We start from the raw sequence: 72,089 nt of genomic DNA, 5'->3' as shown, positions 1-72,089 counted from the left end.
ACTAGAGTCAGCCTTATGTATCACTGATCCAGCTCTTCAAATTCAGTTCAAACATATCAGAATTTGCTTCCAGAATCAGCTTCAAAGGGATCTTCTAGCCACTGTTTCTTCAAAGGAATCCATACACTTGCAACAAGCAGAATAAAATCTGCGGTTCTGTTAGCAGCATTAAAATCAGCATGAAGTTGATACAAACTCCTTGTTTTGTTTAGTTAGAATTTGATATCATATAAATTATCTTTAGAATAAAATACCAAAGGATTTCATTTTCCAAACTGACGTTACAATGAATCAAGCTACTGGAAAATTTCTAGAAATTAAGTTTGAGTTTCTGAATTATGATTCCAAGATAGCATCATTGTAAATCATTCTAGAAGAAACTCTTCTTTTCTTCCTGCACTTGTTCTGGAATAGACAGATATTGAATTAAATCCCAGAATATTCATCCAGCAAATTCATCATACACTGAAATGTGCCCCATCAATTAAATAACCAGTGACCCCAGAAGCTGTGTGAACAGCTAAATCAAATTGATGTTCTCCATTATTATATGAGAGCAAAATTAAAAGAGATTGCTTCAAAGGAATACGTTGTTGAATTGTTGTAATTTTACAGAATGTGCTGAATTGAACTCTGAAAATTAATAAAATGCCAATCAGATATTGTGTGCCAACCTGTGATGCAAGTTCCTGAACAGTACAAGACTAAGAAAAACACTTGATCTCTCAACCTCTTAAAAGGTGTATCCACTCTACTCAGGTGGAGAACTGAAATGAAATTAATAACCGCTGATAACATCTCCAAATTCTTAGCTGAAAATTTAGTGTGAACACATTTGTGAAACTCGAAATTGAATTCTGTGAACAGATTTGTTACTGAAAACTGAATCAGTGATTTCTTTCAGAATTTGCAGCTCCATCCATCTCTGTAATTAGAGTAAGATCCAATATTGGCACAAGCAACTTCACCTTACTTGCAAATTTTTATGTACATTTCAAAATGGCTTACTAATCCTTTGATAATTAACAACAGAGTTAACTTGACAATAAAACAATTTTAGTGCCTTTTCAAAATTCTAGATTTTCAGGAATTCTGAGATTATACTAGGCATTCAACTAACATTCCAAAGCTTAATCTTGTAATAACAAAACTGAAGTGCAGTATCTGCAGTAACAACACAAAATTCAGAGCTAAAAACATAACTGAAGATAATTCTGAATTTCGTTTTCCCTTCACCATATAAATCTTTCTTGCTCTCCATAATAAGAAATTGCAGATTTACAGCTTATAGTACCAGAAATCAACATTTCCAGAATTGAAACTTTAAGTTTCAACATTGGGATTCAGAATACTTCCAACTTTAAGCAATAAAGAATTTAGCTCAGATAAAGAACTAATATGGTACTGCAATGGTAGAAGATTGGCACCCTAATAAATTCCAACAACAGCCCTCAAAGCAGTTCAGTTTCCAGATTCCAGTTCAAACATTAACAATTTTCAGTTTCAGAATTTCAGAACTTAGATGTGCAGATTTTCAGATTTTCAACTATTGAAACTTGAATACCATTCGTGAATGAGGAATAAAGGTTTTCATTTGTAGCATTTACTGATCAGAGGGTTATAAGAAGAACTTGGCACACAATTGATACTTCAATTTCAGGATCCCTCTCTGTTTTCTGCAGTAACTATTCCTGTAGATTTCTGCAAGTTTCTAATTTTTCAGCCTTCCACCTCACTATTTTGAGTATCAAGTACCACCCTTCCCATTCTTCATTTACAGAATTTATGATAACATCGTGAAGTGCTATATAAATAGAATGATATCTACCAATTAAATTACAAATCCTACTTCCCAATGTCAGATTTTAGCAGCTACAAAAACCACTATCTCAGTTCTATTCCTGCATTTTCTTGAATTGATTCAGTAAGTTTTAGCTCTGAAGTTCTGATCTAGAGTTTGTAGAAGTCATGGAAGGAGAAGAACACCATTTGTCACTGAAAATACAAGAGTTTTACTCGAGTTTCTCAATGATTTTAGAGCTGCTTCAAAAAGTTTGGTACAACATTGATGTTCAGTTTCTGAAAAATTCAGAAATGGTGGACTTAAGTTTCAGCTCCAGAAATGCACTTCAGCAGAATAATTTTCAGGTTAAGTATCAACACTTTCATTTCTTACAACCTCAAAGTTTCGCACACAAAAAGACTTGCTCCTGACCAGCAAATAGGTTGAAAAGATTGCACCATTACATTCTTGCACTTCACCAATTCCAGAAACGTAAAACACCACTTGGCACACTGGAAACTTAACTTGGTAATTGGTACATACTTCCACAGCTTTGTGATTCAGATTCCAGCAACTAATTTGAGAAATCAGATTCTATGATTTTTCTTTTTCTTCTCTTTTGAGCTCTTCACTGATTAAAAAGCATTATAAGAACTCAGCAACACACTTTCAGAATTTTCCTTTTAAAAATTCAGCTTCCAATTCTAGAGTATCAAAATTGATAATCCAGGAAATTCCATAAAGGTTATTCAACTTCAGGTTTTCCAAATCAACCAACAATAAGTTCATCTATGAAAATTTCTTGAATTTGATTTGTATTACAAATGGTTCAACAATCAGATTTGGTGTGGAAATGAAACTTAACAATTCTGTACCAACCAGTAGCATTTTCAGGAATCACATTCACTAAATTCTGCACTCCTTCAATTGTATTTCCTAGGTTATAGATAGAACTTTTCCCTTGATTAGCTGGAAAGTTACACTTAACTTTGTATGGTTAAAAACAAACCCAGAACTTGGTATCACAGCAACAACCATTTCAACAATCAATCATGTCTGTGGTTGTTCTCACTGCTGCAATTCAGTGCATACTACATTTCTGCATATCAAAATTCAATATCAAGTTCTTGCAATTGTTTCTTTTTTTTTCTTTCCAAGCCTTTGATACAATTTGGAATGATTTCATGGACTTGTTTAGCAATCCAAATTCCAGAATTCACAATATGTCTCCTAGAGTTTTGAATGTATCAACATAGTATCAAGTCTCAAAATCCAAAGCAATTTGAGCTTACTCTTGACATGATAAAACTCAAATGATGGATACATTTAGCATACAATCTAAAGAGTACTTAATTCATAATAGCATTCTTCCAAAACTCCATCATTAGCATGAATTTTCCCAACCATTAACAAGTGCATCCAAAAATTCAAAAACACTACACACCTCCCCCACACTTAATCCTTTATCATCTTGCAAAATCTAGCTCATCAAGTATTTCAACCAAAGCTCTCAATTAAAGAATGACAAGCAAAGATGATCAAGAATTAAAGTACTAGATAAGAATGTATAAAGAAAATTGTGCGGAAAGGAATTGGGAAGTATGAAGGGAAACAAAATTGACAAAATCCTCAATTTCCATGCATACCAATGTTATTGTGACTTTGAAAAGAAACTAAGCAAGTTCTAGAGTTTAAATTGCTATGATTGCATGTCACACAAAGATAAAATAGTGTTTAGGCTTAAAGTGACCCTCTCTAGGTATTTTTATGCAATCAAGCTCAACTAATCAAATTGGAATCCACTACCATTTTAACCAAAATCATGTAAGTAGAGTATCCAATCATGTCAAATGACCTAAAGTTGATGATCAAATTTAAGAGACTTTTACCATCTTAAAAGTATCACTAGAAAAATTCATGGAGAATTTTATTCAAATGACATGCTATGTATACCAAACTAAATGTAAAGTATGGAAATAAAATTGCAAAATGTATAAACAAAGTGCAAATGCAAAGTATTAAACTAAAGACACGTATAAAGAATTTATTAAAGGAAAACTAAACACAAAGCATGAATTTAAATGCAAGAGTAAGCAAAATTGGAACTAACTCCCCTTTAATTTCCGGTGGTTGAAGAAGGTTTAGCAAAAGAAGCCACCCCGGAAGTGAAGTACTTTTGGTTCCACTTAAATTCTTCTTATTAATCCTTTTTCCCTTCAAAACTTTTTCCGGAGGTCGTAGACGGTTCAGTTTTAATACCCATTCCGGAAGCTCATGTTCTCCTACCACATCAATAAAAGAAAATACCTCCCACACACATGTGGGGTAAAAAGAAAATAGGAGAAAATTAGTGTGGGTAAAAGATATTTCAAGAAATGATTCACATCTAATAAAATCAATAAATGACACCTCTATAAAATTCTCTGAAAAATTACACAAAATTCTCACCTTGTCATCTTGAAAGGTACCTGGAGTGGTGCTTGTTAGCTCTATCTCATCAACTAATGGCTCAGACTCCAGTTCTGGTGTATGTACATCTTCATGTAGTGATTCTTGGGTGCTTGGCTCCATAGCACAAGTCCCTACACTTACATCCTCCATTCTTGGTGATTCTTGAGGTAATGCTTCCAGTAAGCATTCCCCTACACTTAAATCATCTTCTGCAACAAGACCTGCATCATTCACAACATCTAGAGCAGCATCATTAGTAGTAGAATCAAAAATAGGTTCAACTACATCATCACAACAATAAAAAGTAGATAAAGAATCTAGTGAAGAAGTAGATGCAGTGTCAGGCCTGACAAGATCTCCACAATCCATCTCCTCACTGGCTCTTTGTTTTTGTAACTGGTTGATGGATGATGCAATTTGATCTAACTGGCTCTGTATGTTTTGTATCCTTGAAAATTGTTGCTCTTGATGCTCACTCATTTGTTGCATAATTTCATTAAATTTCCACATTGATTCTTCAATTTGTTCTTGTGCATCCTCATACTGATATTCAGGCGCATAAATCCCAGACTGAGGCTGATAATAATAACTCTGACTCCAATCTCCAAAATACGGATAATATGGATCCATGGTCACATAAATTTCCTGTTCTTACACTGAAACACTATCAAATAAAATCAGAAGACTCAGGAACAAATAAAATCAACACATGGATATATAAGCATGCAAGCAATCAAATCAACAAAAAATTTTAAATTTTTCCAAAATAAAGAAGAATCCTAAAATTACCAAACATTGCATATCTTTCCCCGGCAACGGCGCCAAAATTTGATAAGCATATAATTTACTGTCACGAATGGGCTTATCAAATTAATAAATATATTTCACTGAACCCCTTAATTAAACAATAACGTTGTAGTAACGAGCCCAGGATCGCTCTCAAGGAACCAACGATGATATGTAATCTAGGATTGTATTTTTATTCCTATTTTTGGGGTTTTCGATATAAAAATGGAGTTGGGGGTTTAAAAGCTTTAAATCTAAATCTAACAAAATTAAAGACCAGAAAATAAGAACTAATCTAATGCATAAAGTAAACCTAACTAGGTGTCACCGATTAGTCCAATACGCATTGTCACACTACGTAATGAATTTCATCAACAACACACTAAAACTAAGGTATGAAATAGCTGGACAATAATGAAACCTAATCTTAAGCAACAATTAAAATCTTAACTACAGAAACTAAACCATTCAACAGTGCTACAATTAAGCTAAAGCGGAATTAAGAACGATTTCAAACTCTATTGAAACTAAATTACCCAATGCACTTGAATTAAAACAATTAATCTAAAGAACTATGATTATTGAATCAAAACATAATAAACTGAAATGTAAATCTATCAATAGTAAAAAGAATGCAAAAGTTAAACCCTAAACCATCTCTACACCAAATCAATTCTCACAGCAACTTCTCCTTGCCGTCACACAAGGAAACAACGGAGAACACTCCAACTGTAATCGGAGAAGACAATCTCAATAGCTACACTCAGCTCAACCTTTACCAGCACCATCGGAGACCACTCCAAACGGAACTAATGAAGATCGAAGCTGCCAAACTCTGGAAATCTGCAAGTCTGTGACTGCAACCTCAGATCTGAAATGGAGCTGATGGTGGATGGATTGTCGTCGGGAACGGTCCAAAAGCAGTGGAGGAACACCGCCAAAGCTCACGGATGGAATCGGAACCACAGATTGGAGGAACACCTCACAATCGGCAGCGGCAGAAGCTAAGAGTTGCGGAGCAGAATTCTCGCCGCAGGAACACCTTGAAGCGAGGTCAGATCTTCAGGAGATGGTAGCAAGCAGCTGAGAACGTCGTCGGCGATGAAGTTTGCCGGAAAATTGATCTAGAGATCGAGATGGGGTCGGAATCTCGGAGAATGCCGCAGGACGCGAAGAACGGCGCTGTGGAGAATCGACGAACAACACGAAGCACTGTAGCTTCTGTTTTGAATCTGATCTGGATCTGGATGGACGGCTGAGATGATTCCGGGCTAAATCAACGGTGAAAAGTCATCCAAATTCCGATCTTAATGTACTGATGTTGATCTAGGGTCTGGATCTACCCTCCCGTAGGTCGGATCGATCAGATCATCACTGGATGGCCCGGATCTGCACAGTCTTCATTGAACGGTCCAGATTAATCCGGCTGGATCAATGGCTGGATGAACTCAGATCTGGATCAAAACTTCTGGATCTTCATCAATGGCTTAGATCTGCTCCCCATTAGGTTGTATCGGCCAGATCTTCAACGGATGGCTCAGATCTCTCCTATTCTTGATAAACGGCCCAAATCGACCCAAAGCTTGATCTTGTCTTTTGAACTCCGATTCGAGCCCAATTCTGGTCTAAATAGATCCAAATCTAAGATCCTTTGATGCCTACAAAATAATAATCAAATATTAGCATCAAATAACACCAAAAATAATATAATTTGTAATTAATTCCAAAATCTATGCAATGCACAAAAATGTAATGTAACCATGATTTAAACTATGAAACCAACATCAAAACCATGCATAAATGGATCAAAATAATGCAGTAAAATCATGATTATCAGGCGCCCCTACCTTTGCACCTCTTCTCTTTCACTCTCGCCAAGTTCTAACCGAACTTCACTGCGAGAGCGATTAAATTCAAAATTTTCGTTCGGTTAATACGCTGCCGCGAATCAACCGAGGTCGTCATTTCTAAATAATATTTTGCGATGGCTCCTCAGTAAAATTCTTTTCCCTTGTCTAAATATTTAATTTGTTGCATGCTAGTTTGTTTGTTACTTAAGAATATTTTTTTAATGTAGAAAATGTTCTAGCTGGTGCTGGGCCCTCGACTGCTAGCATAGATCCTAGGTTTCCCACTGACGAACTTAGGGTTAAGTTTGAGTCAACCATTTACGTAGCCATTAGGACTAAGTGTCTAGATAGAGCATTCTTCTTACGTTCTTGTGTTCCAGTTATAGAGGTGATTAGCCACTATAACTTACGGAACCTTGTTTACTGTACCGATTCAGTAAACATAGATTTATGTGCTGAATTCTATAATAACTTAGTGAGGGTAGATGATCTCACTTACGTTACTAGGGTAGCTAGTACAGATATGACACTATCCCCTACCATTATCCAGGACTTCTTAGGATTACAACCATCTACGTGTCGCTTTCAGTGTTACCCCCCTAGGGATCTACCATTTGGTGATCTCTACTCACACATCACCCTGGATATGATTTATTCATATTTTTTTTGGAGGGGAGTGTGTACCCACCGTCACTATGTTTAGGTCAGTTGGCCTTCAAGTTCATGACTATGCACTGTATAGGGTCTTAGTTTACTGCATACTACCATTATCCACTCGCGACATAGCGATGATGCGTCCATTCCATTCCTTTCTATTGTATGCACTTTGCCATAGACTAGACATAGATATTAGTCTACATATATTTTAGACCATTATCTACGCAGCTGGATATGTCACCAGCGCTCGAGTTCATATGCCATATTATCACATTTTGACGGCATATTTCGCTCACCGTCAGATTAACGTCACCCGAGGTAATGTTCGGGCCATGACTAAGTTTGACGTCATAGGATCTAGGAGTTTCTCATTAGCAGGTGTCTACGTAGATGAGGATGACGACGTCATGTCTTGGCGGAGGGGGCCACAGCACCAACCGGACCCAGATGCTCAGGAGGCAGCAGAGCATGATGAGTTTATGGTTGCGCTATTCGGCGACGATGCTCCAGCTCTGGCACCATCTCCACTTCTAGGTCGAGCACCCCGTCCTACACAGCGCACTCTAGGAGATCGAGTTGTTGGACTGGAGCTATCCATGACGAGTCTTCGGCAGGAGGTCTCGGACCTGACACGAGACGCGAGACAGGACATTTCGGATATGCGACGAGACGTGCGACAGGATATCGCGAATCTTCGACATGATCTATCTAGTTCCCGCGAGGATGCCCGGACTCGTCACGCTGAGTTGATCGAGATGTTCCATTCCTTCGGAGCCAGACCACCCGGATCACACCCCTCCTCTTCATCTTGATAGACATCCCGACAATTATGTATATTTTATCATTATACCTTGACCTTGAGTTATGACATTTTTGACCTCACCTACTTAGGTATATCTTAATATAATTGATTCTGACTTGTTTAATAGACTAGGAATTTTAAAATTGTTTTAAAAAATTATCATTTTTCAAATTCTAAGGTAAAATACTTTTATGTTTTCAAAACTTCCTTTAGAATTTCAAAACCATTTTAGCCTTAGACTAAAAAAATTCCCTTAGGAATCATGTTCCCCTAGGACTAGTACTTGAGCATTTCGCCAACACCCTAGGTTTACCTTGCTTGTTGATCCTGTCCGAATGCTGAATCAACGAGCGCTGGGCACGTGGTGCTCTCCTAGTTGATGATGTGGCTCTCCTGCTGACTGTGTGGAGCTCCGGCGAACCTGCAAAGAAGTCGGGCCGGAAAGGGGTTCCCGGCGACGACCCTCCGATGCTCAAGTTAGGCAAGCGAGTAGTGAAGAAGTGGCTCCAAATGTTGTAGAAACTGCGTGCCTTCGAAGGATGAGAGCCTTTATATAGAAATCAGTGGAAGGCGGGTGCGATCGATACCGAGAGTACACGCGCCTTGCCGACCAAGTAAAGGCCTCGGCTGCGAGCTTTACCCGACCGGCACTGCCATACCCGGACACGGAACTGCGGCGTCTGAGTAATGCCCAGAGCCATGAAGGATGCCTTGTCCTTTTCACCCATCCTCAGAGGTCAACCGCCAGCCCATCCAATGATAGTTCACTGAGATTCTCATAATCGCGAGAATTCCATATGCTACTTTACTTCGTCGAAAGATTCCGTCGCCTGCATTTTGTCCGTCGAACGGGAGCGGCTGGAACCTCATCCCCGTTGGGGCGCCACATTTCCACACCACCGCCTACTACTGGCGCCGCCCATCCTTCTCCGGCTTACTACCGTCCTTCTTCCGGCCGACCACCGCCCTTCGATCATACCGAATTTCAAATAAATCCTCTGTCGAACGCCGGATCACCGCTTCCCTCTAAGTCTGGGTTTTAAGGAGGCGATTAATCAATCGATCAATCGAGTTCGGGTTTCAAGGGTTTATCTGCAGTAATTATCCTCCGCTGGCTTTTGTGATACAGGCGGAATAATAAAGAACATTTCTTTGATCCTCTCAGAATTTTTGTGGCTAATCTTTCATTATATCGAGTACGCCATAATGCACTGGGACTTACCATGGCACACTATCACATCAGGACGGCGTGGTCGTGGCGATTTAGATCTGTATGGCTCGATAATGAACGGCTAGATGTGTGCTTTGGGATCCTCGGACCTGATCCAACGGAGGCCGCCCGCCTCGCCCCTATAAAATCTTCGCCCACTCCTAAATCTTCGCTCCTGCCATCCCTCACGCTCTCTCTCCGCGCGATCTTGGTTATCTCACTGCCTCTGCAGTCCAGCGATCAGTTCTGCTGCTGCTTGATCTTCTTTGTCTCTTGATCTTCCTTCTTTCAAGGCTCCCTTCCTTCCTGTTTCTGCTTTCACTCCACTGCCCTGCCCTCTTTATCTCCACATCTGTCATAGCTCCGGTCCCGGCCAAATCGTCGGCTATGCTCTTCTTGTTTTGCTCTTTATCTTCAAGACTGTTTCATCCCCAATCGCCGAGCTGGTTCTTACACTTCATCATGCGAAGAAGCGACCATCGGACACAGTCTACAATGTGCCCATGGTATTTATGTCTGGCTCCTGTTCCTGGTTTTGATGTTCTGCTGGCAATTTTGAAACTCTCTCCGATGATTTTCTGAACTCTTTGCCACTGCCGTCAGTCCGTCTCCGCACACAGATGTCCCGCCTTCTTTGTTACGGCGTTTTAAATTTTCCGCTCTGCCTCCATCCTTTCATTATAAAATGTTTGTAATTTCGCCTCGCGTGTCCAAAATCCACAACTCTAGTTAGACCAACACTTTCTTCGGGTCGCTGGGTTTTTTGAAAATACCCACAACCGACCCGCCCTTCATGTTCGAGCTCTGACTAGTTTCTTTTTCTATAAACAAGCACATCCAGGTAGCTGGCACAATCGATTCAGTATTTTTCTCGGTCCAGATGCCTAGTCTCTTTAGCCAGCCCTTCCAAAAACACTCGAATAGGGTATTCTCCCGAGAAATGACCAACTTCGACCTCAGTGGCGGTCGGGTGCCTACTACCCCTCGAGCAAGAAAATTCCGAGACAGGCCTGACTACCTCGGCTGCTGCTTAATATGCCCTGTTGCATACTCGCCCGCTCGACATCCGAGCGTGATATAAGCTTCATGAATGGTGATGTATTTCATCATCTTTTCCCGGTCAGAGTCCCACACATGGACTCTTCGCTTCGTTCTCCTTTGAAATTTAACTTCATGGCATATACTTTGAGAGCCCTTCTCTTCCTATGCACACGTGATATTTCATGGATTGGAATTCTAAAGAAAAGAAAAGCTAAGGCACTCGAACGTACCTCGAACGTATAAATAAATGGAACTCGATCGGCGGGAGCTCGTAAGAACGAAGAACACACGCGTCGTCCTCGTGCTCACATGCACCAGCCCGGCAGGCCCAGAGCCGCCAGCCTGCAACCCTTTTGCGAGCAGGCGTCCTGAGCGCTCCCTCGGGAGCCCTCGCTCGGGTTTCAGCTCATCCGAGCTGTGTCGGCGTGAGAGACCCGTCCGATCGGCCAGGCGCGGCGCGTCGACCGTTCAAGCGACGTCCGGTCCGGCGGGCCACATTGATGCTCAAGTGCTCGCTCATGCTCGCGGAAAGCTGCTGGCGTAGGTTCGTGTCGTTGAATGAATGGACGGAGCCGGAGGCTATGAGGCTATCGAGGCTACCTTAGCTTCCGCCCGACGCCGTCGTTGCCACCATCCTCTCTGATCTCGATTTTTGCGGCCGTGATTCCCGAAGTCCTGACCTTACGGACCCTTCGACCATTCGACGAGTCATCTCCAGCGGAAGATCCAAGCAATGGTGGACGAGAACAGCCAGGCTCCGGCAATCATGGGCCCGGCCTACCATCACCTTAAGGTCCACTTGATGGCACGTCAGCATCGGCGCCCGTCGAAATGTTAATCCCCTCTAATCTCACGGTTAATCCCCTCAAGGGCCACTCTAAGCCGGTGGGGTTTATTTTCTCTCCCAGTGTGATTCCTTGATTAGATTCGCTATGACTTTTTATTTCTTGTCGGACGGGAGAGGAGATTTGTGTGCTGTCTCGCTGCCTTTTGGTACGTGAATGGAATTAACTAAGGCTAAAGGCTGCTCGCTGGCGTCCGGGTCCGTCCTCGACCAAGCCTCCTAAAAAGGCTGAAGAACATTGTGGTTGCTCGTCGAAGGTGCGCCCTAAGCTTTGTAAACATTCATTATGAATAAAGAATCACATGTGGTCAAAATATGCTAAGTTTAGTTGTTCATTTAATTTATATTCAGGAGATAACAAGATGCGGTCATACATATCTAGTAATGTTATCAGCGACTGTTATAAATTATAGCGATTATGTTTCGGAATGGAAAGAAAAGACGAACCATTGTGGAAGGTCGCAGTAATTGTATTAGTTTATCTTCTGACTATATAATTACACTAAGACACCGTCCGCGATGAGAGATCATCATCATTCGAGGTCGTTTCTTAATATCTTGACTTTATAAAGGAGGAGAGGCGAGACTTACCCCTCAAACATTGGAAGCGCCTCTCACTAATATATATATATATGTTTGATATTTATTTCTTTAATTTATCGACGGGTGAGATTTGGTTCATCAATAAACGATAAATCGAAATTCAGTATTCATATTGTAGATGTAGAAAATTCCTAGTGATACTAGGTTGATAATCTCAGAGGGCTCGTAAGATTGGCACACATGTTATGAACAGACTTCTATACACTTACATAAGGTGAGTGGTACTACTCTTTGATTAAGATATTAATTAAAGTAACTCGTTTAATTACTGGACATTCGATATCTTAAACATGTGAACTAACATGTAACCTAACACACTCGTAAGCAAAATGAAATTGGGATCATTGTCAAATGATAGTCAGCCTCTAGTTCTAGTTCTCACGAATTATCATCACGATAAAATTAGTGTCAGGTGTCCGATATGGGATGCTTGTAATTTTATCTGGGAGACAAACAATTCCTCCTGTCCTAGCCTCTTCGCCTCTAGCCTCTATATAACTTAAGATATACCCACATTACATACCCACCCACCTAGGGGCCATACAAAGAATCGCAGTTTGTTTGCGAGTGTCTTGCTGCTACTTAGCTAGGCCACTATGGGAAGCCTCGTTAAGAGCCCCGACAACCCGAGCCAAAGTAGGGCCGCCATAATTAATAATTAAAGAAAATTTAATTTTAATGTTTATTATTGTGGAAGATTTAATTTAAAGAAATTAAAATTAAATATCTTTTTGAGATTTACAAAGATTAAAGAAAGAGATTTGATCTCTTTCCTTATTTGTATAGACTCTCGACTGTTTTATTCTTTAAAATTATTCACATATGTTAATAAAATTAAAATTATAGATATTTCCTTTTATTACCATGAAGAGATTTTAAGAGAAATTTTATTTTAATAATTTTCGAACAAATCAGGAAAGTTTTAATTGTTAATTGAAACTTGTCTAATTCTTGATGTGGCCGGACATTAGAGTTTATTTGGGAAATTTTATTTTATCTTTCCTATAAATGTCAACGAAATTAAGGAAATTTTATTTAAAACTAATTAGCGCCTAGGGGTAAAAAGAGGGAAGAGTAGTGGCCTCACACGACCAACCCCTCCTGTTGCTTTCTCTCCTTTTCGTGTTGTGCACCTTACCATCACTCTCCCTCTTCCTCTTGTGGTCCGGTAGTGGCAATACTTCATCTCTTTGAGTTCTTGGTGGGGTACGGATTGGAGAACTTCGAAGAAGAAGCAAGAGAAAGCTAGCATCTTGAGCTTGTTAGTATTTTGATTTTCTTGGTAAAGTTCTTCCTTCAGCTACCTAACCTTCGTCGAGGAGAGAGATTGTGGTTTCATCATGCTGATCGGGCAGATCAACGTCACATGAAGAAGAGAGAATCAGAAGATCGAGAGGGTTTTCTGAAGCATAACTAGTAATTTCTATCCGTCCAGCATCTTAGTTATTTACGAAATAATAATACCGAGAGGCTTACGTTCTAGTATTTCATGTTTTTCAAGTTTGGTTCTTTTCGTTTTCGTTTTCCTTCAGTGATTTGATTGTCCTGTTAACTATATTTAGAGGAATAAATATTAGCTTCATAATGTAGGTTGTCAGCCTTTTAGGCGTCGCCTACGTGCGATGGTGCCCGCCACATGGAGAACCTTAAAATTAAGATGTTAATAATAATAAGGAGACTTGGGTTTCGAGCGTTAAGTCCAGCAAGAGGAGATCCAAAGAAAGAAGATTGGATCGAAGCGTGTTGTTAAGTTAGATTAAGTTTTGACATATGTGTTAAGTCCTAGAAAAGGTGTAAATGTGAAAATTTTTATGCTATAGGCTTTTCCCAGAACCAAGAGCTCAGATTGTGTGTTAAGCCCATGCTTTAAAACTAAACAGCGATTACACGCTAGCCGTCCGCACACACAGAGTCGTCTTGGCTGACATAGCCACCAATAACCCCGCCACACCTACTCACACTGTTTTCCGACTTGGAGAGAGAGCGGGAGGCTCGGGGCTCGAGCAGATCAGAAGTGTGAAAGGGGCGAGACAAGAGGCGGAACTCTAAGTATAAAAGGCTTCAAAATTCAAAACTGTGTTTCACCCCGGCCTTTCTTGATGTCATGTAGTCGAAGTCGAGGCCGAATGGGCCTCGCCGGCCGCTTAGCGAACCTTCCGCTCCGATTTCGAAATTTCTCGGCGGATACTCTGCCACCGCCTAGCGAGCCGCCATCCGTACATATCTATATATCTTAGGGTAGGACTCCTGACCACCACCACTCTATCCATCCTACCACGACATCTGGCGCCGGAGGACAACTTTGGCCATAATAGGATATAGTCGGGGCTCGGAAATGATCCTTTTGATCCTTTAGATAATTTAAAGTTTTATTTTTAATGTCAGAGCCTCTCTCCTCCTCCTATGCAAAGGCTCGCCGTGTCGCTGGCCTTTACCCTATCAGAAAGGAATATTGACGTGTACCGACCGGCCTTCATCCCTATTAAATACTGACAATATTCACTTATAGCAGATCAGCTCGCGATGGCACCTGAAGATGACGACCTTTCGAGGCTACCGAGCGAGAGCTTAACGGGTAGACTGGCCGCTATGACGGAACTGCATCCTTTTTCCTCGGACACCGAACATCTTTTGCCCTCGTACGGCCGGTTCCGAGGCGCGCTTTTTACTGATATCCATCGCATTCGGTCTTCCGCTCACGGTCTTCCGGGTTTGACGCAGCGATTCTCCGATATTTAACTGAACGGCCTTCCGTCGGCTTGATTTGTTTATAAACGCTTCAGCCGGGCTCTATATCCGTTATGCGTCATTGTCTCTAACGGCTCGACTTGACTCGACTCGACGGCCACAGGTTTAAATAATAGACGCCTTGGTCCTCGATATTAACGTAGAGCTGACGGCCTTCCCCCTCAGCGGTTTATGTTAGACGCCTAGACCCGCGTGCCTCGATATTTAACGTCGCTCGGTCAAGCTCGCGGCTTCGGCGGGTCCGGGCGGACGGCCCGCTCTCTCGATATTTAACGCCTGAGCTCGTAACCCGGATTTATTTACGAACCTCGATATTCCGCTAACGCGGCGGTTATAAAGTCGACTGAGAGCGTTGCATTGCGGATATCGGCTCTCGATATTTAACGCCGGAGCGCGGGAGCTCGACGGCCGAACGACGCAGGGGTTTCGAGATCGAGCTTTTGGCTTGTTGGCTCAGGATATACGTCCGTCCGGCGAGCGTCCGGCGTACGCTTTTTACTCTTGTCGAGCACTTGGCTCTACAAATCAGCGCAGGCGCCTTCTTGGCCGTTCTGGTTCTAATTTACCAATAACGGAACCGAATCTGGTTTTGCTGAAAGGCTCGCGGATAATTTCCGGCCGACGACACAGGACGCCTTCTTACGATTTTCTTGTGACGACGTTTACTTGTTTTAGTCTTTTCTCATTTCGAGTACAAGTTGAAAAATAGGATGATTCATCATTGGTCACAAGCACCACTTGCGCCGAGGTGGTGGTCGCGCTACTCGACTCCTACTATGCCGTCGCCTGTCTTGGTCTTCCAGTAGTAGGCGAATCTTTCGAGTTTCAGGGCGCCCGCCCACTGGCGAGCTTCCCGTGTTGTCACCGGGTCTTGACTTCTTCACAGCACCGCGAACGCATGACGGAGACACGTCAGTTGGGCTTCATTCGCGTTGCCATGTCACCGCATGCCCATCGACGACGACTTGCTCGCAGCTTGGTCGAATCGATCCATCCACCATGTTCTCCAGTCCATCTCTCGATCGTAATTAATTTCCGCAAATCCTTCGGCCGACGCCGCTCGGCGACTTGCCAGCCCGACGACGGTCGACGGAAGCTCACAGACACCACCGACGATGAAAGGGTGCCTGCTCCTTCCCTCGTTGGACGACGCATGAACACACACCTCCTACCCAGACCTCCGGCCACGCACGTAAGATCTCTCGATTGACCGATGACTACTTCCTTCGACCGCGGCGTTGCCTTGGGATAGGCGAGACGAAGCAGTGTTCATAGCTTTTGATCTTGAGCAATGAATGCCACCCATTGAAACGAGGGACGAACATGAGTCGGATTGCCGAACCGATGCGCGAGATCCGGTGATCTTCTTGGACTCGACCATTTTGACAACCTGATCCACTCATAGGTCGGACCCATATATCCGCTGTACCAGGCCGAATCGATGAGTCGTAGTTTCATCCACATCGCCACCTCTCCGGCAACGCCGTGAGAAGGCGAAATCGATTTCGAAAGTTGTCGTATATACATACCACGGCAAGGCCGGGAACGTCAGTCTATTCAAGCTGATCGGCCATAAGTTGGCGCGAGTATCCGGCTTCTAACAATCGTCGTCTGACGATGATCAGATTGGCACTTGACGGCAGGAGATTTGACAAAAGGCGGAGATCGCATTTAAAGTGGGACGGGAGAAAGTTTAGCCTTCTTGTAGAGTTGTGAGAGAAACTGGCCTTCCTGCAACGATGTGGCTCCCTCGGACGGAGTAGCTCGGCGGAGAAACCCACATGGTCCTCCGGTGCTGGCGAGGCCTCCATCAGATCAACGTACCACCACGAAGATACTTGTTCAATCGGGTTCGGGCGGTGACTGGGCCGCTCATTGAGCGGTAACAGGCTCTCGGTCTACGGGGGTATTCTCGGGGGTGGATTCCAAGTGAAAGTTCGACTTTTTCTCAGCAGAGGTCTTCGTGTAGTTTGAGCGACGAGTTGCTCCGAGCTACTATGGGCCGTTACGCTACGGCGATGGGCATAACTTGGAGCGGGCCGTCGGCTGTACACGACCGGGTTGTCTTCTTATCGCTACATACCGCGTCGTTATTCGTGGCTCTATAATCGTGGAGCACGGCATCTTTTCTTGGGAGATAGCAATACATAATAAATCATCCCACGAGAGTGGACGATCCGCCTGATATATCTTGGCATTCCATGCCCGCCCGGGCTTTTATGCAGCCAATGTAAAATAGACAAAAGAGCTCGGCTTTATCGCCCGACGGGGCTGGTACGAATGATTAGAGTCAATTCTAAGCTGTACTCGTCCATTGATGAGCCGTCAGGACAGGGCGCCGTTCAGCACGTAATCGATCCCGAAGGGACTATTCGTCGATGGTATGAGCCAGATGCATGGAAGGCCCAACGACTTGAGAGCAACTTCCTTTGAGGGTGGCGGCGATCTTTTCAAAATATGGCGAGAATGGCTCGGAAGGTAGGTTCTCTCTACTTATCACTAGTGTCTTGCAGCTTGCATTGTAGACAGAGTAAGCTCTGCATGACTTGGGACTTCGAGAGAGTTCAAATTGCTTCAACGTTCTCCATCCTAATGAAACTTTGTGAGATTTTGAAAATGGAAGGCTCTACGGCTCCTATTACTTGGCCGTCTGGAGATGAATCAAAATTAGCACTCAATGACGAGTCAGCCTTTAGATTCTTGGGCGTATATTTTGTAATGCTTTCACCTTGATCGGATTTGTGACCCTCACCTTCAATACTCCGCCTATATGTCAAAGCGCTCCTTTGCTTTGTGGCTCAAACACTCGATTTAGTTAACGCCTAGCATCTCCCGTCTCCTCCACATGAAGAGATCGCCATTTGACGCTTCTGACTGATGAGAATGTTCCGTATACTTGTACTTCCGCCCTTCGCGATTCCATTTGAACACTGTGCTCATCAGCCGATATGTCCCTCTCTTCCAGAAGAAAGTCATCGCACATATATAGTACGTATGTGTCGTGCTTCGCCCGGCCTGCCTTACCGAACTTCTTCTGGTCTTGGGCAAGTAGCGGCCTAATCGATGTCTTAGCTTCACGCATACATCGGTAACTCCGCCTGTGGAGTCCACAATTGATCGATTCTCGGAGGATAAAAGTCTTCTGGCAAGCTTTGTCTGAGTTCTGTCACGACCTCCACTTGTTCCTTGCTTGGATACTAACTATCGTGACGAACTGCGAACCTCAGGCAGCTTCTCAACCTCCGCCTGACGATCCGCGCTGCTGGATGATGACAATTCCATTATTGGCACTCTCCATCCGCGTCAAAGCGGTCCGTCCGAAGCCCGCGCAGCGCCTTTATTCGTGAATTATCCGTCGGGCGACACGCACCGAAGACATCACGCTTGGAGGCATTCGACCGGCGCGCTCCAGCATCCGCGCGCCGCCGAGCCGCGGTTCCGGGTCGAATGTGATCACTTCTTTTTCTTCATAAACCAAAGAGGGAGGCTTTCGCGCGCCCCCACCGATCTCGAGAATCGGAATCCGCGTGCAAATCCAAGATAGATATGTCGCCGATGTAGTCTCGATCCCCATCTCCCCTCACTTCGTCCTCGGAGAAAGCTGACGACGCCGGAGCGGTCGCCGCGGAGTCCCAAAAGTTGCTGAGTCATTGGACCACCAGACCACCAACACCGAGAGCCCTTTCCTCGCGCCGCCTTCTCGAAGAGATAGCCCGGTACCGAACCTGAACCTACGTAAACCGCGAAACTTCTCGTATGTAAGGGGCTAGCCACGTTGTCAAAGTTACTCGGCTTGATTACAGTATTGATATTGAAAGCTCTACGCGGTGAATAGTATTGATCACGAGCCAGGCCGCTGACACCTTCCAAGTCTCCGCAAGCTTATACAGGCTCCTCTCCAATCTCCCGCACTGACATTGATTGATCTGGGTTGTGCCACGGCCTCGACGCTAGCTGCTGCTAGAGCTCCTTGTCACCACATGATGTTGATTTCACTTGAGCGGTCTCACTCTCTCCTTCCCTTTCTTCCTCTCGTCTTTTAAAGACACATCTTATGAAATAGGATCTCCTTCGAGAAGCTCATCGCTCAAGTTATGAGTTCTCCTACCTCCGTGTCGCCTTGTGAGGGGCGATCCGACTACGCAGGATGAGCAACGAGGAAGACTTCACAACCCTTGGTGTCCGTCGTCCGGGGAAGGAGCATAACATGGGTCCATTTCTTCTTCTCGCTTGACGCAGCTTGGCTGCGTGGGCCTAGCGACGGGACCTGGGCGGAGGTTGGCTTCGGCCCGGTCGGTGGTCCTCTGTGGGTCACGAGCGAGCCCAGAGAGCTTCAGAGGGCCCGCTCTCTCGGTTTTCCTTCGCCTTCCTCGCTTCCACGCGATTCGCTCGCCGGTCAGTAGCGGGTGTATGTGGTCGTAGTCAGGGAGATTTCCTGAGTGATCGGAAGAAATCATCCCCAGAGCATTCAAGGAAGGCGTTATCATCTATGGTCATTTCGCTGCCTCTAGCACCAGCGGATATAAGCTCGAGCGAGCCGAAAGCTGCTCTCTTTCTCTTGTCGCATGGCAATGGCGAGTGACACTGTTTGCTTGATACGCACTGCGCACATGAAATAAGGTGCCGGTTGGATGGGCTTCAGGAACAGTCTCCATTGGAACGGCCGTCGGTGGTTAGAAACCTCCATCACATCCGTATATTCCCGGTCGAGTTGACTTACCTGATCATCCGGGACGGTGGTCATGTATAGCGGATCTGCGGGGCACATATGGCTGCTAAGAGGATCCTTCAAGATGGCCTTCTGAAAGAATTGACGATTGACGCTCGGGCAAGGCGTCCGATCGAGCTTATTCCCGCACGCACATCGGCGAAGAGCTATTTAAGAGCCCCATCCGTTACGCGCGCGCTTGGGAGGAGTGCGGATGGACCGGAACGGTGGAAGTGGGGGGAGTCTTCACTCACGATGTTGGCCATGTCGTGTCGGTCGGTGGTCGCACCTTGTTTGTCGTTCCTTCGACCGAGCGGTGCCTTTGCTAGGCTGATCGACGGTTCTTAGCCTCGTGTCTTTGCCCTTGTCCGGCTTGCCACATTGTCTTCGCATGGCCCGGATTCGCTTCCGAGTTCCTTGGACGATCTGGAGTCTTCGTCCCACTGTCAGGGACACGCGGCTTTGATCTTTCAACAGCTGCCAACAAGTGCCTCCGAGCTCTCCTAGATGATGCACCTGGCGGTAGCCCCTGCTCCAGAGAAGGGCGGGCCGAAGGGGTTCGGACGCAAGATGCTCAAGCAAGGCGAAGATGTTGAAGAACGCGTTGTAATCTCTGGCATCAGACGAGAGCCTTTATAAAATTATTGTGAGTGCATGTCACAGGTGCACACTATGCCCTTTAAAGTGCCTCTGTCGGGCTCAGGCCTTGCACGATAGCTGCCCCATCGATCGCCATCGCGGACGCTGGGATCAATCTGCTATAAGGTCGTATGCGGCCTACGCCAGTCTTAAGACGTGATATCAGTAAGTAGAAGATGTTTCCGTTCTCCTTCCTACTCTGTCAGCAGCAACCGCCTCGGCCTTCCCACAAGGCCGGTCTACGGCCAGTCGGTAGGTCAGGTACTACTGCGGGAGATTTCTGATAAGCATGTTAGTCTTATATGCCGCCGTGTGATCTGGCCTCCTTCTCACGGTGTCGATGAAGATCCTTGCACGTCGTTCACGCGACATTGCACCGGTCCCGGACATTCCGACGTCATCTGCGCTGGCGGCCCCGCTCGGTCCGGCTACCGCCGTCGCCGTAGGGGTGACTTGCCCTTGCTCCACCTGTATACGTGAATGGGGTCCCCTCTGTGCTGTTCGAACCAGGATCATGTGATGAGCATGAGGGTGAGACGAGATGATATACTAGCCATACCTGGACTTAAGATGCTTTCTCATCGATAAGCGTACTACACATTAAAACATTGTAACTCGTTGCCTACCAAATCATTGAATCTATACCTGACTTAACCAGAAAGCGCTACTGATATCGCTATTCTGATAGTTAGTAAGTACCTAATTGGTTAGACAACTATTTTGAATGTCAAGTTTAGGGGGAGGATTAAATTATTTTCATACTTAGCACTAAAATTATTTTCCCCGCTTTAAAAATAATGTCTTTTCTTAAAAATCTTTTTAAAATCTGATCTTTGGAAATCTAAATCTACTTTTATAAACTAGCTTTTGAAAAATAAATTTTAATCAATTTTGAAAAGTAGATTTTTCAATTTTTGATTTTGAAAACTCATGTTTGAAGAGTGTTTCAAAGTTGAAACCTATTTTAAAAAAAAAATTCAAACTTAGTTTTGAAATTTTGGTTTTGAAAACTTATGTTTGAAAAGTGTTTCAAAGGTGAAACTTATTTTAAAAAGTTTTTCAAACTTAGTTTTGAAATTTTGGTTTTGAAAACTCATGTTTGAAAAGTGTTTCAAAGTTAAAACTTATTTTAAAAATTTAAAAATTCTTTTTAAACTTAAATACTTATGTTTGAAAATTAGACTATCTAAACTTAGCTTTCCTAAACTTATACTTGAAAATTAGCCTTTAAAATTTTTTTTAGAAAATTATCTTTGAGTTTGCAAATTCATTTAATTTTGTAAAAATTATCTTTAAAAATTACTCAAAATGTACTAAATACTAAGTTATGTTGCTAAATTAGCTATTTTTCAAAACTTAGTTATTTTACAAAATTTAAACTCCCCCAAGTTAACTTGACATCATTTCTTACAATTTTCACTTTGTCTGTATTCTGTATTATTGATTGCTTGACTTATGTTCTTATTTGATGAATGTCAAAGGGGGAGGAGGGATAGGTGGTTAAGTTAGAGCAACAAAATGTCAAATTTAAAAACTAACTTAAACCTTAAAAATCATGTTTTTTTTTTTGCATAATTTTTTTCACTAACTTAACCAAATTGACATTCCATCAAAAAGGGGGAGATTGTTGGTGCGGTTAGCACTAACGGTCTAACTCAGGTTTTGATGAATGACAAATTAGGTTAAGTTAGGTTTGTTGTTGTCTAACACTTTGATCGAATGTGCAGGCGAAGTCCAGACAGGTCGACCGCCTAACCGGATGTCCGCACAGCCCAACTAGTCGCGTCGACTGCCAGACAAAGTCCTACGTTGTCCAAGATTGGGAACGGGAAGTCCAAGTCGGACAAAGGACTGGACGTCCGACAGGAGTAAGGTAAGTAGTTGGAGGTGAGAGACGCGTTCCCGGGAAGGGAACTTAGGTGCCGATCCGACTTAGAACCATTTCGAAACTCTAAGTCGAGATCTTGACTAGATTCCGGTCTCGGAGAAATGGAATCTAAGTCATACTCCTTCTGTCTAATTATAAACTATGCTAATACTTTATTTTGCAGGATATACATTATATATTTGTCTCGGACTAACCTTGTCTTACAGGAGAAGAAGTCTCAGGAGAAAGGTGGTCCGGGCCCCGCAAGTTGATCGGCGAAGATGATGGCGGAGGCGTTGACGGCGATCAGAACTGACAGGGCGGCGAAGGCGCTGGAGGTGTCGCCGATGGCGGCGAAGCAGAGGATGATGGCCCCGGGGGCCCGCCTGGTCCGGTTCCACCGCTCGATGTTGCAGGACCTTCGTGAACCGGAAGAATAACAACGATCAAAAGCGTAATTATCACGAATGCATAAATTAATTTTAAGAGATTAAAGAAAGGACTAGGGAAAGAGAAATCACCCATCAGTGAATAATTGGATGCTTTCTACTAGTTTTGCCTTCATCTCCTTTCTAATAAATCCTTCACCCTATCAAAATTCACGTATTTTGGATTAGTTTTGTAGGATAGTGAAAGCCTTTTTCATGTTGAATTTTGTGCTTATCAAGCTTCGTGCAATCAGATCATAGCAATCACGTGTGTTGTGTGTCACCGACTAATGGAAGGAGCAGAATAATGGCGTTCATGTTTTGCCTTTTATTACCTTTAGGCGATCGGCCACTATATGCTACATGACATGTGCCCTTGGCTCCTGGTGTTGCTGGGCTCCTCCCGATCAGGGCCCCTTTAGGGGTTGATGGCTACTCGATGGTCGCCTCTCGGGCGTTGTTGGGGACTAGGCAGGCGCCTCATTTCTTCTGGCCGCTTGGGTTTCTTCCATGTTTATATATTTCGTGGCCCTCCTGAGCAGATGGTCGAAGTCCTTTGATGGATTTCGGATAAGTGATCAGAAGAACTCCCCTTCGGCGAGGCCCTGGGTAAAGGCGTTCACCAATACTTCTGCGAAGATCGAGGGAATGACCATGACTACCTGGTTGAAGTGCTAGATGTAGGCCCTTAGTGCCTCCCTAGACCCTTACTTCAAGGAGAACAAATTGATGTTGATCTTCTGGTGACGGCGACTATTGACAAAGTGGTGTAGAAATGCCGCTCGAAAGTCTTTGAAGCTGCAGATTGATCCGTTCGACAATCTCTTGAACCACCGTTGTGCTACTTCAGATATGGTGGTGAAGAAGGCCCGACACTTCACCCCATCGGTGTACTAAGGAAGTGTGGTCACGTTGTCAAACTTGGCCAAGTGGTTGTCCAAATCGGTAGTTTTTTTGTATTCCCTGACCGCCAGCGGGGTGTAGTGCCTCGGCAGAGGGTCGTCCAGAATCCCTTGAGAGAATTGTTGGTTGATCCGTTCGGGCGAATCATCTTCTCTTGGTGCCTTTCCTTTTCGCGCGTCCCGAATGTGTGCGTTATTCGAGGAAGACCCCCGGTCCTTGTCTGCTCGACCCCGTTCCTCTTATGGAGTTTGGAACAACGCTCGATGAAACGGGATCGGCGCATTGTGTACCTCACCATATGTGCCAGTCGGCTTCTTGTTTTATCCCTGAACAGATACGTGATCCGCTTGGTCTCCATATCCGTATCTGCTTGGTCTCCATATCCTGCTTGATGCACCATCGCTGATGTTGCGAGCTCTGCGCTTGGCACTCGACCAGCGCTTATTGCTATTGCTACTCCACTATCTTGCCGCTCGGGCTTGTATAAGCATATCGAACTCCTCCTTTATCAGCGTTACCGTGATGAGCCGTTCAGCGTCTTCCATCTTCTCGTTTCAGATGCAGACTACCTTCCCACAGACGACGCCAAAATGATTCTAACTGAAAACGGGAGGATGGAAAGCTAGGGATGTGGCTACTATGCTAATTGGCTATAAAACGCGCTCCGCTCTGCAAAACAAATAACGTCAGTGTTGAGTCAGGGAAGGGGTCCTCGGCGTTGGCCCTCCGACGCTCAAATCAGTCACCAGAAGTGTAGAAGAAAGCGGAGCAACAGTAACGCAAGCGCAAACAGTAATAACGCATACCTCTGCCGGTGATAGATCCTCTTTATATAAAGCCCTAGTGGACAACATGCACGCTCCTCGAAGAGTGGGTATGTTCTCCAATATGTCCTATGAAGGGACCTGTCAGGAAAGTACCTTTGACATCATACCTTAACAGGGCATGCATATCCCTGACAATATAGTAGAAGCTTTCGCTATACGATCCGTCTGTCGACCATACCTCGTGTCAGCGGCACTATCTCCTAAAAGGATATCGAGAGATACGACCGTGGTTCTGCTGCTTGGCCGAGCGGGATAGTCGCTTGACCGGGACTCCTCTGCTCTGTCGGCTTCAGAGAGATGATAAGGGTCCCACTGCTTGGCCGAGCAGGGTAGCCGCTCGGTCGGGATCCCTTCGCTCTGTCGATCTCAGCTGCTCTTTCCTGCAGTGACTGTGTAGTAGTGTGCCCCTCTCGTTCGGACAAGCTCTCCAATCTCCTTAGCGTTCTGCTGCTCCACATTGAGCATCTGGTTGTCTTACCATGTTATCTGAGCTAGACGGTTGGCCCACCTGGACACTTATTACCCGACCGACCTTTGTAGTCTCTTGTCGATCGGATCCTGATTGCCTCGACCGATCACTGTAACCGTCCTCCACTTGTCACTGTAGGCGAGACTTTTGACATCTTAATATTAATCATCTTAATTTTGACCTTCACTTTAACAATTGACCCATGCCGGATGAGCTCTCTATCATTGCATCACTATACATTGAATATTCGAGATTGCTTGGAAAGCATGTTAGCAGTCACATGCTTGAATTAAAATAAAGGTAGTTGCAATGGCACTCCACTCCACATAATTAGAGTTAAGAACTCCAAACAAAAATGAAAGAATTAAAAAGCGCCAAAGCTAACAGAGCTCTTAATTAATTAATCAGCAACTAAAAAAAACTTAGAAATTAATTTTTGTTCACCAAATTGCGGTTGAGCAAATCAATCTATATATAAACGTCTTGTGGCGTTTTGACATTGCAGGGAAAATAAAGGAGAAAGAAATATTCTGACAAATACTTAGCATTGTTAAAAAATTCAGTTAAATTATCTGTTGGATATAATTCTATTAGTAGATTTATTTGTAACTTGGGCATATGAATAAGAATCAACTTCATTTATCTAACTTAAGGTTATTAAATTTTAAATTATTAGATGTGAGTTTAATATGTAGAATTCTGTGATCTGGTTCATTCTATAGGCTGATAACAAATCAAATTACTTATATAAAGGATTAGTCCAAGAGTTTAAGATATCTTACCTATTGACCAAAAGGGTTCAGCGTCATTAATCCTAATCCCCTTGAAAGATTTTGACTCTTCAAGCAGATTTTTTATCACTATCTGTTTATGCTTCATATTGTTATGCCATATTTTCGTTGAAATAAAATCCATGTTTATTCAGTTTTTAGAATTTATGTTACAACTTGAATAATTATCCAGTAATTTGCCTACCCCTCTCAATTAGTTGAGTTCCGGCTGCAGTTATGGTAAATCATACCATTTCATATTAACTATTTACAACTATGCTTTTAGGAATTTTATTAAAGGATTGAGGCCCATTGCATGCCACACTATACGCCAATAAACAAAAATTCTATGGCTGAGTTGAGAGGTGGTTAGCCAGCATTCAATCTTTTGTTTATCAAATAATCTAATGAATTTAATTGGATAATTTTATATGACTCCTTTGCTGGTTTGTTGTATGAAACTAATTATACTGCTTTTAATAATTTTACTAAAAAATTATTCTTCAAGCAGAATATCAAGTCTTTTGGCCAGGACAAGCATGGATCAATATCATGTCAAACTTTTGTGCACTGCCAAAGCACCTACGATTGCAGAAGCAAGAATCCAAAGGAAGCCATCTCTTGATAGGGCATACTCTTTCCATGTTAGAGGTCCATTGATTTGGCTCAGAACCTTTTGGAACTGCAATCTTGTTTCTTCGATTGTACCAGAATTATCAATGGTTATATCCGCCTTTTTTCTCTTCAAATCCAGTGCCATTTGTGCATTTATTTTGTTTCTTGCTTCTTCTACGGATATGCCGTCTCTTGCCGTGAGGCGAGACACCTGGGTTTCAGGATCAACCCATACGACGATGATTGGAGATGTTCTTCGATCCATCTTAGCCTCAAACAACAATGGGATGTCAAGGATTATAACCTTCGAGCCCTTTATCCATAGCTTCAGTACTTCCCAAAAGATGCCAAAGGATATATATGGAGCCAATAGACTGAAAATAGGAAGGAAATAAAACATGTCAGTTTTGGATGAGTTTTATCAGTGGTTCCTTTGTGATTTTACCATCTGAAAAAGTACTAGGAACTGGAATTTGATCATTCCAGGGCAATTCAAACAAAGAAAGCTTATAGGGGAATCTACCAATATACACCCCTATTGATATTGTTTTTAATCTAATGACGCTCCATTAATTGATTTTTGTCGAATAGTGCCCCTCGATAATTTTCTTCCGGTGTGAAACTCAAAAATTATCTTAGTAGGTGCAAAAGAACTCAAACAAATCACTTATCAGTGAAAATCATGCCCCACATCCATTGTCATTCTGTACCAATCAAAAGCAAGAACTCCCAAGGATCATTTTAAGTGCAATAACAAACAACTTTGAGTGAAAATCGTAAAGGTGATTTTGAAATCGACTTGTGGATTTGAACAAGACATTATATAGAGTTCAAAGTGCAAAATGAAGATTTTAGGTGCAAAGGAACTCAAACAAGTGGATTTTTGAGTGAAATTCATACCACAAGTTAATTTAACAAGAGAAAATTTTGGAGGGTTTTCTGAAATTGAAGAGTAAAACAAGAAGAAAAACAGTGAGAGGCGGTATTTGATGAAAAACTAGAGGTGGTGGCTTGGTAATAACTTGCTAAAAGGGCATCAAATTTACATAATTAACTTAACAAAACTAAATATTACACAGTATGAAGACACAAAAAAAAAACAAGAAGAAGAAGTTGCATGAGCATCCCCCAAACTATAGCAATGTGTTATCTTCGTCCAGAAATTACTAGGTTTAAAATTTATACTAAACCATCTTTAACATGCCACTCAGCAATGAGAGTGAATGATTTGATAATTCATAATAACTGTCAATCCCAGTCACATTAAACCTAGTTCAAGGTAACCGAGGTAATTTGTTAACTCCTTATTTCATTGCTCATTACAGATGCTCTCAAGAGTCTCTAATATTAATCCATCTTTTGGACAAGCCACTCAGCAAAAAGAGTTGATCATTTGATGGTGCTAATACATTTCCATCCCGGTCAAATAAAACTAGTTCAAGGTCATTTGCGTATCTTGCCTAATGCTAATTCTGATGCCCATTAAAGATGCTCTCCTTTTTTCTAATATCGATCCAACTTGTCATCTCTAAGTTTATTTGCAAACTGCTATGGTTTGTCTCTAATGACAGTAGAGATAAATTTTCAATAAAATAAAAATGCGATATTTAGATAAACTGCATTCAATCCCTATGATTCACTTTCTTTTACGGGATGTATAAAGGTCATACATGCAAATTCCAAAATCTGAAGAGATTCTAGCTAGTGCAATGCAAGGGGTATCCTGAAATTCATTAGAAAAAATACACAAGGATTTTACCGATTCAAAAGCTGGCGTTTTGTTGGATATGTGAATACAATTTGACCCAAGCGTGCTCTATCAATTTCCCCATTCTCTAGTAAGATATCGTTCCCAAATGCCTTTACAACTTTCTTCCAACCTCCAGTACCTTTCCTCACTACATCCTTCATATTAAATCACCAAGAACCAAGAATTAGCAGGGGGAAAGAACATAAGAAGACGAGCCAGAAATTCTATCATAGAATTTCCAGTCAGAGTGATCAAAGAACTAAAATTGGCTATGACGAAACAGATTTGGATTATTTCACGCGATGAAACTACTCGACAAATGAGTTCAAATACGATCGAAGAATAGAACTTCGGCGGATGCGATCCCATTTTGGTAACAGAGAAGTTGTTCCAAACTCTTTGAAGTAAGACATAACAAGGAGGAAGGGGGAGATTACCCGGGCAACGACGTCGGCATCAACAACAGGGAGGCCTTCGGATTTGAAGAGATTGGAGATGGTGCTCTTCCCGCATGCAATGCCTCCGGTCAAACCAACCATCCTCATCCTTATGGCCGGAGCAGGGAAACGGCGGCGGGCGAGGTAGAAGTGTGGATTGAGTGGAATCGGGAGCAGGTTCCCAGGTAGGGTTTGGATCGCTTGTTTATTTGCAAATTGCATCAGTCTATTGGCATATTGGCATATCTTCAAAGGTTTTTTTCCCAAAAAAACAAAAAGCTACTATTTTTTTTTTTAAAACAAAAATTAAAAGAGCATCCATAATTTATAAAATCATATGGATGCCCTATTTTATAACATGACCTACTTAAAATATTCTTACGATTATTTGATAACTTGACAGTGTAAAAGTTACATGTATGTTCTGTGTAGCAATTGATAGCTAGTTTTCATATGGTGTATAAGTTATATGCTAATTTTTATAATATGTAAATATTCTGATGACTTAGTATTTATTCTACCATGTATACGTCTAGGGCGGTAAATAAGTTGAGTCGAGCCGAGTTTTGGGGTATTCAAGGTTGTTTGATAAGGTAATCAAGTCAAGCCGAGCCGAGTTTAAAACGAACCAAGCTTTTGAAATGAGTTTCAAGCATGACTTAATTTATTTTTTATGAGCTTGAACTTGTTTGAAATTTGGCTTGAGCTTGGGTCATTTAGATATTATCAAGCTCTCAATTCAAGCTTGGCTTGAGCTTGGTTCAAGCTTGGTTTGAACTTGGTTCATTTAGATGTTATCAAGCTCTCAATTCAAGCTTATTTGATTGTTTAAAACTTTTAGTTGTTTGATTGATTAGTGAGCTTGATAATTTAAATTTATTTATTTTATTATATTATTTATTTAGCATATTGAAAAGAGTTTTATTAATGAATATGGTTCGTGAACATTATTTATGAATGTTGTTCACGAACATTATTCACAAACGTTGTTCACGAACATTAACGAGCTGAACACATATGTGTTCAAGTTTGTTTATTTAGCTTAACAAGTTGTTCAAACTTGTTTGTTTAATTAATCTTATGTATATTGAACGAACATAAACAAACTCTTACCAAATCGAACATCAAACTTGTTCACGAACGCTTGGTTCATTTACAGTCCTACATACGTCTATGTATCTATATGTACCTCCCTCCATATACGTGGAGCTATTAGAGGGGTCGTTAATGTAACATATCTATATTTTTTACAATATGTAAAAACTATATACTAATTTTTACATAGATAATTATAATTAAATAATGTTCATTTAAAATATAATGAATCTCTAAATAATTATCAATTATTTTTATTAAATTATTATTTTAATTAGATTATTATTTAGAAAAGTAAAATTAAAATGATATAAAGTGAATGCTACTAGTTACCATCTATAAAAGTATATATTAATTTGTACACAGTCCATTAAGATCCAATAATATTTATTTAAAATATAATAAATATCACCTCCCTGGGTTGTTTTGCTCATTGGCATATTGAAAAAAAAATATTCTTATTTCTTTTACCCTGCCGTGGAGCCTCACTGAAATGGACCACCACCGGAGCTTGCTTAGTTTAAATTCAGATAAAAATAACCTTTCCATAATAATTAAATTAATGTTGGAGCATTTGGTGGCCACTTAGACTAACTTATAATGAAATCAAGACATGATCAAATTGTTGCTTTTCTCGACTTTACAGCCATAAAAATTGACTCATTGAGTGTTGCCGAGAGAAGTGGAGTTGAAGCAACAAAGACAATTATTGTTGAACTGCGCAGAGTGATGGATTGAGTGTCTTCCTGGTTGCATAAGGCAACAAATAGAGGGAACCTGACTGCAGTAATTGAATCAATGAATTTGCTCTCTGATGCTATTGATAGGTCATGCCGGCCGCATCATCTGCAATCTGCCCTTTAGACACAAATTAGGTATAAATATGATGCTAAAAGGAATTTCACACATTCACATCCAAGAAAAAGAAACATTAATGAACCATGGTATAATTTTCTGACATTTGTCAGAGTGAGTCTTATTTCATTGCATAAACTGCAAAGTGAATGCTTGGAGCTTGACAATTGCCATCAATATTCATCAAATTGTACATCAAGTTTAGCTCTACATCTCATCCAGAAATCAGGCCTGAGTCCTACTTCAGAGAGATGAGCTCTTGGTTTCCACCAGTGATCAGCTATAATTCACTAGGCTTATATCATCTTCAGGGGATAAGAGAGAGAAAAATCTAAGCGGATAGAATAGCAGGAAAATATAGTTACGTGCCATTTCTCAATGTACAAACATTTTATGAATCAACCAAACAGCAACGCCAAACATGCCATTGATATTGATCAGATTTAGTGCCAAAAAAAAAATCAGTTACTCTGCTCTTGGTTTGGAAGGACTGATTCCTTTTCTGAAGCAGGATGGCCTATGTCAGAGTGGTTAGCTTCAAATTTCTTCTGTGCCATTTCTCTATGTAGCATCGCATTCTCGCGCATCACCTTTACCATTTCTTTGGCATGTTTTTCTTCTTTCTCAAGCTGCATACTCATTAAGAGCTCGGCACCTTTATCAATTGGTTTGAAGTACTCTTCTATTGCAGCTTCCTACACGTATCACAATTTACAAGGATAAAAACATTCATTACTGAACAAACTGAAGCAATCAGCATAGACTGTTCTTTCAAATTCACTTCAGTCAGTACTCTGTTTAACCCAAAAGAAGCTAAGCCTCGAAATTAAATTGCCTACAGGTTTCTTTTTTGACATTTTACAATCACAATGGTTAGATGATAGTATCCATAAGTTATAGGAAAAAATGCCACTTAGCACCACTATTTTTCATTCATTTCAAAGGTTGCTTTCAGAAAACCTGAGTATGCACTGATAATGCAAGCAGAGATGGAGGCAAAGGATGAGACTGAACCAAAGTTGGAAACGCCAACCCATCCAACGCCGAAGCCCTAAGCGCCAGCGGCAATTAAACTTTGAAGCTTCGTCTGAAATGCCGAAGCCCCAAGCCTTCGTCCAAAACGCCGAAGCCCCAAGCCTTCGATTGAAGCTTTGTCCAAAACACCGAAGCCCCAAGTGGCGATTGAAGCTTTGTACGAAAGGGTGAGGGAAAAAAATTGGAAACCCTAAATCAATTTTTTGTATCTATTTTTTTCGATTGAAGCTTCGCCTGAAATAATAATTTTTATATCTATTTTTTGATCTTACTAATTATATTATAATGATTAAAGTAGTTTTTTTTTTGTCATTTTTGCAGGTTTTATTGCTTTGAAATTTTGAAATTGTACATGTTGCTCCTCTTTTGTGTAAGTTATTTTAAATTACAACTTTATTTTGGAATGGTACGTGCTAATCTATTTTTGTAGAAGTTGTTTTACATTACAATTTTATTTTAATATTTTCCATTGTAGTAAGTTAAATTATCATTATTTTTTATTAAAAATTAGAATATATGTGTCTAAATAGAAACCGTTATTATTTCATATATTTAGATCAATGACTATATTTTTTTATAATTGATTGTCTAAAAAAAATTTTGCCCCCCTCATATAATTTTTCCGGCTCCGTCTCTGAATGCAAGCATGCGTAAAAAACATTCCTTGCTTGTATATTTGATGAAATCCATTTGGACAAGAAGAAGCACTGTCTTCTCAACTGATAATCAAACATGTTATGATACTTCCTTTTCTCCTTCCCTTTTGTCATATCTCATCTCTTCTCATCATAACGAACCTTTAACAATTGAGTCCAGCTTAGCAGAATGATGGATTTGTTTTAAAAAAAATGCTGCATTGCTATTTTGACATTTCCATCATTTGATCAGAACCAAATTGAGCATCATCAATTTTTGGGCTGACACAAGTGAATTAATTTTTTTTCATTGGTTCAGTAGCTAATTAGTCATTAGAAAACGATTTTGCAATGTCAAACTCTATCCATGTACAATATTTTTCTTAAAATCTTATCAATCAGATAGACAAAATATTATGCCCTTGCATAATATTTGGTGATTTTTAAAATAGTTACTCGTAGTAATTTAAAAAATTGTTATTTATTAGAAAACCAAAAAAATGTTATTTATTTACTTGGATATACTAATTAACTATGAAATTTACAAAAAAAAAAATATCTAAATATACTAATTAACTATGAAACCACTAATATATTTAACAATAATTATTATGCATAAGTTTTGACCTGTCAAAGATAAGTGATTCATTCTGCAATTAGACATGTTACACTATAATTGAAAATATGGCAGGCAAATAAGACCAAAGACGAGTGTATTTAAGATAATAGAATTGATTTGAAAGATTCAAGCATTACTAGCAATATAACAACGTATAGAGTTCCATATAAATTATAATTTAAAGAATTGGGCTTGTGATGCTTGTTTGCAAATGATGCATAACTACTACACTACTATTCTGCTAGTATATAATCTGGAGGGTGAAAGTCTCTTAAACTGTTTTTTAACCTACTTTTCATCACCTAATATCAAAAGGCAATAGAAGGAATAGATAAGCAATAAATGGGTAGGAAAAGAATTTCTAAAGGGGAAAAAATGACGATAATAAGGTGCATATACATCCTGTCACTAAATTTACATATTTAGCTAGTTTTTTTTTTTTTTTTTTTTTTTGTATGATGTGAAATAACCTAAAGACACAAACATAGTTTTGAAATCATTTTTTTACGAGCATAAAATAGAATTGCACAAATCAGATGCTGAGATAAACAGAAAATGCAAAACATATGTGAATAAGATAATCAAACAGATTGTGACTTACTGTTTCTTCCAGCTGTTGGTTGAGTGCTTGCATTTGCTCAACCATTTGTCGAACTTCTGACAATATGATCTGCTCCGGTAACTTTCGTAGTGCTGCCTTCTTAGCCTGTGCCTAGACAAGGAAATAGGTAAAATTATAGGCAGGATTAAGGAGAAATATTAAAAATTACAGTGAATTTACCAAAGAAACTCTAGTACGGTGTTTCATATGAGAAAAAGTGAACAGATCAAGTTATATTTGTTCTTCCAGATCCTTAATACAGTTATCCAATGTCTTAATCATCATCTAGATTAATGAAAATGAGAATTTTTTAGTACAACTTTTTCATGAAGAGTTATATAAACTTAAACAAGGTCACAAATCCATAAAACAAATTGTTTCCTCCTCCAAAATAGTCCACTCTATCTGTTCATCCATCAAAACATTTTTCCATTTGAATGGCACTTCTACAGATAGTTGTTAGAATCATGATGTGAAAGAATAATTAGTCAAGGAAGTTCCAACTTGAGATTTGGAAATCATAGCTTCAAAAATACATTTCTTAATCTATTACATAAAACTATACAAAGACATAACCCTATTTTAGGTTTAACAAGCAGTTGTTTCAAACAGGGACGGTAAACCAGCTTACAATTCTAACTGAAATAAGCCAACAAAAATTTTCTCCAATTATAATTTCTCTCTATGATTTTAAAAAATTCAGCGTTTCAACAAAGGGCATACCCAAAGTAGCAGAATATCCAAAGGGCACACCAAACTTTTGAATGTGATGTGATTTCAGTTGACCTGTCACCGTCATACGCTTTTAGACAAAGTACTTGACAGTTATAGGATAGATTGGAAATGACTCCGGTCCATTAGATGTGATTGCAGTCAAAACATTTTTGGCGAAAAGAATTTAATAGCTAAACGTGTTTGACAAGGCCTCAAATTCATGCCAAATGATGCCTAATCAACTGAAATAACATTTTCTCAGCTGGCATTCTGGACTTTAGTGGATTAATGGTTTGGCTGGTAATGAAATGGATTGGCCAAAGCATATTTTGGGAAACAGGTGTGACTTTGGTAAAATATGGTTTAAATTTAAGTCTTTCTCCCTCTTTCCTTCCATACAAGGAAATAATTGGATGGAAAATATTTTGCAATTATTTCCGTATGAGTTTACTCCCACCTTTTTCTTTCCCTACTAGTTTCTTTCTTGTGTAGGAAAGAAAGGCCAAATGTCATCCAGAACCTTTGAGGTAGAAATCAAAGTATTTTTTTTCCTAAACTGTTAAGTGAGCATTAGAAAGAATTGCCCAAATAGATAAATTAGCTATGTTATAACAGAACTAAAACCACAAGAAACTGAAACTTTACCAGCAGTCCTACTATATTGTGTAATTAAACAAATGTAATATACCTGTTCAAGTTGCCTCTGAAGTTGCAATCTATATGTTCGGATTCTTCTTTCTTCATAACCAGATAGGACTTTCACCAAAAACCAAGTCCTCCGTCCAAACTCAACTAATTTATCCATCCTCTCGTGACACTATGTATCTCTGCAACACATTTAAGGACTATAAGTTAATAAAGGGTAGTTGTTTGTATTACTTCAGTCATGTCCATGCTACAATTTTAGCTTTATAAAAAGTACAAAAGAGCAGTAATGTGCAAGAGGATTTAAGAAAGAATAACGAGGCTGATAAAATTGGAGTCTCCTTCCTGTTTAGATTATATCATATCAATTGAAATACTGAAATAATGTTGTGTGATAGAATATGTTTATTTATTTAATTAAATTATTGCACCATCCTTTCAGTCTTTTTCAGTTTGCTCAGAAGTTTTTGGACTGATGTTTCTCTGCCAAAAATATCCATAACAAGGATTAATGTAGCAAAAAGCGATTCGCTCGCTCCCAACGCCCCCGTCAACCCATCCCTAGGCCAATACGGAGGAGGTAAATCACGGATGGCTACTAACCATTAATGCAGGTAGCCAAGGCATGGGGGAAGGCATGCTCGGACGCGTCGAGTTTCGACCCCAAGAACTCATGTGACAACGCCCCATGTCTCAACCACTGCACCACCCTGAGGGAACTCCATAACAAGGATTAATGTTCAGTCCCGATGTTGTCAAAGATTGGCACCTGGACCACCCTAGTATAGCAGGGGCGCCTCAGCGAGCCGTTGTTGGGGATGACGTTCAGAATCTACATCAGCAACACTCCAGACGCTCGAACCAGTCTAGGCGCCCGCGCAAGGATAAAGTTTAATCATCAAGCCTTTAAAGAGCCGTTGCGAAGCAAATAAGATGCACCACTGGGGCGCCTGGACCTGCTCCAGGCGCTCGGAGCTGCCACATCAGCCAACGGACGAATTCGACCAGTGAGTTATAAATAGAGTCCTTATCCTCTTCATTTAGAACAACACTCGTTCGTATTCTCTAGATCTATTATTTCTTTACTGTTTGTGCTTAATCGCTGTAAGAGACTTCTCCGCCTTCATCGAAGGAGTTTATTAGTGCTTTTCAACGCCTTGGATTAACAACCTCCCCGGTTGTAACCAAGTAAATTGCTCGTGACTCTTACTCTTCTTTTTATGTTGTTTATTTCGAACTATCTAATGTGTATTTGTCTTTGCTAAGAACAAAGCAAAAGAAAGTTGTAATTTGATTTGCAGGCTATTCACACCCCCGCCCCCTCTAGCCGGCCTCACTAGGACCTTTAGCTTTTAGTGTTTCTAAACTAAATTTAGCAATCCAAACAAATTAGATTCTAGTAGTGTTATGCAGATGAAATTTGTTACCGAGTTCAATTGCTATGTCGTTGTCTTTGGTACTATTTGTTTGTGCTTGTTTGATGCTTCATATTTGATTTTAGTTTTTAATTGTTTACTTCAAATAGACAAGGTTTTTCTACCAGTGTTTTGGTTTGTTGCTTTTCACCTATTAAAATTCCAACAATGTTTCAGTTTTTGTACAGCTTTATCCAGTATTTCAGGATATTGATCTGTAGCTATAGTGTTTGGTTGCATAATATATGTTGTCACTTCTCATCTAAAATTACCAAATAACATCAAGTTGTTTGTTCATACATTAAGGATACTTATTTTGATGTACAAAGATGATAAATTGCTGCTTGTATATAGGAAACTAATATACAAGTTTCTAGTTCTACAGATCATCAAGATCAAAAAAATGAATCCACAGGTGGAAACTAATATATTGTACCAGTCAAAACTTTTAATTCTAAAAAAATTCATATGTTGAAATAGTTGTGCATGCCAATTTTTAGTAACACATGTTGAGCAGCTAAGAAAATCCAAGTTATATTGAAAACTGGTAATGTAAGTGCAACTGTATATAATACTAAACCTGAGAATGTAATTAAATTCATTGGATTTTGTTGTTGAACTTTTCTGCTTCATCTTTCATTCACTCTCCCTACAACAAAACTATAGTTCATATTCCAGCAGTTGTTTTAAGAAAGGTTTGTAATTATAACAATTTCCTGTGAACGATTTATCCAAAATATGGCATTCCCAATGTGCTGGGTTTGTTTTTGTAAATATGATATCAGTATCATTGCAGCAGTGCATCTTAGATCATGGACTTGTGAAGGGTGGCAAATTGAATCAAATAGACTTAAATGGTTATTGTTGCTTGTGACCCATGGTATATTTAGCTTGAAAAAAAAGGAAGAAATCGTACGAATATCCTTGAAACAGTCCATCTTCGATCATGGCATAAAGCGAGAATGGCAAATTGAATCTACAATACCAAAATGAGTTATGTGTGACTTGAAAAAAAGTAACTTTTCTAAAACCAAGCAAGACACAGTCCGCCTAATTCGTTTAAGATGGTGATTACTCTTTTGCTGTTCCTTCCATACCCGCATCAACAAGACACAACACGGGTATGGATACAAAATACAATTTTTGCTCGTCCGACTCGTCCTGTCCTCAGAGGACGATCAATTAAACATAAGAAGAATAAGAAACTTAAGAGGAAGAGGCGGAGGAAGGAAGGAAAAAAAAAACAACAAACTAACCTGGAATCAAGCCCTAGCGCAGGCCGGAGAAGCTACTATGGGGCGGAAGTGTGCGGGCGACTAGGCGAGCAGGCCAGTAGGCGGCCAGGCGAACGGGCAACAGAAGCAATCGCGGAGAGAAGTGCGGGCTGAAAGCAAGGGGGCGACTGTGGGAGGAAACGACTCGCGATCCAAACCTCCGGAGTAAAAGCCTACAGAATGGGGCGTCTGGACTCTGGAGGCCGGGTATAGGAGATCATAATGTGTGCTATATGGAACATGGATCAGTTTAAAAAAACCCCTTATAACTTTTTAAATTTCCAAAATGTCGTCAACTTACAAAAATTCTCGTTTCTTCCCCAGCCTCTTCCTTTCCTCGGCCTTAACCTTCGGCACACTCGTGGACTATCCCAAACGGGCCAATCTTCCCTCATCCCCTCGGCGGCTTCCGCTTCTCCTCCCTCCCAACTCCGCCCGCCTCAAAACACTCGGCGAGGGAGACTGCAGTCGCCACTTTCGCCAAGAAAGGCGCGGCCTTTCCTATGTTCCTGCTGTCAGAGCTGTGGCCGTGGACTCCGATGAGGCTGGCTTGCCTGACCCTGTCCAAGAGGTACACTTCTCCTTCACTTCTGTTGGTAGGTTAATCACCATTGGTCTCAAAGCTTTTTTTTTTTAACTGTATGAAAAGGTTGATGCGCAGATGACAGGTTTCAGATTTTCGTGTTTTAGCTTCATCTCAACAATTGTAGCAATTTGTTGACAGCTCGGCTTTTAAACAAGATGCCTCAGTTTTTTCCCTTGGTTGAAAGATGAAGCTTTATGTGCTTGTCAGCATCCATATTCTCTATCTAAAATTTAAGATAAATAATTTATTTTATTAAATTTAAATAATTCACTATATATTACATCAATTATTTTAAAATTTTTATCATTTTTAATTTTTTATTATTTTTTTTATTATTATTATATTTATGAAATGAATGATTTCTATTATTTTTAATTTTTTATTATTTTTTTTCTTTTTTTTATTATTATATTTATGAAATGAATGGAAGGAAAGATGGAGGGGAAGAAAAGAGATTAAAAAGAAATATTATTTTATTTTTAGAGTAGTGATTTCATTTCCTAAATTTAAAGAATCATTATTCATCAAATCTAAATTTAGATAATGGATAGGATAACTGATATAAAAGTTTTTTAGTTACCCAATTCAAAATTTATGATAAAATTTTTGAATAAGATAATTGATATAGGTGCTCTTAAATTCTAGTTCCTGAATACTATTAGAAGATAATTACTTGGACAGACATAAGTATATTAGATTAGCTGGATAATATGAGAACATAACTCAAGGTGCATGCCTATCCCATGGCATTCAGATAGTGCAATCTAAAACTGCTTTGGATACGGTGCGTGGAGGGTGGTCCAAAATAACGTATGATGGGTAGTTAAAATAATATGATAGTTCGTAAAAATTAGAATGTGTATAGTTGAAGGGATCATTTTTAACGGGGCTCAGTTTCTTAAGGTTCATTCTTCATGAGCATAACTTTTAATATATATTCGATTGGTCCTAGAGTTAATCGGATCTTTAGGGCTCAGCTCTTCATTTCTCATGGGTATGACTCTGACCCAGAATATACCTGATTGGCCCCAGAGTCGATCCGAGCTCTCTACTTTTCATGGGCATGGTCTCAGCTGTTGGTTGTTACTCGGAATATCGTACTGGTTCTCTTGTACAAAAATTTTGTAGAAGTCCTGGACCATTCCTAACAACCTATTATGTTCTTTAGAAATTAAATTTGGAATCGCAAACAGAACTTAACATTATTGATTCCAAATTCAATTTATCTGTTCTTAAAAGTTTAGACTTGGATCACAAATGATGCTTAACATTATTAATCCAAATTCACCTATGTTACAAATTTGATTAAATATTTATTTCAGAGATCGGCTTCCAAGTTAAACATGGCGAGGCACTAGACCTCCTTGGTTATGGGAGCATCCACCACTTCCTAGACAAAGTCTTTCAACGAAATTCAATATTTAATCTCCTTATAGTAACCCTAGGCTTAACCATTAAGTACAATCGAATCACAAGATCGAAAAAACAAAAGAAACACAAACTCGAATCATAAATTCGAAACCTAGAATCGTTAGCCTCTTGTGTTTGGTATTTCAAAATCCGTACAAAGAAAACTAGTATGATGCGGAACAAGACAACTAATTATACCTTTTTTTATAACTAATAAATCTCACGATCTTCTATCGTATTCCTCTTTTTATCTCGGACGTTGTGTGGACGACGATCTACCGAGACGAGAATCCACCCAAGCTTCGTTCTTCTCCTTGCAAGTTTCGGCCACCAACAATCTCCTAGAGATGAAGAACTTCGGCTACCAACCAAGCTCCAAGGGATGTTAGGTAACAATGCCTCCTATCTCTTATTCTTCTCCAAGCAAAATCCGGCCACCAAGATCTCTCCAAGAAGATGATGTCGCCAGCCACTTAAGAAGAATAATAGGGGAAGAGGAAGAAGAGAGGGTCGGCCACCACCAAGGAAGAGAGGAATACTAGAGGATATATTGTTGTAAGATGAGACACCTCTACCCTCTCTTTTATATTCCTTGGTCTTGGCAAATAAGGAAAGTTTTAATAAAAACTTCCTTATTTTCCTTGCCATAGAAAGGAAAATTTAATTGATAAAAAATTCCATTTTCTTCTATGGATGTGGGCGGCCATATCAAATCCTCCAAGGAAAGTTTTAAACACAAGATTAAAACTTCCTTATTTGTTTCCGAAAATTAAAATAAAACTTTTATAAATTAAAATCTCTCTATTAAAATATGTGGATGATTTACAAAAAGGAAAGTTTTCTCTAAAATTAAAATATTCCTTTTAACTACAAATAAGGAAAGATATCAAATATTTCTCTTAATCTTTTGTAGAAAGCTACAAAAGGAAAGATTTAATTTTAAAACTCTCTTTTAAAATCATGAGGATGATTACAAAAAGGAACGTTTTATCAAAAATTAAAATCTTCCTTTTAACTACAAATAAGGAAAGATATCAAACTTTTCTCTTAATCTTTTGTAAAAAACTTATAAAAGGAAAGATTTAAATTTTAAACTCTCTTTTAAAACTATGGCTTCCACATAAGAACATATTTTAAAAAATAAAATCCTTTTAATTTATTGTGGCCGACCACCTAAGCTTGGGTTCAAGCTAGGCCGACCACACTTCAACCCCTCCAAGCCATGTATTGGTTGGCTCTTGCTTGGGCTCCAAGCTTGGCTTGGCCGGCCACCTAAGGGTGGATAAAAAGGTGGATATAGGTGGGTATAAGACTTTATAAATAAGAGGCTACGACAGGGACTGAGAGGAGGAATTGGTTTTGGTCTCCCGATGAACTTGAGCTTCCCGTGTTCGCCCCGAACACCCAACTCGAGTTCATCAATAATATTATGAGTTATTATTGAACTACCGCACCAATCTCATATTACTATATGAGTTCCTTCTTATCATGAGTGTGTTAATCTCCCTATGTTTAAGATATAGAATGTCCACTAATTAAACGAGTTACTAACAACTCACTTAATTAATATCTAGCTCCAAGAGTAGTACCACTCAACCTTATCATCATGTCGGACTAAGTTCACCTGCAGGGTTTACATGACAATCCTTATGAACTCCTCTTGGGGACATCATCAAACTAGATTACTAGGACACAGTTTCATTCTATAATCAACAACACACCATATAAATAATATCATTTCTCAACTTATCGGGTCTATTGATTTATCGAACTAAATCACACCCTTTGATAAATTAAAGAAATGAATATTGAGTATATGTGCTTGTTATTATATCATGATTAAGAGCACACACTTCCATAATAACAAAGGTCTTGTTCTTTTATGCAGTCAGTATAAAAAGAACTTACCTTAAATGGTCTTGCTCAATACACTCAGAGTGTACTAGTGTAATTTTATAGTCAAGATAAACTAATACCAAATTACATTACGACTATTCCAATGGTTTGTTCCTATCCATCTTAGTCATGAGATACTGTTTATAATTTATAAGAAATTGATAACATGATTTTCTATGTATGACACCACACACCATGTTATCTACAATATAAATTAATTGAACAACTACACTTAACACATAAATGTAGACATTTGACCAATGTGATTCTTTATTTCAAAATAAATATTTACAAAAAACTAGATTTTTAGTATACACTCTAACATGAGCATATGCTCAATCGGCCCTAGAGCCGATCGGACTCCTAGGCTCAGCTCCCCACTTCTCGTGGGAATGACTCCCAGCATATGCCCAATTGGTCCAATAGTCGGTCGGACCTCCGGTGCTCAACTTCTCACTTCTCATGGGCATGACTCCCAACATACACGTAATCGGCTCTAGAACCGATCGAACTCCCGGGGCTTAGCTCCCCACTTCTCATGGGCATGGTTTCCAGCTTACACCCGATCGGCTCCAGATCTGGACGAATCTCTGTGGCTCAGTTTCCCACTTCTCATGGGCATGACTTTCAGCATGCACCCGATCGGCCCTAAAGTCGGTCGAACCTCCACGGCTCATCTCCTCACTTCTCATAGGCGCGACTCTCAGCATAATCTCGATCAGTCCCAGAAACGGTCGAACCCCCGAGGTTCAGCTTCCCACTTTTAAGGGGCATGACTCCTAGCATAAACTCTATTGGCCTAGGCCGATCGGACTTCGACAAGACTTGGCTCGATCCCCACCCCACATGGGCATGACTCCCAACCTAAACCCGGTCGGCTTCAAGCTGATCGGACTCTCTCTCGGAGACAACATTGTCTAAAAATCACAACCACTTGTCAGAGAATAACGACTACTCATTAGAAAATATTCTACTACTCTGACATATACACACAACGGAACCTTCCACTGCTTAGGAGATTGTTGTCGTACATCCTCCACTACTCGACATGTTCTGACACCGAACATTTTCTGACGCCTTATAATTGCGGAGGTTATGAGAGGTGGTATAAAAAGGAGGTGCTCGCCATTGGTCAGGTATGGACACACACATCTACAATATTGTTCTATTGTTCATCTTTTTCCATATTTTTCATCGGAACTATTGTTCTGATTTGAACGTTAGATTGTCTGTGTTAAGAATCCCCTCCCCGATTCTCGCCTTGATGCTCTTGTTTGCTCTTTTTGTGACATGTGCAAGTCCGTAGTTTCCAACTCTATATCTTTCCTTTGTCAACATTTTCATTTCCTCGTCGATCACTCATATACTCAATTTTCGGACCGGGTTAGATTGATAAAGGATTTCATATACAGATCTGACACATTTCAGATGTGTAAATGAGAAGAATTATGTTTTTTTATATTTTTTGTTTTGATGAGAATCAGACGGTAGGAAAACCCAGAAAGTATTACTTTGTAGTGGCCAATGAAAAATTCATGCTTGATGAGGAGGGACATTTCAAAGAGTTATTGTTTTAAATGAGCTGAAATTTTGGGGAGCTTAGCAAGGAGCAGGATTTCTGGATTGTTGTTGAGCCCAAATTCTTAGACAAGTTTCCTAGCATTACAGAGCAACTAAACCGACCGGTTGTAGCTCGTCTCCACAGATGGAACTTAGATGACATAATTATGCTTGCTTTTTCAATGGTTTAGCTGTTATTCATTTCAATTACATTCATCTTGGCATAATTGCTCTTCTCATCTTTTTGCCTTTTAGAAAGGTTAAAGGTCCCAGAGTTGGACTAAAAGGTTAAAGGTCCCAGAATTGGAATGTTTATGATGGTCCTTTGGCGATCGACTAGAGGGAAGTGAATAGCCTGCACAGTAAAAATAAACAAATGCCTCTTCTCTAACTTTACAGCTTTATTAGTCTAATACCTGCATACAAAAAACAATGATAAAAGATTGAAAAAGAAGAGACACAAAAGGGTTACTTGGTTTACAATAAGGGAATTGCTAATTCAAGAAAGTTGAAACTCACTAAACAATCTCCTTCAGGCGGAGAAACCTCTTATAACCGTTGAAACATTCAATTATAGAACAAAACTCAAGAGGAATCAAATACAATTGTTGTTCTGACCATCTAGGATCAGAACTGTATTTATAGGCCTGGTCGGGACGTCTGGAAGGTGTCCAGGCGCCTGGAGGGGCATAGAATTTTATCCCTGTCACAACGAATCACACCACGTTGCGAAATGATGAAGTTTTGATTCCGAGCACTTAGACCTATAAAGTCAACTTCCAGTTGACTTTTTGGTTCGGGAATTCTGTTCCAGTTCCGCTCGCTTAGGTTTGGGTCTTTCGTTCCAGTTCCGCTTACTTGGATGATTTCCGCCATCCGAAATAGGAACTCACCTGAACCCATTTTCCAACCTTCTCGAGCAACCTTCCGCTCCGGCTTCTCGTCCCTCGGAAATATCATGTGCCTCCTTCTCGTGCACCCACATACTCTTCCACAGCACCTCGTCCCTCGAACGCACCGAGCCCGTCGACTCTCTCTCGTGCCGTCCTTCTCGCTGGCTGCGTCTTTCGCTCGACTTCCTGTGCTCTTAAGTTCCTGCACACTTAGACACAAAGGTTAAACCACAATATAACCTAACCTGACTTGGTTGATCATATCAAAACTACCTTGGGATACTAACAATCTCCCCCTTTTTGATGTGAGCAACCCCGAGTTAAATTAGGGTGAATTACAAACAAATAACAGTTATAAATATTTGCAAGTACAAAAATTATAAAAAATTGTATGTCCTCCCACTAGATTTAATCTTCACTACTCCCCTTTTGATCACATTAAAAATTGGGTACTTTAAAATGCTACTTGGAAAGTCTAAACTGAAAAGTTTAAGGGAACATTCCAAAAAAAACTAGATCTATAAAGTTTGTTTTAAAAAAAACTTTGAAAAAAATTGCTTAAAAAAATTGGATTGAGAGAAATGACTCTCGAGATAATTTCTAAATTCAAAAATATAAACAAGCATAGAGTAATAATGTGTTAAAAAAATTTAAAATTTTTCCTTTAATAGAGAATATGATATACTTTTAGAGAAAAATAATTTTTGCTGAATAATTAAAAAAAATAACATTAAGAAAAATTTAAAAGTTTTTTACAGATAAGTGATAAAGTTATCTTTCTCGGAAAAATTAACTTCTAATTAATTTCTAACAGACATTTTGACAGACACTTAAAAGCATTAGTTAACAATTCAATGCTTCACAGTTAGTAATTAAATATGTATTTCAGTAATTAGCTTTTAGGCTGTGGCGAGGCACTAGACCTTCTTGGTTATTGGAATAACAACCACTTCTAGACAAAACATTTTAATGAAAGTAAATATTTAATTTTCTCTCTAAAAGCCCCAAAAAATAATTAATCTAAATATGATTTTAGAATTCAAAATAAATTCCTTCCTACCGGATTAATCCAAAATTTGTTAGGAATATATTTCTGTGATATTTTTCTAATTTAGCCTTTATGAAATCTAAAATGTCAATTAAGTCCTCGATCATATTTAAAATTTCTATCATTAGTATGTAGAAAATTTGAGCATGAATCATCTTTTTCTAACATTTTAATTTTATCTTTTAATTTTGTATTTTCATCTATTAGTTTTTTAAATTCTTCTTTTAGGCATGCATGTTCTTTCTTTGACTTTATATACCTTGTTCTCTTTTTATATAATGATTTACTTACTATTTGTATACTTTTAAATAATTATTTTGGAGGAAGCTTACTTATCTGACTTACCATATATTCGTCAGTGGACGCTCCCTTTCATTGTTACTTTCTTCTACAGTGTCTCCCCCTTCATCGATGCTCTCGATGCTCATTTCCGAGGTGCTTTCGTCATCTTCGAGTAGGTAGTTGGCAATTAGTGTTGTTCCGGTAATCTCCTCGGATCTGGATGCTTTTACAGACGAGTCGATATTTGTAGCATAATCAGATTCTTCTTTCGTTGATTTTTCATAGAACTCCAAGAACTTTTCCCAAAGTTCTTTTGTGTTTTGGTAGTTGCCGATTTTGTCAAGTTCTTGAGCAGGAAGAACACTCAGTAGGTAGAACTCGGCCTTACCATTTGCTATGAATTTGTCGCGTTGCTTTTGAGTCCAAAGATGTTCCTCGAGTTCTTTTCCATCTTTACTTTTGGGGACATCAAAACCAAATTTCATAGAAAGCATTATATTAAAATCAGTTTGAAAAAATACCTCCATTTTTCATTTCAAGAATGAGAACTCCCCCTCGAACTTTGATGCGTTGATACTCGGTCCGGTCATCTCTTGTGCTTCGTTGAGCGATTAGTCCTCCTGAAGTTGTAGGGCTCTGATACTACTTGTTGGTCCCTTGATGATCGATTAGAGGAGGAGGGGGGGGGGGTGAATAGACTGCACAGAAAAAAAAACAAACAAAAACCCCTTCTCGAACTTTACAGCTTTATTAGTCTAATACTTGCATACAAAAAAATGGTAAGAGATTGAAAACGAAGATGCACAAAAGAGTTACTTGGTTTACAATCAGGGGATTACTAATATAAGGAAGTTGAAGCTCACTAAGCAATCTCCTTCAGACGGAAAAATTTCTTACAGTAGTTGAAGCACTCAATTACAAAACAAAACTCAAGAGGAATCAATTACAAGTGTTGTTCTGACCATCTAGGACCAGAGCTGTATTTATAGTCCTGGTCGGGACGCTTGGAAAGGGTCCAGATGCCTGGAGGGGGAAAGAATTTTTATCTCCATTGCAACGAATCGCGCCACGTTGCGAAATGATGAAGTTTTGATTCTGGGCGCATGGAAGGGTTTCGGGCGCCCGAACTAGGAAAGTCAACTTCTAGTTGACTTTTTGGTCCGGGTCTTCCGTTCCGATTCCGCTCGCTTGGATTCGGGTCTTCCACTCCGGTTTTGCTCACTTTGGTGATTTCGGCCATTTAGAATAGGGTTCACCCAAACCCATTTTCTGATCTTCTCAAGCAACCTTCCGCTCTGGCTTCTCGTCCCTCGGAAAAGCCTCGCGCCTCCTTGTCCAGCCTTCTTCTCGTCTATTCGTGTACTCTTCCGCAACACCTCGTCCCTCAAACGTATCAAACCCGTCGGCTCTCTCTCGTGTCGTCATTCTCGCTAACTACATCTTTCACTCGATTTCCTGTGCTCCTAAGTTCCTGCACACTTAGACACAAGGGTTAAACTACAATAGAACCTAACCTGACTTGGTTGATCATATCAAAACTACCTTAAGGTACTAACAGTTTTTACGATTATATACTTTTGTTGTCTTGAATAGGGAGAGAGAAGAGAGGAATCAAATTTCTGGTTGTAGCTTACTACAGGTAAAATCAGAGGGATGCATGAAGAGAAATTGTTCGACTTGACGAGCTGTTCAATGTACTATCAAATATCAATTCAACCGTTTCGTTCATAACCATTGTGTATGGCCTCTTGATTCTCAACCCTAAGCCCCCACTTCCCAAAGATTGCCACCGAAAAGTGGAAGTATGATTAAGTTTACTTTAGTTACTGATAGCGAAAGTGTCTTTTGTTGAGATTACTAAGGAAACTCTGCTGTTTGTGACTTTGTCAAAAATCTTTACTTACAAGGTAGATTTTGGAAACGTGTTGAGCCATCTCCTGTTTCCATCTAAGATTTGGAAATCTTTAACCAGAGCTTCTTCTATCTACATAAAATTTTCCAAGAACACTACATTTGTGCCATTGATTCTTTGAATTTTGGACAATTTATTGGATATCTGTTACTATGCATTATGAGCTTAACATAACAAGAGATTTCAAGAACAATGAAAAGTTATTTCAATGACTTCCACAGGTCCATGAAACTGAGGCTGGACAGGGTTTTAACAGACCGCTTTTAGGCACACACACTAGACGAAGCTCTGGCTTATGATCCAATCGATCTAAATTTCGGCAAGCCTGAGAAGTGGACCGCACCATATCCAAAATATGAGTTCGGATGGAAGGAACCCTTTTTGCCACCAGGATCCAACAAAAACTCTCAATAGATTAAACAGTCCGGAGCAAGTTTTCGTCAATTTGACATATGAGGGAAGGATTTATTATATGCTATCTTATTTTACTTTGCAAAAAGACTGTATTCAAAACTCGAACATGTGACATATAATACAAACTCATTTATTGGAAGTCACTCAAATGGGGTGATATTCAAGAACAATTTTTTTCATGAATGTTATAAGAATGCTGAAAGGTACTCTCATTGTTTTCCTTCATAAGATCAATAGGAAGATAGTCCACTAGACAATAGTGTAGCAGTAGGTAACTTTCTTAAATTTTTAGATATCTAAAGATCAGTTTTAATTTTAATAATTAATGGATGATTTTTTTTTTAATAAACAGTTAACTTAAGAACATGGGCCTATGGGTCTGCGAACACTTTAGAGAAATTTTTTTATAAAATCTGTTTCGTTGTCACAGAATTAATCCAAATTGAATTTAGGGTGTCAATTAAAAAAAACCCCAGAAGGTAAACTATCCTGAAACTTTCACCACCATAAATATCTACTTCTTTTGCACTACTAACAAAATACTAACGAAGGTCAGTTAAGTATGAGTTATATTCAAGATTCCAGTGTACTAAAAAGAAAAATGAAACTGTCACATAAACAATCCAGGGCCGTCTCAACTCTTCTTGATATCAAAAAAACATAAGGTCTTAATATTTTTAAAAATAAATATTATTAAAGATTTTTTATTTTATTAGTTATAGTAAAAAGTAGAAGTTGTCACCCTAGTAGCTTAACACGGTCAATCTTACGATTATCTATGAGAAAGTAAATCAGGAAGCTGTAGTTGACTACCGTGAGAAGAGCATTTTTCTCGACTTTATCGAGATTCAACCCCTTACCCATTGTGCACTAGCCAACTCAACCATGTCCCGGGGTGACATTTAATTTTATTAATAAAATTTAAAAGAACAGTTTAATATATTGCCAATAATAATTTATATAATTGGAAGTAGTGACAAACTATGCCACGTATCATAACATTTTCTCACGCCAAACTTCACTTCTTTATTAGTAAAATTTAAAAAATAAAAAATATTTATGTTAACTAATTTGGAAATGAATAATAAATTATTATAATATTATTAATATGTATTTTAATTGCTATTTGAAAAAATATCAATCAATTTTAACTTTGAGGAAAGAAAGTCTTGACACAACAATAAAATTATTGTATGTATAGTGTTCCTGTTGGGAAGCTGAGAAGACGGACCTATCGGAATGACCCGTCTGGAATGTTGACCGCATCTCTATGACCCGGATGGTGAACTGTCTTCTATGTTGACCAAGTTATCGGAAGACCTCCGGTCAACGCTACTTGCAGCCAGCGACCGGGTTGCCCCGGTCTGGTACCCCGATGCTCGAGGGGGATCACGTGAATATATAAGCAATCGAATAATAGCAGAACAATGAAATAAATGTAGGACGAGTACGATAACGTACCCTGGCCCCGGGGGCACCCTCGGATGGATCGGTGAGCTGGTCGCACTGTTGATCAAGTCGTCGCGACCCTGAAGGATAGATGAATGTGTCAGCTGAGGAGCTGGATCTGCCCACTGGGAGCCGAGCGTGACCTAGATCCGGCAAACAACAGGCCGATTGAGAGATAATAGCAGCACGCCGGTCGAGAGATGACGTCGGCACGCAGGTCGGTATACAATATCAGCACGTAGGCCGAACACACTACAACGACGTGTAGGCCGAAATACAACGGTGGCTCGCAGGCCAGCACAGTACCAAAAGCGCTCGTCGACGTGGATCGGAGAATGACCATAGCTGTGAAATCAGTGGTGGTCATGGATCAGCCAATGGATGCCACTGGATGCGATAACGCCCGACTCAGGAAGAAGGCGGCAAGAGGGGCTCAGATCTGTCCGCGCGTGCGTGAGGAACGGAAGAGGACTGCTGACCTCAGATCTAGCCGGCGTCGGAGGCGACAGAAGGGAGTGTCGGCACCGACGACAACGAAGGGGCGTCGGCCTCGGAGAAGAGGGGGGTGGCGGCTAGAGGTTGCTGCCGACGAGAGAAAAGGAGGAGCATGGGTGGCGCCGGAGGGCGCGCTACGTGCGGAAGGCGATGCCGAGTCCGTCCGGTGGCGGCGCCACGAGGAGGAGGGGAGTGGCGGCCGCGGGATGCGTTGCGGAGAAGGCAACACCGACGTATGAGACGACTCCAGCGTGCCTGAGACAATGTCATGAGGACAAGGGGTTGCCGGCGTCGGACTTGGCCAACGTCGGAGGCAACGAAGACGGATCTTCCTCCTGGCGGCAGAAATAACCCGAACCAACCCCTTCCTCCTGGTAGCGGCACTGGAGTGAAGAGGTCGGGGGAAAGGAGGTAGAGGAGAGGAGCGACCGGTGGCCGACGTCGGCGCCGGCGAGGAGGGAGGAAGAAGGTCCTCTTGGCGGCGAACCAAAAACGCGAACCAGGCCCCCTAAATCCCGTGTGAAGAGTGCACTTTATAAGCACTAAAACCCTTAATGTGTCAAAGGACCCAAATGCCCCCTCCTCCCTAATTCCGCCTATGCCCTAACATGCATCCGCATCATATAGAAATAGGTTCGAGTACTAGATATAGTCATTATGTAAAATAGACTCTTTCTTGAAATTTGTATTGGAGGGAGCTTTATAAACCAAATTATCTTTTATTAATTTTAACTTTGATAAATTATTAAGAAAATTTATTTAACCAAAATTAGTTAACTAATAAACATCAACAACGAATTATTAAAAAATTAAAAGAAAAAAAAAATTATAACGAAGGGGTAGATAGAAAAAAATAATAGTGTAATATTAAATTTTTATTAAAAAAATATCAATTAAATATAACTCATAAATATTTAACGAATAAAAAAATAAAAACGATCTAAACTTTAATCTATTAAAAATTATTAATTATTGATTAAATAAAAAAATTTAAAATTACTGACTAAATATAATTTCACTAGCAAAAAAGTTAAAATTATCAATTAAAATAAAATTTGACTAAATTTAATTTAATCATAATTTTAAATATTTAATATATAACTTCATATATATTTTTAAATTAATTATATATATATATATATGAAATTTGATAGGTCCTAATATAATACGGGCTTTAGGTATAGGTGTTAATGATTTATGCTTTGAGAGGTCCTGAAACAATCCTTCTAGAATCGGTCTCATAAATATGGGAGAAAAAAAAGTACATGCTAACCCTAAATACAGTAATTCAGAAGGGGTGGTTTGGATAATTGGAAAAGGGAAAATGACATGTAGGGTTCGGGTTCCTTTAACAACTGGCTTCTTCCCGTCTTCCTTGGTTGGGTCCCTTTTTTTCCAGTCAATTTTCTTCGCTTCGTCTTCGCGTTCTGTGTCTCCCCTTCTCCAATTTTCAGTATAAACCCTAGTCAAAACCTCACTCGATCCTTTGATCGGCTCTAATTAGAGAATTAGATTACTGTTTGTTTCAATTGGGAGCATGAATCTTTTAGATCTTTGATGAAATTGCGGGTCTCCGGCGGCCAGATCTGTGGCTCTGAGCGATGAATCTGCCGCCTGTTGCCCTCTGGAACGGCAGACCGGCCGCCGCTCGTGATGCTCCGGTCAAGTTCTCCGAGCACATCACTTCCACCAGGAAGACAGTCCCAGCGGTGGGAGGGAGTAGACGCCGGAGGAGGGTCGTTCGCATACGCTGCACCGACGCAGACGCCACCGATTCCTCCAGCGACGAGGGGGAGGATAGTGTCCTGGCTCCTCCCCGTCGTCGGATTAAGAGGCACGTCCAAGAGATAGGGATCGAGGCGGGCGTCCGGCCCCTCCCCCGCCGGTCACCGACGCCCAAGCTTCCGCGCGAGGCGGGGACGGATGAGTCCGGACAGAAGAGGTTCCGCGGCGTCCGGCAGCGGCCGTGGGGCCGGTGGGCAGCGGAGATCCGCGATCCTTGGCGAGGGAAACGGCTCTGGCTCGGGACCTTCGACACGGCGGAGGAAGCCGCCGCCGTGTACGACGCCGCCGCCGTCAAGATCAGAGGCGGCAAAGCCGTCACCAACTTCTCCTACCACAAAATTCCCCCCTCCTCCACCGACAGCAGCAACTCCTCCTCCGCTCGGGATGACTCCTCCGACAACCCCTTCTCCTCCCCTACCTCCGTCCTCCGCTACGGCTCGGACCCCACCCCTTTCGACTTCCTCAGCTTCAGCAACGTCGACGCCTTCGGCTTCAGCGTCGACCCTCCACTCCACTTTCCCGAGCTCTACCTCCCGGTCGCGGAGCATCAGGCGGCGGACGAGGAATTCGCCGAGTTCGACGCAGGCGACTTCCTCCCCGAGCTAGTAGCGCCTCAAATGACGATACTACCCTCGTCTTAATATCTTAAATTTTTGAGAGTTAAAAAAAAAACAAAAAGAAAAATGTTCAAACGTGAGCGAAGGTGTGGAGTTGTATTATTATTATTATTATTATTATTATCAATCGTTGTGTGATGGAATAAGTGTGGAAGCGACACTTTCCTTGGATTGCACGATTTGGCGTGTAAAGTTCGTATATTCATATTTAATTCCACGTGTCCTTTTAAAAAACAGAGATATTGTCGTCCAAGATCGTGCTACGTGTCCGTCGGACGGTTAGCGACGTCCGTGACGTACGCTCCGGATTGAGGAAGCAGAAGGAGGCGGGCCCGGCGGCGGCCACGATTTGTCTGCCGAGGAAATGCCAAAATTACCCGCGCTGATTTTTTTTTTGTTTTTCCCCGTCCCCTCAATTTGTTCTTCGAGGCTTCGAGCTATCCGCAGAACTTGGAAAACTTATGCAACGGTCCGTGATTTTTTAATTAGTGGATAAGATTTGATTGTTATTGGTGTTATTATTATGTATTTTTTTAATATAAAACTGCACCTGCTCACTCCCACTCGAAATCACACGCCAAGACATGAAATGAAAGTTGTTAGTATCTTGGCTCCACGGAATATTGTTTAGGCAGTGGTGTTGTCAAGTATCCTGCCTCCGGCTGGTGTCTATGATTCTGCCAATTTCCAAGCAATTCAACTGGCCCCTGCCACCTTGGGGGCTATCATGCACGATGGGACTGGTTCAATTATTGCAATTAGCCATTAAATTGATGAGTCCATTCAGTTTGATTAAGTCCAATCATGAATGGAGAAAAATCCAATGTGATTTGACTATGATTTTCAGACTCTTTGAATTTTATTTGCCTCCTTAGATTGGGTCTGTTCTTGTGCGTGAGTGAGGATGACCGAAACAAGAAAAATGAATAGCATGAATAACACGATTATAGGCACAAGCATGAACAACTTGTTGCCGCAATGAATGCTTCATTGCAAGTGAAGGAACAATGGATCTGACTCATGATGGATGTATTCCCATCTCTCTCTCATTTATGTAGGAGAGATAGAGAGAGGTGAGGGTCAAAATCAATCTATGAAGGAGTAACTATATCAACTATAGATCTGATTAATCACGAGGAAGATTATGTATTTTCAAGATTAATGGAGATGAACATTTAGATTCTCAAAACTTTTAAAAGATAAAGAGAATAGTGAAGCTGGTAAAGTGGCTTCCAAATCAACTAGATGATATGGGTCACAATGAATAGATTTAGAAGATGACGTATTAGTTAAAGTTAAGGTGATATAATGGTTAAAGACAAAATAGGAGCATTTTATACCTGGTTATGTTGATCGTCCAGCCTCAAAATTCTCGAATCTTGCCCGTGCAACTCCACAGCAGAACGTCCGGATAAGGACAATCGGGTGTGAACTTGATTGAATATAAAGATTTTAAGATTTTACTCTGAAAATAAAAAAGTTATGTGTTCGGCCAGTTAATGGTCGACCGAATTTAAGGAAAGTCAGGTCGGGCAAAGGGTCAGCCAGGCTTAGCAACACTTAGCCTCACAAAAATATAAATCGGTTGAACGAGGGCCGATCGAACATAAAACTCTCCGTGTACACTTGGCCGGCTAAAGACCAGAATGACGTAACGACGTTTAGCCTTATAAAGGTCATAGTACAAGATCGGTCGGATGAAGGCCGAACGAACATAAGGTTTTCTGTAAATACCTGACCTAGTAAAGTCCTGGTGGACCCAGAGATACTTAACCTTATATATATCTTTTAATATAAGATCGGCTGGATGAAGGCTGAACAAATATAAGGTTCTCTGTGAACACCCGACCAGCCAAACCTCGGGCAGGCCCAGAGATACTTAACCTTATATATATCTTTTAATATACGGTCAGCCGGATAGAGGCTGAACAAACATAAAAGTTCTTTGTGAACACTCGGTCAGGTAAAGCCCGGCGTGTGTGTGTATATATATATATATATACACACACACACACACATGATTGGCCAAGTAAAGCCCGGACGGACTTAGAGACACGTGGTATTAGAAAACTCTTTATATAAGATCGGTTGGACGAAAATCGGTCGAACACAAGGCTTCCCTTATATGTTTGGGCGGGTAAGACCGGGTGAGCTTAAAGACAATTATCCTTAGAAAACTCTGCATATCCTCTTGGCCAGGCATAGGTTGAACGACTTTAGTTACTTAATGTCATCTTGTCTCTAAAATAAAGCTCTAACATACATAATCTACCATGTGATTTCTTGAATGAAGTTTTGGTACACTGTGTGCATTATATTAGAACAGATCCTTGCAGTATTTAACATATGACAGGGCAGATTGATACAATGACAAGCAATATAGTCAGCCTTATGGATATGTCGAGATACTATAACAGAATACAATGACAAGTAATATGCCCGGCCTTGCAGACCGACCGAGATATATTCAGCAGACAAACAACTGACAACATTTTAACAGCCTGGTATAGTTGTCGGGGAATATTATTCTTTTAGAAACTCCTCCAAAGTCTATCTGATTTCTCATTGATGATTCATCTATAATGACATCTCTCTCCAACGACTTTAAAAAAAGGTTTAAGTTATAAACGACAAAAAAGGTACATCTGTGAGTAAAAAAAAGATTCCTCAGAAGCTCTTCGAAGAACTACCTAACAAACTCTGACGCGTGAAATCACCTCATGGCCACGGAGATCGTGAGAGGTGGTATACAAAGGGGTTTTCTCCATTGGCAAGGTACGCAATTCTCGCATCTGAGACCTTCATTCGCGCATCTACTACTGTTCATCTTCTACTTGCAAGGAAATTATACTGATTTGAGCGTCGGAGGGCCTTGCCAGGGACCCCTTCCCTGATCTTTGGTCACTAATACTTCGTTGGATCGTCTAGTGGTGAGCAAGATTGTTGATGAGCTTCATCCCATATCAGAGACATTCATCAACAAACCATCCACTTGAGCCAGCGCATAATCTCCTCAACCTTTAGACATGATCAAATTTGACACCGTTTGTGAGAATCTTCACTTGAATATGAAGCAACGAGATGGAGGAGGCGGGAAAACTCAACACTGTCACCTTAACACAAGAAGATCTAGAGTTGGTCATCAACGCCAAAGTGCAAAAATTACTTCAACAACAATAACAGACCAACACTAGTGGCATGTTGCCACCACCAAATTTGGTAGCGTCAACGACAACTCATCAAAGGGAGAGAGGAGTTCAAGAGGAAGCCCTTGCTCGGTTGCTTCCTGCACCTCTCTCACCAACTCGGTGCCCCAAGCACTTTTCTGCATATTATTTGAACAGTTGTGCCAAGGAAGAGCACTCCAGGAATCTTCTGGAGAAGCACTTGTACGGGATAGGCGCAAGGGAAAGTGGTTGTCGGATGATCCATTGCCCAAACATTATCAAAATCTGAACATAGGAAAGTATTCGAGGATAACCGACCTAGAAGATCATCTCCTCAAGTTTGAGAACGCTGCCCTCCTTCAACAATTTACGGACGACGTTAAATGCTGAATGTTTCTCACCACATTCGGTGGAGTAGTCCAACGATGGTTCAAACGATTGTCAGATAATTCTATTCGTTGTTTCAAGGACTTCTGCAAGGTATTTCTTCATCACTTCTCCAACAACAGGTGGTATCACAAAACCCCTTGGAGCCTTTTCTCACTTAAACAGGGGCCCAAAGAAACCATCTGAGCCTATATCAAGAGGTTTAATCAGGAGGCTATGGATGCTCTCATGGCTACCATCGAGATTTTAGTGAGTGTCTTTTCTAGGGGATTCATTGATAATGATTTCTTTTGAGATTTGGTTAAAAAACTTCCAGCCAACTTTAATCTGATGATCGAGTGGGCAATTGAATTTATCAATGTCGAAGAAGCCCAGGCTACTCGAAAGAAGGAGGGTACCACACCCGCTCCTACTCCAGCCACTGAGCGCCCGGAGTTACCTGCCCCTCCACCCAAAAGACCTCTGGCAGGTCCTCAATATCGTCATCAAGAATCGTGACCCCAAGCCGTACAACACGTGGAGGTCCCTTGGGAAGCTCCACGAAAGTGGTGCATGTATCATCGGACAGCCACCCACAATATGGAGGATTGTTACACTCTGCAGAATTGGTGAAATGACAACCTAGGTATCATCAGTATTCACCAACCCCAAATCGACGACCGTATCCACAACAAAATAGCCCGCTTAAGATTGAGTAACGAGCGACCGAGCAACAGCAGGGAACCCTACAGTGCTAGGTCGAGCAAATCCATGTGCTCGCCTGAGTACAGCAATAACAATCTTCCGCTCGATAAGAAGAAAACCGTAGTAATGTCGCTCGAGGTAATATCAACATGATAGCTGGAGGGTCAATTAATGATGATTCTAACTGAGCAAGGAAGTCACACGCCCGGCGTCTCATCATTCATGAAGTCGAATGTAATATAGAGTGAGCGACTGGGTCTGAAATCAGCTTCGGGCCCAGAGATCTAGAGGGAGTAGAAATACCTCATGATGATCCCTTAATAATTGAGGTTATTATAGCCAATTACAATATATCTCATATTTTTATTGATACAAGTAGCTTCGTTAACATTATCTTCATATAAGCATTTGACCAGCTGCAAATCAATCCAAGTGAGCTTCAGCCCATGACAACTCCTCTATACGGGTTCACGGGTAATGAGGTTCAACCACTCGACCAAATAAAGTTGGTCATAGCCTTAGGAGAGGAGCCCCTGATGAGAACGTGTCGATTGATTTTTATAGTGGTGGGCGCACCTTTTGCCTACAATATTATTTTGGATTGACCGGCCCTAAATAAATTCTGGGCGGTCGTTTCAACCTTTTACCAGAAGATAAAATTTCTTGTGGACGACTAAGTGGGGGAGGTCAAAGGTGATCAACTGGTAGCGCGCAAGTGCTACGTGGAGATAGTGAAGATGAACGCCAATGTTACTCAAAAAATGCAAAGGATGGAGGCTAATGCTATCTAAGAAAAGTCGCCCGTCCTAGTGTATGAAAAAAGGGAAGAGGTAAAAATTTAGGTCGGTCGATCGGAGGCCACCACTCGGATAGCGGTCGACCTAGCTCCTGATCTTAAAGCCGAGTTGGTGGAGTGCTTGACACACAATAGTGAAGTGTTTGCCTAGATGCCTAACGAAGTAACGGGTGTATCTCTAACAATCATGGAGCATGTACTCCATGTCTATCCTGATGCCCGTCTGGTCAAACAAAGAAAGTGAGATTTCAGGGCCGACCAAAATAAAATCATTAAAGAAGAGGTGAACTAGTTACTGGAGGTGGGCTACATCAGGGAAGTGTAGCTCCCGAGTTAGCTGGCTAATGCTGTCTTGGTTTCCAAGCCTGAGAACAAGTGACAGTTTTGTATTGACTTCAGAGATCTTCACAAAGCTTGCTCGAAGTATTATTATCCACTACCCCGCATCGATCAAGTGGTTGATTCTACCTTTAGCTATGAATTCATCTATATGTTGGACACCTATCAAGGATATCACCAAGATCCTCTTGTCAAGGAGGACCAAGAAAAAGTCAGCTTCATAACTATTGAGGTACTTATTGTTATAATATTATGTCGTTCGGACTAAAGAATGCAGGAGCTACCTATCAAAAACTTATGAACAAGGTATTTCAAAAGTAATTATTAGGCGGAACATGGAAGTTTACGTGGATGATATCCTCATCAAGTCTCTTCAGCCGGTAGATTTGATCGGTGACATAAAAGAGACTTGCAGAACTCAGAGGTAGTACGGGCTTAAGGTCAACCCTTGCAAATGCTTGTTTGGGGCTAGAAACGGAAGTTCTTGGGTTACATAGTCACTGAGTGAGGGATCGAAGCTAATCCTAGCAAAGTACAAGCTCTACAGAACATGACTCCCCCACGCAACTTGAAGGAAGCCCAAAAATTGACTAGCCAAATTACCGCACTATTTACTTCATCTCCCGATTGGCTGATTGAAGTCTACCTTTCTTCAAGATACTTGGTCGAGACACCAAATTCCAGTGGGATGCAGACTGGGACAAGGCCTTCGAGGAGCTGAAGAATTCTTTATCGGATATGCCAATCCTAGATAAGCCAATAGTGGGTGAAACATTGTGGGTTTACTTGTCGGCTAATGAACATGCTATTGGTTCAGTATTGGTGAGGCAGGAGGGAAAAGATCAACAACCTGTGCACTTTTTGAGCCATTTATTAAAGGGACAAGAGTGCCACTACACTGCACTCAAGAAATTGGTGTATGGATTGGTCTTGGCTGCTCAGAAGTTACGTCCTTACTTTTTGTCGTATTCAATCATCATATTAACTAATAACACTCTGGGGCGAGTGCTCGTTAACCCTGATGCATCTGAAGATTTATCAAATGGATAACCAAACTCAGTGAGTGTGATATATAATACCAACCTCATGTAGCCATCAAAACTTAAGTCTTAGCTGACTTCATAACAGAAGTACAAGGCCCTAAAACTGAGGAAACATGAAAGATATATGCAGATGGATCCTCTACTCGGCAGGATAGTGGGATAGTTATTCATGTTATATCGCCCAGGGAAGATCAAATGTAATTATCTATTCGACTAAATTACCAAGCAACCAATAATGAAATACAATATGAGCATTAATAGCAGGATTACATGACGTGCAACATGTAGGAGCTGCCCGAGTTTTAATCTACTCTGATTCTTAGTTGGTAGCTCAACAATTGTCCGATAACTTTGAAATTAACAATGAGCTGCTTAAGTTATATGCAACAGTATTTGACAAATTAAAAGTTGAATTCCAGAAAGTGACCATACAAAAGATTTTCTGATCAGATAATCAAATAGCAGATGAGTTAGCCAAATTAACTTCTGCCATAATTCCCTAGAATTTGGATAAGCCCGTGGAGCAAACATTATTAGTGACCTGCATTGAGCGACAGGCTAACCTGGAGCTACAGAGTGACTGAGAATGCCAATCATCTTATTCTTACAACAGGGTACTGTACCCACTAATGACGAGCAAGCACGGGTACTTAAGAAAAGGGCTAGTTGGTTTACTATGATTGGAAATCATCTTTATAAGAGAGTCTTTTCCTGTTCTTTACTCAAATGCATCGGGCCAAATGATTTACAGTATATTTTACAAGATATGCATCAGGGTTCCTATGGAAGATATGTAGTATATGATTGGAAATCATCATTATAATTTAATGCATCTTAATTAGTAAGGGTTTGTTTATCTTGTCAGAATCACTAGAACATCCCGCATCACTCCACAGAATTTCTTATAACTTCTATAGTTTCTTGCCTATTTTATCAATCGGGGATGGATATAGTAGGGCATTTGCCCTTAGCATCTGCTCGGAGGAGATTTTTACTGGTAACAGTAGATTATTTCTCAAAATGGGTAGAGGCTAAGCCCTTAGATAAAATAACTGAGCACATGATTATTAAATTCTTATAGTAAAATATTATCTGTAGATTTAGTATTCCGCATAAGCTAATTTTCGATAATGGAAGACAATTCTAAGACAGAAGGATCAAAGAATGATGTCTAGGGTATGGTATTACACAGGCCTTCATATATGTAATTTATTCATAAAGCAATGGAAAAACTGAAATAACAAATAGAAAAATTATCAAAGGGCTCAAGACTAAATTAGATCATATTGGGGGTAGATGGGTGAATGAATTACTCAGTGTATTATGGGCGTACCACACAACTTTCCAAGAATAAATAAATATAATAACTCCTTTCCACTTGGTGTATGGTGGTGAGGCAATGATCCCAATCAAAATAGGGATAGAATCTGATCGTAGGTGCTTGTATGATGAAGATAATGTCAATTGATGTCTTATGGAGCTCGACCTGATAGAAGAAATTCGAGACAAGACAGTAGCTTGGCTTATGTCATACCGTCAAAGGATGAGGTAGAATTATAATAGACAGGTTATTCCTAGATTTTTCAAGTGGTTGATCTAGTCTAGAGCGCATCAAGCTAGTCGGGGACGTTAATAAACTGGAGTTGCAATGGGGAGGACCATTCATGGTGGTACAAAAGCTCGCCTCTAGTTCTTATTATCTAGAAGATGCTGAGGGTTGGAGGCCGAACAGACCTTAGAGTGCTAACCATCTACAACCTTATAGAGTTTAACAAGTATGTCTGTAACTTACTCCTGTATTTTGTTCAACTTTTATACATTCAATAAAAAATACAGGTGGATTCTATACAGTCGAACTCGACTTTAAACTCTACATAGTCAACAGTCAAACTGTGACTTTAAACTCTACACAGTTGACAGTCGAACTGTGACTTTTAACTCTATACAGTCGAACTTGACTTTAAACTCTATACAGTCGACAGTCAAACTGCAACTTTAAACTCTATACAGTCTAACTCGACTTTAAACTCTACATAGTCGATAGTCAAACTGCAACTTTAAACTTTACATAGTCGATAGTCGAACTGCGACTTTAAACTCTACACGGTTGGCAGTCGAACTATGACTTTAAACTCTACATAGTCGAATTACGATTTTAAACTCTATACAGTCAAACGACGATTTTAAACTCAAGTTATAAATAAGTATTCATTATAGATGAACTCTAATATCAAGGGCTTATGTATGTCCAGCCTGTTTATTTCGCTCGGCCTTATGTTCTCGCCCAGCTTATAATTCAGTCCGGGAATTCCTTATGAAAATTGCTTATAGAAGTTCGGCCTATTTATTTCACTCGGCCTTATCTTCTCACCCATCTTATAAGTCAGTCCAGGAATTCCCTATGAAAATTGCTTATAGATGTCGGGCCTGTTTATTTCGCTTGGTCTTATATTCTTGCCTAGCTTATAATTCAGTCCAGGAATTCCTTATGGAATCTACTTATATATGTTCAGCCTATTTATTTAGCGCGACCTTATGTTCTGGCCCAACTTATAATTCAGTCTGGGAATTCCTTATAGAATCTGCTTATATATGTCCGACCTGTTTATTTAGCGTGATCTTATATTCTCGCCCAGCTTATTGCACAATCCAGGTTGAAAGCTCAATTGGTTTATTTCTTTCATCTGAGAATTCATTATGAAGATTACTTGGCAATATATGAAAGTTAAGCTATCTTACTCGGTGTTATGGCTGTGCTTAGCATTTTATATGGATTAACATATACTGCACAATGAACACACATGGGATATAATCTTATCAGCAACATTGGTGGTTCTGATGATACGTAAGGAGAACAAGTATACCGAATAATATTTCATACCTAGTAGTATTTAATGATCATTTTCATACACAGCTTGCATACATAGATTAGTATTCAATAATATCTCATACACAGCCTAGTATTTAATAGTTACATTGTTGGTGCAGCGGGGAACGACAAGAGGGGGGTGAATTGCCTGCAAATAAAAATTACCCTCCTCAAAGCTTTTCAACTCTAAAATAAAGCAACACTTAATAACAGAAAGAGAAGTGAAGACAGAATCTTAACCTGGTTACAACCAAGAGGGTTGTTAATCCAGGGCGATGGAAAGCGCAGTAAGAAACTCATTCTTTGAAGGCGGAGAAGCCTTGTACACTTTGAGAGCACAGAAGTTACTTAAACAGTAATTACAGAGTTGAATTTCGTATAAAATCGTTATATTGAATAGCTACCTGAGACCCCCTTTATATAGGGGTTCTAGAGCTTATCAGTTAACTTGAACCTTCGAGATCAGGTTTGACTCGAGAGGGATCGGTCGACCGATCCCCAGGTTCGGTCGACGGAACCTGCTGTACCTACTCAGTCTTCCGTTCAGGTGCAGTCTCTGAGGATGAGCTTTTGTTCGGTCGACCGATCGGCCAACGGTCTTCCAGCTGAGTTGGCCCGATCATCTTGCTCGACTAAGTCTCTGGATTAACTTCGGTTCGGTTCGGCTCCTTGGGTGATTGCGGCCATCAATAGGGCTCACCCGTCGGCCTTCTCCCTCGGCGGGCTTCCGTCTCGCGCGTTCTTCTCCGAGTACTCTTCCAGGCTCTCTTCGAGCCCGCCGGCTCCTTCCCGTGGTCCTTCTCGCTCGCTCGCCGACTTCTGGCTCCTAAGTTCCTGCACACTCAGACACAGGGTTCAGACAAAACGCAGGACCTAACTGACTTGGTTGATCACATCAAAACTACCACGGGGTCCAACAATCTCCCCCTTTTAATTTGATGTGCATCAACCCAAGTTCAAGTTAGGGTGAAACAGACACAAAAAGTAATTTTAAAGAAAAATTACTAAACTAGCATATTAAGCATAAGTTTTGCAATAAATAAAATTGCAACACTATTTAGAAAAATATTAAAAATTTAAACTTTTAATTTTCCTAACTCCCCCTAAACTTGTATTCTTCTCTCCCCCTTTGATCACAGCAAAAACGGGGAAGCAAGTTCTTACGATAGTATTATAAAAAAAAATTAAGAACCATTATTTGATTAATTTTTCAAAGTATTATTCAAGTGTTATGAGAGTTTTTAAAAATATTGTACTCTTTCAAGCATTTTAATTCTACTTTTAATGCTTTTTCAGAAAGTTAATTAAACATTTTTGTTTCAATATTTCAGCTTCCAGGTTGTGGCGAGGCACTAGGCCTTCTTAGTTATTGGAGAAACAACCACTTCCTTAGACAAAGCCTTCATAAAGAAAATGTTTAATTTTCTCTCTATAAAGCTTTTAATTTTAAGAGATTAGTTTAGCACAGATTTTGGAACCCAATAGAGGTTCCTTCCTTCTGAATTAATCAGGAATTTAGGTGGTACATAGTTTCTTGGTATTTTTCTAATTTGACCCTGATGATGTTTAACATACCAGTTTAATTTTTCATATAACCTTATTTTTGATTTTGGAAAAATATTTACTTTTAAACATGCATCGGATTTCAGTTCTTGAATTTCATTTTTTAACTTTGCATTTTCTAATTTCAAATTTTCATTTTCCTTCTCAAATTTATCTAACTCTTTAGAAAGTGCTTTAATAAAACGAAAGGACTGAGTAGAGGCAAGATTGCGTACCTGACTTATCTGATTTGGAGAGGCTTCCCCTTCAGTGCAACTTTCCTCTTCTGATGTTCCTCCCACTTCATCGATGCTCATCTCTGAGCTTGACTCTTCTTCTGGCTGATGATTAGCTAGTAGAGCTAATCCTGCGAATTCTTCGACTTCTGACTCGGAGGATGAAGAGTCGTCCCATGTTGCCTTCAGATTTCTGTGCTTGGGTCGAGCTGGCTTCTTGCTTCTTTCCTTATCTTTCTGTTTGCTCTTCAATTTTGGGCAATCATCCTTGATGTGCCCTTCTTCATTTTCGTCGATTGACGCTTCGGAGTCGGGATCGTCCTTTTCAGCTCGTAGGGTAATGTTGAGGTTTGACTTCTCTATTGGTTTTTCTGCAAGTCAAGACTCGTGAAGTTCGAAAGTTGAAAATAAGTTTTCTAAACTACTTACCTCAAAGTCCTTAGAGATGTAGTAAGCATCTACTAAGGATGCCCATTCTGAAGTCCTCAGGAAGGCATTGAGCGCGTATCGGATGGAATCCCGGTTGGTTACTTCTTCTCCAAGGCTCGTTAGTTGCGTTATCAACTCCTTGATTCTTGCTTGGAGTTGCGCTACCTTCTCGCCGTTGTTCATCCGGAGGTTTGTTAGTTGTGTCCGGAGGATGTCGCGCTGCGCCAGCTTCGCTTCAGAGGTACCTTCATGAAGCTCCAGGAATTTCTCCCAGAGATCTTTCGCTGAGTCGTAGCTTCCGATCCGACTTACCTCCTGAGGTTGCAGAACGCTGAGGAGGTGGAATTCAGCTTTTCCGTTGGCGACAAAATCAGCTTGCTCCTTCTTGCTCCACGTGTTTTCTTCTTTGTCTTTAGGAGCTGCAAAACCATATTTCATAGTAATTAAAATATCAAAGTCTGTTTTAAATAATACCTCCATTTTTCGCTTCCATGTAGCGAAATCTCCGTCGAACTTCGGGGGATGAATGTTCATGCCGGCCATTGTCTTGATCTTAGTGCTTCAGACGGCGGTTAGTCCTTCTGAGGCTGTCAGGCTCTGATACCACTTGTTGGTGCAGCGGGGACCGGCAAGAGGGGGGTGAATTGCCTGCAAATAAAAATTACTCTCCTCAAAGCTTTTCAACTCTAAAATAAAGTAACACTTAATAACAGAAAGAGAAGTGAAGACAAAACCTTAACCTGGTTACAACCAAGAGGGTTGTTAATCCAGGGCGATGGAAAGCGCAGTAAGAAACTCCTTCTTTGAAGGCGGAGAAGCCTTGTACACGTAATTACAGAGTTGAATTTCGTATAAAATCGTTATATTGAATAGCTACCCGAGACCCCCTTTATATAGGGGTTCTAGAGCTTATCGATAACCTGATCCTTCGGGATCAGGTTTTGACTCGAAGGATCGGTCGACCGATCCCGGTGTAGTCTCTGTGGATCGAGCTCGGGTTCGGTCGATCCTTTGTTCGGTCGACGACGCCCTAACCGAGTTGGCCCGATCAAACCGCCTGGTCTGGATAAACTTGGTCGGCCGATCGAAGGTTCTGGATCGCTCACCAATGGTCGGCTACACGGCGTGGCTGACGTGTCCTGTGGTTGGCTTCGGTTGAAGAAGGGGATCGATCAATAGGTTCTCGGACCGATCAATAGGATCGACCGCGTTGACAAGTCAACTCCCAATTGACTTGCTCGCTCCTTAGGTGATTGCGGCCATCCGAATAGGGCTCACGAACCCAGCCTCTTCTCCTTCGCCCTCGAACATCGTGCATATTCTTCTCGCTCCGAGTACTCTTCCCCAGCTCTCTGCGAGCCGTCGACTCCTTCCTGCAGCCTTCTCGCTACTCCGCTCGACTTCCTGCGCTTCTAAGTTCCTGCACACTCAGACACAGGGTTCAGACAAAACACAGGACCTAACTAACTTGGTTGATCACATCAAAACTACCACGGGGTTCAACATACATGCCCCTGTAGTCAATCGAACTTGCTCAAGAGATCACATGAGAGCTCTCTGAGAAGTCGATGTTGGTCTATAGATTGATGAGAAGGTTCTGAGGATAAATGATCGCTCTCTTGCAACTGTTGAATCACTCCCCCCAGAGCATAGTCAAGTGTCCCGGAAAATCTCCTAGCTAATTTTCTCTTAAAATCAAGGGCATCTAAATAAACTCTCTGTTAGAGTGTATACTAAAAGCCTAGCTTTTGTATAAACATTTATTTAGAAATAAAGAATCACAGTGGTCAATATCTATATTTATTTGTTAAATGTAATTTATTCAATTAATTTATATAGTAGACAACATGGTGTGTGGTGTCACACACAGAAGATCATGTTATCGTTTCTTTATAAATTATAAATAGTTGCTCGCGACTAAGATGGAAAGGAACAAACCGTTGAAGTAGTCGTAGTGTAATTATGTATTAGTTTATCTTGACTAATAAATTACACTAGTACACTCTAAGTGTATTGAGTAGAACCATTTTAGGAAAGTTCTTTTTGTACTGACTTTATAAAAGAACTAGACCTTAGTTATTATGGAAGTGTGTGCTCTTAATCCTAATATAATAACAAGCACATATATTTAATATTTATTTATTTAACTTATCAAAGGGTGAGGTTTAGCTCGATAAATCAATATGGCCGATAAGTTGATAAATGATATTACTTATAGTGTGTGTTGTTGATTATAGAAGGAATCTGTGTCCTAGTTATCTAGGTTGAGAATGTCCCCAAGAGGAGCTCATAAGGATTGTCATGTTAAACCTTGTAGGTGGACTTAGTCTGACATGACAATGAAGTTGAGTGGTACTACTCTTGGAGCTAGATATTAATTAAGTGAGTTGTCAGTAACTTACTTAATTAGTGGACATTCATTATCTTAAACATAGGGAGACTAACACACTCATGATAAGAAGGAGCCCATAATGTAATTTGGGATTGGTGCGGTAGTGCGATAATAACTCTCTAGTGGAATGAGTTATTATCGATGAACTTGAGTTGTGTGTTCGGGGCGAACACGAGATACTCAAGCTCATTGGAAGGCCAAAACCAATTTCTCCTCTAGGTCCTTGTCATAGCCTCATTAAAGCCTCAAGTCTATCCAAATATAAGCACATCTTGGTGTCCAAGAAGGGGGTCGGCCCAATGCTTGGTGACCAAGCAAGGGCCGACCACATTGTCCTTTTAAGGGGTCAGCCCCTTGCTTGGTACCCAAGCAAGAGGGGGCTAGCCACATTAATTCAAATAAGGAGGGGTGTTTTGAATTTTTAAAATCTTCTCTTTGTAGAAAACTACAAGTTTTAAAAGAGAGATTTTAAATTTAAAAACTTTCCTTATTTGAATTAGGCCACATGGTTTAAAAGAAAATTTAAAAGTTTTAAAACTTTTTTTTTTTAACCATCCTCATGGTTTTAAGAAAAAGGAAAAGAAGTTTTAAAATTTAAATTTTTGTAACCATGTTAAAAAAAAGGAAATTTTTTAGAGAAGTTTTAAATTTTAAAACATGATTTTAATTTTTGAAACTTTCCTTTTTAACATTCACTTTAGGAAATTGAAAGAGAGCTTGTAAAATTTTATAAGAGTTTTTCTTTGCTTATAAAATTTTTACAAGGATTATTTCTTTCCTTTTAATTGTGGCCGGCCACCTTGTTTGGTGCCCAAGCAAGGGGCCGACCAATCAACCTTTAAAAAGACTCAATCAAATTAAACCCAATCAAGGATTGGTGATTGATTCAATCAAGAGGAAAGAAAAGGAAAAATAAAAGGGAAAAGGAAAAACAAGAGGAAGATTTTATTTTTTGTAAAAGTCTTTCCTTATTTGCCTTGGGCAAATAATATAAAAGAAGGGGAGGAGAGACCTCATTAAGGATGCTATTCTTTTCTCTCTTCTCTCTAGTTTTCTCCTAAGGGTCGGCCCTTACTTCTCTTCATGCTAGGGCCGACCACCTCTTGTGGTTCTTCATTGTGGCCGGATACAAGAAAAGGAGAAGAAGAGGAGAAGTAGGGATGATAACAACTCTTATTCTCTTGTGGAGTTCTTCATTGTGGCCGACTCTCTCCTTATCCCTTTTCCCTTGTTCTCTTTGGTTCCTAAATTGGTGGTGGTGGCCGAATACTAGAGGAGGAAGAAGAAAGCTCTTTGGGTGGTGTTCATCTTGGAGGATCGTTGCCCACACGACGTCCAAGGCGAGGCGAGGAATATGACAGAAGATCTCGAGGTCATTAGCATACAAAGAGAAGGTATAACTAGTAATTTTCTTCCGCATCATACTAGTTATTTTTCCTTTGTATGAATTCCAAACACAAGAGACATTATATCTAGTTTTTCGAATTTATTTTTTGAGTTTGTGTTTTCTTTGTTTTTTGAATTTGTGATTCGATTGTTCCTTTTGGTTAAACCTAGAGTTATTTAAGGAAATTAAATATTAGCTTTCCTTAAAAGGCTTTATCTAGGCGGTGGTGGTTGCTCCCATATCCAAGAAGGCCATGTGCCTCGCCATGCAGTCCTAGAAGCCAATTTTGAAAATTAATATTTAATGGAATTTATAACGTAGGTGGATTTGAATCAATAGTGTTAAGTTCCGCTTGCGATTCAAATCTAAATCATTAAGAACAGATAAGTTAAATTTGGAATCAATGATGTTAAGTTCCGTCTGCGATTCCTAATTTAACTTATAAAGAACACAATAGGTTATTTAAGGAAAGATTTGACACTTGTATAAAATTTTTGTACAGTGAAACCGTTACGATTTTCCTAGGACTAACTAACACTCTCCTCCTTGCATCTATGCGTTCATCTTCCTCATCTTTGTACATAGATAATTCATCGCAAGCAGTATTTGCTTCAGTCTTTATAGTATCTAACTGGGCTTATAGGAATTCTATCTGAGCTTCTTATACCTCTAATTCTATCTGTTGCTGTAGAAGCATAAAATTCTTACTAGATAGCTCTTGAATCAGCTCAGGAGAATGAGATGCATGTCTAATTTTTAACTCTTCTAATAAAGTAGTTTTGTGAGCTAAATCTGAAAGGGCTTTCTCTTTCATTGCTTTCTCCACTTGGAGCTTGGACTCATTACTCTGTAACTGGAGCTCTAAATTCTTCTTGTCTGTCTCTTGAGATTGTAGTAATCGGCGATAGTCTTGTTAAATTTTCTCCATGCCAGTGATAAGCTCAACTTGTGCCTCTATTTTTCCCTACAATTGGATCATTTCATTACTGGGAATAGTAGGAACGCCTGTAGCTCTTCCACCCGATCTTTTAAAACTTTGTTGGCTCTTTTCAAGTCTATAGCCAGTTGACTCAAATGTAAACTTAAGGTATAGAACTGGATGAAATAACAGTAAAGTTATATTTCGCAACAATAAGCTAAGGAAATTTAATCAAGGACTTATTGCAATGACATTGTGGTTGTGTTCATTAGCACACTCGGAAATTGCATTCCTTTGTATTTGTCTCTGCGCTTGTAGCTAGGACTCAGCCAAGGGACCCTTCAACTTAAGTATCTCATAAGGTAAAAAAGAGGTAGGATTTAGTCCTTGTTAGGATGGTAACCCATGGGATTGCTTGAAGAGACATGGAGAGCTAGTTGAAGTTGTAGACCCTAGAGGAAGAGTAAGAGAAAGCTCGGGTGATTACGAGGGATCAAGAGTTGATTGAGCGGGTAAAGATGTTGATATTTGCCCAGCTAGCTCAGGATTTTGCTCGGATATTAATCTTTCAGACACCCGATCAGTCGATCTCCTACAAGGGGTCCTCCTGGCGCAAGAATTAGTTGAGGGAATGATTAAGGCTCATAATGAAGTTGGTGAAGTAGTTGTAGGATTTGATGTTGTCTCAGTGGGTTGGATAACTCGGGAAATCGCATGAGACATAGGTATAAGAAAACCCAATCTCATCATAGCAACTGTAAAATGAGAACTATTATGTTTTTGAGACCTGAGTTCTTTACCTCGGGCAAAAGAATCTTAGTCGAAGCGAGGGAAGGTTATAGGGAGAAATGCTCTTCAAATAGCTCTAGGCCTGAAGCCGCCTCTTGGAGCCTTTTGCGATGGACAACCAATGGCATATCCAATTCTGAGGAGCTGGAGGAAGGCTCTTGAGTCGTCTCAGCTAGAGGAAGTAGACCAATAGACGCGGAAGTTTGACCAAATTAACGCTCCTTCAGTAAATCTTCTCTTAATTTGTTTAAGACCACTCTGATTAGCCAAGTGTTCTTATATAGGAAAACTGGAAGAATGACCTCCGCTATAAAAATAAGTGAATATTAGAAGTTTCTATAATAAATGGTAGAAGAATTACCACTGAAGATAAAGATTTTTGCTTACCAAAGGTGGCACTTAGTTCTAAGTTAACCGGAGTGAGCCCAAAAATAAATAGTAAGTCTTGTATGGTTAAGGCGAGCAAGTTAAACTTTACACCCTTTAACTTTTCTAAGGCTTCACGTAGAATTGGATCTGTAGAAATGTTACTTAGATTAGGGAGGGGAGGAAGATCTTGTTGCTAGGCCATAGGGTGAGATAGAGAATGTGAGAGACATATGAAAAAATATTTATCTCTATATTCACCCTGGGTTAGAATTCGGTTAAACAAAATTACTTTAGCACGAGCTTGGAACTTAAATAGACCCTTTGTCACTTAGCGAGGGCAAAAAATAATAGTAAAATAGGTGAGGAGATAAGGGGGCATTCAGTAGTCGAAAGATAATGACCACACCACTTAAGATGTTGAGGGATTGGGGAATAAGTTGGTGTAATAGAATATTAAAATATCGACTAACATCAATAAAAAAGGGATGCAAGGGAAGATGAAAGTTTGATAGAACTTGTTCCCTAAAGATGACAATACTCTATGGTGGAGGATGGTGAGGATGGTCTTCCGGAGTAGGGATGACCATATAGGAAGGGATATCATGGTTGAGATTGAGGTCATATGTATCGTCAAGGGTGAAGTTAGAAGAACATTACGCATGCCACTCATTACTCTCCGTCATTCTTGAAAAAGAGAAAGACTGTTAAGATCAATAATGAGAAGGGAGAGGAAATTAAGTAGGAGAGAAAATGATGAAGACGAAGATGAAAAAATTAGGATTTTTTCGTAGAATGTTTATAAAGATTCTTTGAAAAGATTTTCTAAATAAGACTGTCAGATTATAATAGTAAAAAAGGTGGGATTGGTCCTAAGTCGTCGATAAAGCCGTGGGCAAATAAAAAGTCGTACACCTATAGTGATGCATCTACACGTGTCACCAATAAAAAGTCATATGCAGTAACTGATTTGATGAGCTCTTAATTCGAAGTGATAGTTGTTGGTTGGTCCTAGGAAGATCGTACCGGTTCCACTGTACAAAAATTTTATACAAGTGTCAAACATTTCCTAACAACCTATTGTGTTCTTTAGAAATTAGATTCGGAATCGCAAACGAAACTTAACATTATTGATTCCAAATTTAACTTATCTGTTCTTAATGGTTTAGACTTGGATCGCAAGCAAAACTTAACACTATTGATCCAAATCTACCTATGTTACAAATTCAATTAAATATTTATTTCAAAAATTGGCTCCCAGGTCAAACATGGCGAGGCACATGACCTTCTTGGGTATGGGAGCATCCACCACTGCCTCGACAAAGCCTCTTAACGAAATTCAATATTTAATTTCCTAAAATAACATTATGTTTAACCAAAAAGAACACTCGAATCACAAGATCGAAAAAATAAAAGCACAACTTCGAATATCTAATCCGAAAATCTAGAATCATATGTCTCTTGTGTTTGAAATTCATACAAAAAAAAATTAGTATGATGCGGAAAATAATTACTAGTTATACCTTTCTTTGTACGCAACGACCTCTTGATCTTCTACCGTATTCCTCTTCTTATCTCGGACGTTGTGTGGGTAACGATCTACTGAGATGAGAACCACCCAAGCCCTTCTTCTTCCTCACCAAGTTTCGGCCACCAAAAATTCCTCCAAGGATGTAGAGGTTCGGCCACTACCACCAAACTCCAAGGGATGCAAGAAACAGAGCTTCCTTTCTCTCATTCTTCTCCAAGCAATATTCGACCATCTTCCAAGCTCTAAAGGATGAAGAGTTTCGGCCAAGGAGAAGAAAGAAAAAGGAGAAGGGAGAACTAGAAGGGCCGGCCACACCACCAAGGAAAAGAGGAGGAGAATAGAATAGAGTTCTTAGCCATGAAGCCACCCCTACCCCATCTTTTATAATCCTTGGTCTTGGCAAATAAGGAAAAATTAAATAAAATCTTCCTTATTTTCTTTGCCGTGAAAAGGAAAATTTAATTAATTAAAACTTATTTCCTTTTCTTAAAACAATATGGTCGACCACCTCATAATCCCAAACAAGGAAAGTTTTAACAAGAATTAAAACTTCCTAATTTGTTTCCAGAAATTTTAAAATAAAAATTTCTCTAATAATTTATCCCTTCATGGTTGGTTATAAAAGGAAATATATAAATTAAAATTTCTTTATTAGAACATGTGGATGATTTCCAAAAAGGAAAGTTATCTTTAAAATTAAAATCTCCTTACAAACTACAAATAAGGAAAGATATCAAATCTTTTCTTAATCTTTTGTAGAAACTTATAAAAGGAAATATTTAATTTTAAACTCTCTTTTTAAATCATGAACATGGTTACAAAAAGGAAAGTTTTATCAAAATTAAAATCTTCCTTTCAATCTACAAATAAGAAAAGATATCAAATCTTTTCTCAATCTTTTGTAGAAAGCTATAAAAGGACATATTTAAATTTTAAACTCTCTTTTAAAACCATGGAATCCACATAAAAAAAATTTAAAAATAAAAATCCTTTTAATTTTCTTAAGGCTGGCCACACCATGCTTGGGCTCCAAGCATTGGCCGACCACCTACTCGGCTTATCCTATTAGTCTTGGCCGGCCCCTAGCTTGGGTTCCAAGCTAGCTTGGCCGACCCCATTAGGATGGGTATAAAGGTGGGTATAATACTTTATAAATAAGAGGCTACGATAGGGACCGAGAGAAGGAATTGATTTTAGTCTCCTCATGAAATTAAGCTTCCCGTGTTCGCCCCGAACACCTAACTTAATTTCATCAATAATAATTCATACCACTAAAGAATTATTATTGAACTACCACACCAATCCCAAATTACGTTTTGGGCTCCTTCTTATTATGAGTGTGTTAATCTCTCTGTGTTTAAGATGTCGAATGTCCACTAATTAAATGAGTCACTGACAACTCACTTTAATTAATTTCTTAGCCCAAGAGTAGTACCACTCAACTTTATCGTTATGTCGAACTAAGTCCACCTGCAGACTTTAACATGACAATCCTTATGAGCTCCTCTTGGGGACATTATCAACCTAGATTACTAGGACATATTTTCCTTCTATAATCAACAACACACACTATAAGTAATATCATTTCCCAACTTATCGGGTCTATTGATTTATCGAGCTAAATCTCACCCTTTGATAAGTCAAAGAAATAAATACTAAATATATGTGCTTGTTATTATATTATGATTAAGAGCACACACTTCCATAATAACTAAGGTCTTGTTCTTTTATTAAGTCAGTATAAAAAGAACTTACCTTAAATGGTTCTACTCAATACACTTAGAGTGTAC

The 72,089-nt window shown here is 40.2% G+C and overlaps 3 protein-coding genes across 4 annotated transcripts; 1 reads left to right on the top strand and 2 right to left on the bottom strand.

The window, feature by feature from the left end:
• Positions 1-25,833: 25,833 nt before the first annotated feature.
• On the bottom strand, positions 25,834-28,418 carry LOC122050492 (dephospho-CoA kinase-like). The gene is made up of 3 exons (XM_042611393.1): positions 28,189-28,418; positions 27,761-27,906; positions 25,834-26,375 (listed from the first exon to the last, which is right to left on the bottom strand). The coding sequence occupies exons 1-3, from the start codon at positions 28,408-28,410 to the stop codon at positions 25,937-25,939; spliced, it is 807 nt and encodes a 268-aa protein (XP_042467327.1). The 5' UTR covers positions 28,411-28,418; the 3' UTR covers positions 25,834-25,936.
• A 1,807-nt stretch (positions 28,419-30,225) lies between these two features.
• Positions 30,226-37,514, bottom strand: LOC122050481. Of its 2 annotated transcripts, XM_042611386.1 has the most exons (6): positions 37,378-37,514; positions 37,059-37,305; positions 36,383-36,451; positions 34,431-34,569; positions 33,029-33,139; positions 30,226-30,833 (listed from the first exon to the last, which is right to left on the bottom strand). In XM_042611386.1, exons 4-6 carry the CDS (start codon positions 34,545-34,547, stop codon positions 30,600-30,602), a joined length of 462 nt encoding a protein of 153 aa, XP_042467320.1. In that variant the 5' UTR covers positions 34,548-34,569; positions 36,383-36,451; positions 37,059-37,305; positions 37,378-37,514; the 3' UTR covers positions 30,226-30,599. The 2 variants fall into 2 exon arrangements, with proteins under 2 accessions (XP_042467320.1, XP_042467318.1); XM_042611384.1 differs by lacking the exon at positions 36,383-36,451 and having other exon boundaries at positions 37,378-37,510.
• Positions 37,515-50,377: 12,863 nt separating this feature from the next.
• On the top strand, positions 50,378-51,569 carry LOC122050472 (pathogenesis-related genes transcriptional activator PTI6-like). The gene has a single exon (XM_042611377.1). The coding sequence runs from the start codon at positions 50,623-50,625 to the stop codon at positions 51,445-51,447; it is 825 nt and encodes a 274-aa protein (XP_042467311.1). The 5' UTR covers positions 50,378-50,622; the 3' UTR covers positions 51,448-51,569.
• Positions 51,570-72,089: the final 20,520 nt, after the last annotated feature.

This window comes from Zingiber officinale, chromosome 1B, assembly GCF_018446385.1.
Source record: "Zingiber officinale cultivar Zhangliang chromosome 1B, Zo_v1.1, whole genome shotgun sequence".
Classification (NCBI taxonomy): Eukaryota; Viridiplantae; Streptophyta; class Magnoliopsida; order Zingiberales; family Zingiberaceae; genus Zingiber; species Zingiber officinale.
The sequence above is the reverse complement of the archived record's forward strand: the minus strand, read 5'-3'. Positions and strand labels throughout refer to the sequence as shown.

Excerpts from the sequence above, each read along its gene's own strand:
- LOC122050492 (XM_042611393.1), bottom strand. The coding sequence starts at position 28,410 with ATGCAATTTGCAAATAAACAAGCGATCCAAACCCTACCTGGGAACCTG. Across the intron at positions 27,907-28,188 it reads ATGCCGACGTCGTTGCCCGG|GATGTAGTGAGGAAAGGTAC; the intron begins GTAATCTCCCCC and ends TTTAATATGAAG. Across the intron at positions 26,376-27,760 it reads AAACGCCAGCTTTTGAATCG|TCTATTGGCTCCATATATAT; the intron begins GTAAAATCCTTG and ends TCCTATTTTCAG.
- LOC122050481 (XM_042611386.1), bottom strand. The coding sequence starts at position 34,547 with ATGGATAAATTAGTTGAGTTTGGACGGAGGACTTGGTTTTTGGTGAAA. Across the intron at positions 33,140-34,430 it reads TTCAGAGGCAACTTGAACAG|GCACAGGCTAAGAAGGCAGC; the intron begins GTATATTACATT and ends TTCCTTGTCTAG. Across the intron at positions 30,834-33,028 it reads ACCAACAGCTGGAAGAAACA|GAAGCTGCAATAGAAGAGTA; the intron begins GTAAGTCACAAT and ends TGATACGTGTAG.
- LOC122050472 (XM_042611377.1), top strand. The coding sequence starts at position 50,623 with ATGAATCTGCCGCCTGTTGCCCTCTGGAACGGCAGACCGGCCGCCGCT.